Raw genomic sequence first — 72,089 nt, 5'->3', positions numbered from 1 at the left:
TACAGGGAAGCGGTATGTGTACATCAAGAATGATGGAAGCAAGCAGTGCCATGGAGCAGGGAATTTGCTAGAGTTTGGAGGAATCAGACAGGAACAGCTGCATAGAATTTCAACGAGGCATCCCTGCAATTTCACACGAGTTTATAGAGGGATCACTGAACCAACATTCCACCATAACGGTTCAATGATTTTCCTAGACATTTCTCACAACCATTTGGAGGGCAGTATTCCGAAGGAGCTTGGATTCATGTATTACCTCCAGATACTGAATTTGGGGAATAATAATCTCTCAGGGCCAATTCCCCCAGAGCTTGGAGGCTTGAAGAATGCAGCCATTCTTGACCTGTCATATAACAGGCTCAATGGTTCCATTCCACAGACACTAACTGGCCTTACGTTGCTTGGGGAGGTTAATCTGTCAAACAACAATTTATCTGGACCCATTCCAGAGGTAGCTCCATTTGATACTTTTAATGAAACTACATTTGCCAATAATAGTGGCCTATGTGGGTACCCTCTTCCTAGGTGTGGGACAAATTCTGGTCCCGGTCCAAATGAGCATCAGAAGTCTCATCGCAGACAAGCATCCCTTGCAGGAAGTGTAGCAATGGGTTTGTTGTTCTCACTATTCTGCATTTTTGGATTAATCATAGTTGCCATAGAAATGAAGAAGAGGAGAAAGAAAAAGGAGGCTGCGCTTGAAGCTTATATTGAAAGTCATTCCAATTCAGCAACAGCCAATAGCAACTGGAAGCTAAGTGTTCGAGATGCATTGAGCATTAACCTCGCAACATTTGAGAAGCCTCTCAGGAAGCTCACTTTTGCAGATCTTTTAGAAGCCACTAATGGTTTCCACAATGACAGCCTTATAGGGTCTGGTGGCTTCGGTGATGTTTACAAAGCTCAACTGAAGGATGGAAATGTTGTGGCCATCAAGAAACTCATACATGTCAGTGGGCAAGGGGATAGAGAATTCACAGCTGAAATGGAAACCATTGGGAAAATTAAGCATCGCAATCTTGTGCCTCTCTTAGGCTACTGCAAGGTAGGTGAAGAGCGATTGTTGGTCTATGAGTACATGAAGTTTGGAAGTCTAGAAGATGTTCTGCATGATAGAAAGAAAATTGGACTCAAGCTAAATTGGGCTGCAAGGCGGAAAATTGCAATTGGAGCTGCAAGGGGCTTGGCTTTCCTTCATCATAACTGTATTCCCCACATTATTCACAGGGATATGAAATCTAGCAATGTCTTGCTTGATGAGAATTTGGAAGCTCGAGTTTCTGATTTTGGAATGGCAAGGCTCATGAGTGCAATGGACACTCATTTGAGCGTAAGCACTTTAGCAGGCACCCCTGGATATGTACCTCCTGAGTACTACCAGAGCTTTAGATGTACAACAAAGGGCGATGTTTACAGCTACGGTGTAGTTTTGCTGGAGCTGCTAACTGGAAGGCAGCCAACAGATTCAGCTGATTTTGGTGATAATAATCTAGTGGGATGGGTGAAGCAGCACGCCAAGATGCGAATAAGTGATGTTTTTGATCCAGACTTGATGAGAGAAGACCCCAGCTTGGAGATTGAGCTTCTAGAACACTTGAAGGTAGCATGTGCTTGCTTAGATGATCGACATTGGAAGCGTCCGACAATGATTCAAGTAATGGCTTTCTTCAAAGAAATTCAAGCAGGGTCCGGGATTGATTCGACATCCACGATTGCTGCTGATGATGACGGTTTTAATGCAGTTGAAGGGGTGGAGATGAGCATAAAAGAAGGCAACGAATTGAACAACCACTTGTGAAGGACTCAAGCAACGTCTGCATCAAATTTTTTTGGCCAAGAAACAGAAGGAGGAGGTGCTGAAGATTCATTCAGCTCCCAATTTTTCCCTCTTCTATACCACTTCAAAAGGGTACCCACCTAGCTGCCTCTGTAGTATTTTTTTTTTACCAACTATTGTATGTACCACTAGTCCCACCAAAATCTTGTCATACGTAAAAAGTTGTTTAACTTGTAACACGGTTGTACATATATAGTTTGAATTTTGTTATCCTTCTCCTTTTACCAGTTCAAGTTGTTTCTCAGAAATAGAACATTAGATGTCAGATCTAATCCTTTAAAGGAGCTGTTAAATCTGTGTCTCTTTGATGGTGACCAAGTAGTAGTAGCATGGGACTTTTTGAGTACTATTTCTTCTTGCTACTTCATGTATTTACTTGCTCATCCATTCTCCACTTCATCACCAGCTTAGAAAATATATATAAAATGTGAATTCTTGTCTCTACTTCTGCAAGCATACAAATCACACATCAAATCCTTCATTAAGAACCTTGCAATTGTATGTCTAGCAGTAGGCCCTTCAAGCTATGCTTGCCAGCTTTCAAATTTATAGAGGGTATCCTGTTCTAGTGGACAATATTTAATCTTCCTCAATTCTCTGCTAGAATCCCTTGTTGACAAATTCATCCGCTTCTTTCCCTGCCCTAATCTTGACCTTCCTAGCTAATTGTGTTAAAAAAAAAAAAAAGAGGGAGGGGTGCTGTATTCATGGAGCAAAGAACTTAAAAAATTGAACAAGGACTTGAGATTGGGAGGAATAGCCATGATTATGCTGCAGCACCAATTTTAGTTCTACAGCAAATTGCCTACAAAATGAAATAACTTTTAACTACTGAAGAGCATGGTTGGCATTTACAATAACTAAAATTTTTACCATGACAATATCATTTACAAGGAAGAACTATAAAAATATCATATTCTATAGGAATAATCCACTCTTTTTTTTTTGGGGTCTTTTTGTTGGGGGTCGGGGGGGGGGGGTACTTCTTTGAGGTTTGGGAATGTTGGCATATTGCTAGATGTGGAATCTAAGAACGTTCCATCATTCCAGACTACAAAAAGGGACTTAGGCTGCGTTTGTGTAACCAAAGCTTTGAATGCAATGTGTGTGTGGTTACTGGTGTTGCCTAAAGCAATGAGTTTTGCTTTCAGTCATTATTGTTGAATTTGGCAGCAGCTTAAGCAAGAATAACTCTTAACAGACCTAGGATATAGATCAAGGACAAAGACCCGAAACAGACAAACTTCAAAAATTGGCAATTGATGATGGAGTCTTGTGGTTGCAATACTGTGATATTGAAAATTGTTTTTGTAACATAAGGTGGACATTTGCACAAGTTACTTTAAAATTCTTATTTATCAAATCTTTGCCCATATCATAAGCAATATTCTCTTCCCCACCTCCACCCCTCTCCTTTATGTTATGAACCATATTACCTTTCAGTAGATTTGGTTAATAGAAAGTACTTAAACATCATTAAATAAGTCACGTATTTAGGTTCTCACGAATGATTGTAATCAGATGATCTTAAGATCAAACCCAACGTAGACCTAATAATCTTGACATCAATGTGATATTCTCAAGGTCAAAATTTCATCTTGACTAAAAAGGAAAATGAAAAAGAAAGCTAAGGAAAAAGGTTAGCTTAGTTGCTTACAATTTGGATTGCCAAAGTATTCTTTCCAAGTGCAAATGGTAACATTTCTATCCTAAATTTAGGCTTTTGAGAACAAAGTGGTCCTGTAGTTTCATTCGTTTTATGTCCATGCATGCGCATGTGCACGTGTATCCTTGCTTCAAGACCATGCATTCCACAAAGCAAGGGAGCTCTAAAACCAAAGCAAGCAACTTACCTAAAAGTGCTAAAACCCCATCAAAATAGAGGTCCAGCTGCAGGGCTTTGGAGGGGAAAATTTTATGTTTATTTGATTAATCCTGACCAACACCAGTTGACTCAATTTAGTAACAACGAACCACTTTCTCATAAAAGATCGTGTGTTTGAATTTGACTGTTTGATATGATGGTTGTGTTGATGGACGATATACAAGAACTCTTGTAAGCGACCTATGATTTCGAGAGTATGTTTTGATTCGTGATGGTGATTGGAACCGAACTCACTCTAAACTTTTATTCTTGAAAAAAAAAATTATTAATTTTGGACCATTCTTACTTTGCTTGCGAATGTGAATTCCTAGTTTTTCTCCAAGCACTTAATATAAGTCCTCTTGCAGCGCTCAATTCCAAGGCTAGACCATAGAATAAGCCCCCTGTCTTATAACTTCAATGCATGCACACAAAAACTATGGATGCCTGTAAATGTCTGGACACTTGGATTCAAAGTTTTATGTGTATATATATTGATGAAATTCAAACTTTGTCATCTTCTCACGGGCAACTTGCTTCATCCATGCTTTCTATCGAGGACGTGGAGATGTGTTGATAAACTAGAAGCATATAGATTATATATTAAGTAACTTCTGTTGCCAGTATGTGTTGAATGTAATAATTGTGTGGAGTGCACACTGCACAAGAGTCAAGATATGACACATAATATCAAAAAAAATCAGGACATAAACCAGGGAAAAGCAAGCTAGAAAGTCCAAAATTAAAGTAAATGGTGTAAAATTTGTAATTTCCATTTGTGCAGGAGGAAATTGTCTGTAGTTATTAGTTGCTTAAAACCATTCTAGTTTTGTTAAGCTAAAAGTTGTTTTGATTTTTTTCTTTATGGTTTTACTTTCGGCTTTTAACTTCTTATATATTAAAGAACTCTAATTCTTACAAGAATTAGTCTTGGAAATTATATTTACCAAAACAATTCCTTCTTAAAACTTTTAACTAAAGATACCCTTTAAAGTTTGACATGTTTTGTATCTTTTTTTTTTTAAAAAAAAAAAAGACTCTCAAGTACTTGAAGCAAATGAGAATATTTTCTTGATTTACTACACGTTCTAGTGCTACTATTGCTTCTTCTTCTTCTTCTTTTACACTGCTTTGAAATTGCATTTAACCAGCTAATTGCAACTCCATTAAAGGAGTTCAATGTAGTCACGTACCATGTTGGAGATTCTTTTCTTTCTTTCTTTTTTTTTTTGGGTTCGAATTTGCAAACCTCAGTGTTACAGTTGTATATGATCAGAATATTAATTTGCCTTATCTGCTGTCCTCTAAGTTGCTTCTACATATTTTAAATGTCCCTCTTGTTGTAAGTTGCTTCTGATTAATTGTATTTAGACCATTTTGCATCTCTAAATCTCAGATCCCTAGGAAGGAGAATGAAAATTTTCTTCATTGCCAACTAACCTCAATCTCAAAACAAACTATTTTATGAGATTGTCTCCAGTTGTCCTTGAATAAAAATCCATCCCCTGCACATCTCAAGGCCTCGTGTTCTTAGAAAAGAAATGGTTTTGAATACCCAATGCAATGCACATTTAATCCGCATATTTGTTTTTATGAACTCTTTTATGCAGATAATTAGAAACTTAATTTGTCTAGGACAATTAGTTAAATTGATGTGTCATTCCTTAATTATTGAAGTACTTTGGTTGTCCTCACGTACGTACATGTACTAATGTGTAAGGTACCGCTGACTTAATAAGAATTAGAGTAATTAAGTACAATTTGAATATCCAATGCAAAAGTAAACAAAGGAAGGTGGGCATACCTAATTAAAGAAATTAAGACAAATGAAAGTGTTTAAAATTATTAAGAAAATTTCTTTTTTTTTTTTGGGGGTTTTCTTAGACTCTTAAAGATAGATGGAAGAAGAATATATATATTCTAGGAGATCAAGATTTGTGTCTGGCCTTCAAGGCCTTAGTCTTTTGAAAGTTTTGAAATGGTCAATAAGCAAAAAGTTTGAGCAATTGGATACTGTTAATAAAGGGTCTGTGAAACGGCTCAGTTGCAGTAAATTGTCCCACAACATTATCCAATCCATTGTTGGGAATAGTTGGCTTTAGCATCACATGATTGAAAGCCTGAAAGAAGATTACTTTTACTTTGACATGTGAAGTTGGAATTTATTTTTCTTTTACTTTTTTTTACCCCTTGAGTAAGTAAAGGTGAGACTTTAGATGTGGAAAATCAGACAAATAGAACAATGTCGTGACCACATAAATATCAGTGTCACATCTTTACAAACAATTCCTCCTATTGTCGACACGATGCAAGACTTTGGAATGAAATAGATATTTGTTAGCCAATTATACTGAAGTTACTCCTACCTTGTTTAAATACATTGGTTTTTTTTTTTTTTTTAAAAAAAAAGAAGAAACAAAGAGTACAACATGGGTTCGATCTTCAAAAATCTGCTACCACATGTTTTGATCTGATGGAAACAAAGAAGACAAACCATGAAGTAAATTGCTGTCTGATCAGGAACAGTAAAATTGAAAGCTTTCAAGATGAAATGAAGTGATCAGTTTCTCTTTGGCTAAGTTGGGATTCTTTTGAGTTTTCACCTGATTCTGGTCCTGCAAGTTTTCACTACGTACGACTAACAAACTTGTAGCTCATAACGAAGAAATTCTTTTCGGTGTACAAATGACTACAGGAGCAGACGTGCCTGCCCATTCTAGGAATGTTTATTGATGATAGAGTATTCTACTCTATGCAGAACACAGTGCACGCACGATCAGCAGCCTCCTATGTCTGTCCACAAGCTATCGCCTACAAAAAAATCTGCCCATATGACCTACCCAATATCAATCATCTGGTGTAGGTGCATTTGCTTTGAAGATTCTTGTTCTTACTAGTTAATTAGTAAGTTGCAAGAATAATGTAAATCGATCAGAAAGCATAGCCAGATATTTTTTTTTCCGCTCTTCTACCTCTCCTCGCACCCTTTTCATCCTCAACTATCAAATAGAGGATTTAAATAAAAAGCATAAAGTGTTACTACTTATTTGGTTTTCCGTTATCAAATGTACGCCCCTAGCTAGAAGAGAAAAGGTTAGTATTGATTTTGGTAGCTAGCAGGCCAACGGTGGCTATCAGTTGGTCATTACTAGCTACCATTGAAGAACAATAAGAGAAATCCGAATTTTAACAATGGTTAGCTTTGTTTTTTCTTTTCACCTAAAGTGGAAAAGAACTCAATCAAGTTAATCAATTTGCCTTCTATTGTAAAATGAATAATCCAATGAATTATAGAGTCCGTGATGTATGATGTGCTAATATCTAGATATACAAAATGTATACGACATAACATATGTCATTTTCTTTTACCAAAAGAACTAGTTAGAACAATGTATTCTTGCTTGGAGCTAAACAATACCAAATTTCCTTCAAATTATCTCTGACAAGAAGTCATCTATTCATCTCATACCAAAGCCTTAAATATCCCAAGAAGATATCTTCATTCCGTCCTTGCTCGAGTGAAAGAAACATGGTGCATCAAGGCGAAAGGGAGCAATTGACTGGCAAATAAAGGAGCCAATCCTCTTCAACAACGATAGAAAGCTGCATTAGACATTGGCAATTATACATGTTGCCTAGCTAGTGTCCTTTTCTTTTCTTTTTTTCAGGGGACTGGTTAAGGGTCTATCTCTTTTGTGGGTGAGAGTTGAGAGACAGAGAGGGAAAGCATATTGAGTGACAGATTGCATGGGACAAGACAGAGTTTGTGGTTTGGAAGAGCAATGTACATACAATGAAGTGTAGGTTGTGGTCGAGACAAACACCTCCATGGCATTTTTAGCCTAGGACGCCTTGCGCGGGGAGGACAACACATGGGCCAAGGTACTGTTTTTGTCCGAGGGGCTCTCCTACAAGGTCACCTTCTTGTAATAAGTTGCTGTCGCTTTCTGCTCCCTGCATTATGCCATTGATGACTATTGAATATTTGTAGTGATCCCCCAACTGGCCTTTTCTCTTTTCTCTTTTCTCCTTCTCAGGTTCTAGTTCTTTGTTCATCATTTATTAAACAAGATTTAATTATTCTTGACAGTAAATAAATTGCATTAAAATCTGCATCCATGTGACAAAGGGTTACATATGTGTATGTTATGACTATCACAAACCATGGATCCCCTTTTTGATATGGGTAAAGACAATAATATTTCTGTCCACATCATTTGTGTTTGCAATCAAGGGAGAAAAACATTTGTGTTATCACTAAATTTGATATTGTATTTCAAGTTAATTTTCCGGGACACTAATCCAACTTGACTAATTTACATAGAAAAAAAAAATTCTTGGTGACATATTGCATTCGCTTTTGGTGACCTTAACTTGTTGAAATGGTTAAAATCACCTAAAAGTCTTGGAAGTTAGGCATATACGCACACCTTATCTATTTAGCAAGATATTTTCAAAAGTAAACAGGATAGTGAGAAAAATAAGACCTTATATGTGGGAGAATTATGGGTTCAACAATCTTTCGATTGCGAAATCTTTCCGTCACTAATATATGACTATTATGTCCGGCTACGAATTTTCTATTACTTCCAAAAGTGTAACACCCTCGTTACCTACCCTAATATAGTGACGCCTGTCTGTTCATTGAAAAATTCAGTTTGTTTGGATAAGAGTTTATTTGGATGTTTTATTTGAGATATTTACTATAACACTTTTTGTGATGTGATGTATGTGAGATAAAAAGGTGGTTGGGAAGATAAAAAGGTGATTGGGATTTGTGAGGCAAAATTTTTGTTTCCAAATTCTCTTTGTCCAAACAAACTCGGTCATCCCTTTTTCATCTGTCCAAGACTACAAGTTTCTCCACCATCTTCCCTTTCAAGTCCCCAAATTTAGTCTCAGTTTGAAGAATATAATTAATCTCAAGAAAATAAATAAATAAATAGAAGCTCAGTATTTGATGAAAATATATTTCAGAAAAGATCTCATGAGAAATTATTTGAGAACAATAGCCAGCGGACTTTTGATGAGAAAGATTAGCCAACTTGGAAGAGAATGAGAAGAATGCGTGGAGGGAGGGAAAAGAACCACATCTTGTTCTTGTTTTTGGTGACTATTTTGCTCCATTAGTGGGTTAAGAATTGGATGATCAATGGTTGTTTGGATTAATAAAAGTTAAAACTTTACAGAGATGTTAGTTACACTTTTGAGTGTAGCAAAAGTCCTACGCCTGTTACATTCTAGATAGCTTCTCTTCAATATATTGATTATACCGAGTATTTTGGTCAGCCTCCTTGCTTGCAGATCAAAAAGGCCAATTTCGATTGCTTCTAACCGTGATCTAGTCTCGGATCCATTCTTGCAGGCCTTGGATCCAACCCCAGATCCTCCATGGATGGTAGACTTGATCTTCAGTAATTTTCTTTGTATTTTGTTTCGTTTTCTATTTAGAGTATTTAGTAGTTTCTTATGTTTTAAATAGTTTCCTTATTTATTATTTTCTATTTCTTATGTGTTTCTAGCAATTGCGTGCTTATGAATAGGTTTAATTAAGACTATTGCATTCATTCATCTCTTGACATATTTTATCAAAATTTAACACTATTGTGTTGGTGAATTATTTAACGTTTCTTGAGTACGCTTCAAAATTAAGATTCTAGTTTGAATCTTTTTTTTTTTTTTCAAAGGGCTGATCGTGTATTGCCTTTGGTTTATTTCTTATAGAAAAGTGTTTGTGTCATATTTATAAAATCCGGCTTGACCTAGCAGTCCAACCGATCAATTCGATGAACCTGCAATAGAATCGGGTTGGGTTGCTAATTAGGCTAATCAAGCAAAATACTCGTTGACTAGTCAATGACTTAATGGTTCAATCGATGAATCTTTAAAAATGATCGGTTAAATTAAATCACTAAATTAAAAATTTTATTATTTTTATAATTTAAAATATATTATTATATTATATTATATAGTTATTGTGTAATTCAAGTTGAACTGTTTAACTCGTGATTGAACCGGTGACTTGATCACCTCTTCGGATCGAGCTCTGGACCGAGTTTAATAACTACGGTTTGTATAATCCTTTCCTGCCATACGTTTTCGTTCCGTGTCAATTGGTATTAGTATGGTTTTTCCTGGGATGACCACTGAAACGCTTCAAAATTACTTGTATCATGAAGACTAGGGTGAACATGCCAAGAGAGTTGCTCATGACTGCGCATTTATTCAACACGATCTACATATTCCTCGTCGAGAGTCAAACCATTAATGTGGAGTTGCCTTTGATGACAAAATTTTACAGTAGTAGGTTTTGATGGGATTCACCCTAACTTTAGATTGACCTTCGTCAAAATAGCTAGCGTGCGTATATGGTTCGTAATCTCTTATCAAAGAAAAAAGAGGACGAGACTTGAGGAAATCAATTATTTCAAACCAAGTGCAGAATTTCTAATTGTATATTTAATTTAGTAATTAATTGTGGTACTTGTCAAAAGTATTTTAATTAGCACCAAAGTGAATTTGCTAAACTTGCCCGTTGAAGAGCATCCCAAACTCCATAGGATTGGTTGGATAAAAGAAATAGAACCTGGAGAGGTGACTGTAAAGTGTCATGTTCCGTTTTCATTAGTATAAAAGTAGTAAATCAAACATAAGAAATTAATGAAAAAAAAAGCCTTTTCTTTGAAATTAATTTCCAAAAAAAAAAAAAAAGTTGTGTTGAAAACATTTTACAATGTACCAAACTGACTCGTAATTCCTGTTTCATTTATTTGAACATGCAATTTAATATATTCACAAAATAAGTATTTATTTGAACTCATTGGATAAAATATTCATTTTTTTATTACAAGTTATAATGTACTCAGGAAAGTTATTTTTAACTGGAAATAATGTACTTCCTCTATCCCCTTAAGATAGGCCTACTTCTATTTTCATATAGATTAAAAATTATTAGTTAATATAGTTAAAACAATTGTTTTTGGATGAATTATTCAAAGTATATGACTCATAACCACTCAGATCAACCTAATAATCAAGGAAGGGTTTTTAGAGTTTTCATTGCGATCAAGTTCAGGGTTTGAATATTATATTTAGCAATTAGGGGTTGGAAAGACAGGGGAAAGAGATGGGAGGATGAAAAAAAAGGATATTTGACTCATATTACTAATCACTCTTGAAACTTTAATTGCTCGATGCAGGACTTGACCTGCTGAATGTTAAATTTGACTAAAATGGATAACAATAATAAAAATGTCCATAAGGGATGGGAGGGCAAAAAAAAAAAAAAAGGATATGGCTCATATTATTAAACACTCTTGAAACTTTAGTTGCTCAATGCAAGACTTGACCTAGTGAACGTCACAAATTTGACTAAAATATAATAATAATAATAATGAAATTGCGAATAACAATGTACATTAAATATGCGCATATTAGTAAACTGATAAAATATCTAACTTTAAAAAAAGGAAAATAAACATATAATTTGGGATAATGCAAAAAGAAAGCGAAACTACTTTTTTATGAGACGGATGGAGTAGTAAATATTAACCAAACTAGTCGACCAACGGATTAGTCAGGGGATACCGTGGCAGGCAACCAAAAAAAAAACTAGTCTATCACATATTATGCACATTTAGTTGAATTATTTCTTGATGGTATATAAAAATGTATTTAAAAAATACACATAATGCAAAAGTAGATACTACAAGAATTAATTTGTGGATGTGTATTATAAGGCTACAAGAAACAAGATGCTACAATTCCACTCTAATGCTAGGGTACTAGCACAAACCACTAGTAGAACTTCCGACTATGATCTGCCACGTGTAAGGCTCTGAAACCAGAGCAGCAGCATCCAGCAGAAACAGACAATCCAATGTCACCATTTGGATTTTTCTTCAAGTGGGTCCCAGTACTAGTTGAATATACAGCGTCATAATAGGAGATGATGAGGTTGGGTGGGCTCCACCTCACCTGGGAAAATAATCCAATGCAAGCGTGTACGTACACATCTCTCCAATCACCCATGCATGCGTGATGTTCGTGGCCTTCATGCATGGGCACCCACGTCAATTTACATGTCATCAAATTTAACTTTTAGTCTTAATTGGAACTAATGAGGACATTTTGAGCAGTATTTTTTGAGGCCCACCCCAAATTTTTATTCTTTTATTTTTGCTAAAATGAGTTTTTTTTTTTTTTTTTGCTACATTGGGTGTTATTAGATCAGCTAATTTGATTCATTTCCTAACTGAATTTTACCCATGACTTTGGACCAATGTTAATTTAGCTTTTAAAATTTAGTAGAACTAATATTAATTTAGGTAGTTTGGTTGCTTATCAAGTATCGATATTGCAAAAATCCTAACATTATTTTTTAAGGGCTGAATAATTAGAAAAATATGAGAGGCACAATTTATATTCATTAAAAAATTGAAAATATTTATGGAAACCACCATATGTATGTATGTAAATTAAGCAATTAGTTGGAAACTAATCACATCATGATTATCCGCGGGCCACTCTTGTAATTTTATTTATCATGCATCCAACAACTTAATTATCTTTAACATGTTGATTTTAATTTCTCACTTTTAACCCAGTATGGTCATTAATTGACTTGTTCTTGCCAATACTTTATTGAAATGATTTTACGTAAAACTATTCTCAGTTAAAAACACACCTATAGGTGGTTCTTAAATTATTAGCTAACAATTGTAAAACATCCAAACGTGTGAGACTAGTATAATTTTTTTTTCTTTTTTCCCGTTTATAAGGAATGTAATGTAGTTGTTGACCGTGGCGGAGGTAGAGGAGGATCAGCAGGGGGCTCCTAAATTTTGAAAATTCTACTTAAATCCTATGAAATTTTATAATTTTTGTATTTAAACCTTCTTTTGGCCCCTAAAAATTTTGATTCAATACTATATATTACCTTATTTTATTCACTTTTACCTTATAAAAAAAAATAATATCTACTCCTTTTAAGACTAACAAGATATTTATGTTAAAGATTCACAAGTCACCCACCATTCATAGATCCCTAGATCCGCCACTAGTTGTCGTCTGCTCGTCTGTCATGCTTGTACTCTATCAATGGTCTAAACCATGTATCAAGTTTTTATTAATCTCTTCGAGTGCGTTTGGATAGTAAATTATTTGGGATAATTTTTTTTTTAAAAATTTTGTAAGTCTTTTTTGATGTGATGTATATAAAATAAAAGAATGGTTAAAAAATGTATTAATGATACATGCAAATATATTTTTGCTAATAATCCACTAACCAAACAATTTATGGCAGAAATTACCATATTACAGTGCAGGTGCCAAGGGTTGTATCATGTATGCATCACTCTATACGAATATCTTATCCATTAGGCCAATTTTTAGTATCTTTCTCTAAAACCAATTATTCGAAACAAAATACGTTTAGAAAGTAGTAGGTGAGTTTTTCCGAGATTTTTCTGTCACGATGTGAAAAATAAAATATCATATTTGTTAAGATTAACTTCATACAGACTGATAGTGTATATATGCTAATGAGCCTGTATACATATATGTAAAAATTAAAGTTTAAATTCATATGAAAATTAGGTGACTTGTAGTATGTACTGTCATTATATACAAGATTAATTTATTTGTTATTATTAATTAGGTGGCTTTTAAATTTATTAGTTTAGGAGTAATACTTTTATTCTTCCCACGAATGCCAACCATAGAGAGAGTACAGGCACACACCAGCTGGGCACAAGAGGGGCTGACCGAGGTTGGCGAAAGCAGCCTTGGAGGGTAACGGGCAGCAGACAATGCCCGAGGCGTGTACGGGGGCAAGTGGGGCAGCGGAAATTATTGAAGACTTTGAGAGGGCAGCTAATGGATGGAGCTGCCCACGTGCGCAAGCTGAATAAATAGGCCCCACATCCCATCTAATTCTGGGTGAAACGACGCAGAAACAAATGGGACGGCCCCCACCAGTATCTTCAAACTTAGGTCAAAATTTTCTTTGATAGATTAGTAAGGGTCAAAATTTAGGCACCTTTTTGTTTTGGGATAATTGCAGAAAGGGTAAAATACACTAAACTCCCTTGTGGTTTGGGTTATTATCATAAAGCCTCCTCATTATTTGAAAACTCCCAAAGAACCCCCTCATAATTTGGACTAATTTGGATAATGAACGGAAATCATCCAATTTGACGGAAAAATATGAAATTCCAATATTAACCTTATTTCAACGTATACTAAAAGTTAGTTCAGGGTTTACATAAGATTTTTAAAAAAATTTCACTTTATTTGAGAATAAAGAAACATCAAGTGACTCATTTGAAAATTTCAAAACTTATCATCTTCTCCAAATCTCCGCTTTTTCCTTCAACAATAGTAGAATAGCCACCGATTACCACTGCATCTAAGCTCCTTCCATGGGTAATTGATCCGTGGTTTCTTTCTTAACTATAATGCAAATGTCCGAATGGTGATGAACTAAACAACATTATTGCTACTAATTTTCTTTGAAAACAACCTGCATACCAGAAAAATTCACTAATTTCACTAAAATAAATTCCCTAAATTCGCCATTATCCTACTTAGTACTGCTGCTAGAAAAACTTACGGCTACCCAACTTTCAAAGTTTCCCCAACAAATCGACAACAGCAGGTGAGAACTAGCAAAAGCCCAAGGTGATTTATCTACAATTAAAGAAGGGGGTCTTCTGCACAATCGTAGCCATCAAAATTCATAATAGGGAGCCCCCCAGAAATCTAGATTATCATCAAGGTTCTAACTTTCCAATAACTCTTCCCAGAAATGCAAATTTTGACCAGACGGGCAAAAACAAATCTTCCTCTGCAGCACAAGTCCGCACAGTAATCCTCCACCACCACCCTCATTTTTTCAGTTCCCTGAGTTTTCCGGCCACCTCCGTTCCATTCTTTCAAAACATTGGACGCCGTCGATGAAGACGACGTCGTCGATTCAGCACCATCCGACGACAAGTCCAACAACAAGAAGTCAAAGTCACAAGATTCTCCACCACATGACTGCATGCTCCTACTCGATCATCCTCCTTTTCTTTCTTGATCTCAACACCCATTAGATCACGGAAACTAATTGCCGACGCACCGCTGAATATTTCAAAATCGGAACAAGTGCTGTTGCAAATCGAAGTGGCGATGTTGAGGACTCCGTGAAACCTACCGGAAGGACGCCAGATTTGGACTGCAGTGAACGCCGGAGTTCCAATTGCGTCGGCCAAAGAGGGGAATTTCCGGAGGCAACTACTTAGTAGAAACCGTACAGTGCTTTCTGGTTTGCTGCACCGGTAGGGGGGAGAGAGAGGGAAAAGAAATAGAGAAGGAAAGAAGAAAAAAAGAAAGTAGTTTGGAGCCCCTGTTTGGATAAAGGTTGGTATTGATTTTGCTTCAGTTTTTCTGCCCCAGATGATTCAAGAGAAAGAAGAAAAAGGAAGAACAAGGAAAAAAAGGAAAGGAAAGAAAAGAAAATGTAAAATTACCACATTAACCTTGATGTATTGTTATCACACTCGCTTATCAAGCATGTGTAAGTCACTTCCCGTCAAATTGGATGATTTCCGTTCGTTGCCCAAATTAGTCCAAATCACAAGGTGGTTCTTTGGGGGTTTTTAAATAATGAGGAGGTTTTATGATAATAACCCAAACCACAAGGGGGTTTAGTGTATTTTACCCTTGCAGAAACCTCCCCTGAGATTTCTGACATTTGCACTGACCTCCCCTCTAGGTTTAGAAATTGCATTCACCTCCCCTGAACAGTAACAATTCGTTGCAGAAACCTCCTTGACAGCTTTTGTAGAAGTGAGATAAGAATTTTCTTCCAATTTTGCCCTTACTTGCTTGACAATTATTATTTGCTTGACAATTGCTTAACTAATTATCTAATTAGTTTATAGTTAAACTAATTAACTATTAACTAATTATCTAATTAATTAATTAACTAATTATCTAATTAATTAATTAACTAATTATCTAATTAACTAATTAACTAAAGTTGTTGTCTGTCCGAAACTAACAAACTATTTGCATGTTAAATTAATTAACTAATTAACTGCTTAACTAATTAACTAATTAACTAACTAACTAATTAACAAACTATTTGCATGTTAAACTATATGCAGTACGCATTACCTATTTAAAGTATCGGCTCTTTATAGGTATTTTACTTTCAAACATTTAATTTATGATAAAACATCAATGTTTGTAAGTAAAATTCAAAAAGTGTTACAGTAATATTCTTACAAAAAGGGAGGGGCATAGGGCCATAAATTAAATGTTTGAAAGTAAGAATATTGATATTACTGTAACACTTTTTGAATTTTACTTACAAACATTGATGTTTTTATCATAAATTAAATGTTTGAAAATAAAATACCCATAAAGAGCCGATATTTTAAATAAATAATGCGTACTGCATATAGTTTAACATGCAAATAGTTTGTTAATTAGTTAGTTAGTTAATTAGTTAATTAGTTTAACATGCAAATAGTTTGTTAGTTTCGGATAGACGACAGTTTTAGTTAATTAGATAATTAGTTAATTAGTTAATTAGATAAATAGAAATTAGTTAATTAATTAATTAGATAATTAGTTAGTTAATTAGTTAATTAGTTTAACATGCAAATAGTTTGTTAGTTTCGGATAGACGACAGTTTTAGTTAATTAGATAATTAGTTAATTAGTTAATTAGATAAACAGAAATTAGTTAATTAATTAATTAGATAATTAGTTAGTTAATTAGTTAAGCAGTTAATTAGTTTAACATGCAAATAGTTTGTTAGTTTCGGATAGACAACAACTTTAGTTAATTAGTTAATTAGTTAATTAGTTAAGCAGTTAATTAGTTAATTAGTTTAACATGCAAATAGTTTGTTAGTTTCGGATAGACAACAACTTTAGTTAATTAGATAATTAGTTAATTAGTTAATTAGATAAACAAAAATTAGTTAATTAATTAATTAGATAATTAGGTAGTTAATTAGTTAAGCAATTAATTAGTTAATTAGTTTAACATGCAAATAGTTTGTTAGTTTCGGACAGACAACAATTTTAGTTAATTAGTTAATTAGATAAATAGAAATTAGTTAATTAGTTAATTAATTAATTAGATAATTAGTTAATAGTTAATTAGATAATTAGTTAATAGTTAATTAGTTTAACTATGCAGAAATAGTTTGATTAGTTAATAACTATTAACAATTAGATAATTAGTTAATTAGTTAATAGTTAATTAGATAATTAGTTATTAATTAATTAGATAATTAGTTATTTAGTTAATTAGTTAATTAGTTAAACTATGCAGAAATAGTTAATTTAGTGTAATTTTTATTAACAAATGCTTTGTTGGGTTTGATGAAAGTACTCATCACATTCATTTGATAAAATTAAATCATGTCAGGGGTACTTTAGTAAATTGACCCACTTTTGCCTATTAAATTGCCTCCAACTTTTGATAGGGGAGGTCAGTGCTATTTCAAAATTGATAGGGGAGGTCAATGCTATTACTATAAAAGTCAGGGGAGGTTTCTGCAATTATCCCCTTTTTTTTTTCAATCTTGGATGCATTCATTCTTATTCCCAAAAATCGGATAGAGTTGCTTCTCCATGTTGGTTTTACCTTTTGTTAAGGGGGTAAATTTAATCATATAATAACTAGATTTCATAGAGAAAAATATTTAATTTGGGAAAATCACCTTGTGGAAGGTTTGGTGCAGACCTTACCACCTTATAGTGCAAATTTGAGTACTCCCTTCATTCCACTTTGATAATTTTGATTTTTTTAACACATTTTAAGAAAAATTAGTTTATTTTATTGGAAGAATAAATCTAGCATACTGTTTTTCTAATATATCCTTACATTAATATTAAGAATATAATTAATCACTATACTTTTACATTAATTACAACATCAATACTGATAAAAAAGTTGTACTATTCAAGACATGAATCAAAGCCATTATTGATGGAAAGTTGAATAACGTGAAAATAAAGAATCGGTGAGCATTTTAAATATGGCCACACCGATTTCAACTTGGGCAAAAAAATTCTCTGCATTTCAAATATGACTTGTTCATGTTCTTGATTTGTAGAAATAAGATCATACTCTTTTGTTGGAGTTTCATCAAAAAATTTGTGAGAATATGGATATTTTTTCAAATTTTTACTCATGGTTTGAAGACAATGATGACTTTAATTCTCCTAGTGATGTGATTAAGCTCAGAATGGTAACTAAGTAAAGCTTTTGACATGCCAATATGTTTTGGAAAAGTTAACTACATTAAATAAGGTAGTTTATATTTTTTTCTATATTAACTAAAGATATTTTTAGAGAAGTTAAAAATTAACTATATTCTTCTATTAGAAATTAGACTATAATTTGGGATGGATGAAAAGAAAAACAAGACTATCAAAATGGAATGGACGTTGAGATGCTGCTTAAACATCATTGACCTGGTTAATCTTTCAAGGTAAATTTTGTTATTGCATTACTCTTTGTTAACTCTAAGTTGAAAATTTCTTAATTAGCAACACCATATAGCGGAGTGACATGGTAAAATCTCTTATCTCTCTTATCCCCACCATAATCATATTGATTTAGTAGTATAAGTTATCTGCAAAAGTCGTAAGTCGATGCAATCTGTTTTCGTACTCTTTCATGAGCACACTAATCCACAATTCATTACAACTCCAAAGCAACAAATAGACATTCTCGTCTTATCTTTTCTTGACCTTGTACAAATTGAATAAAATAATAATTTCATAATGCCAAACATATTTACCCTATTCAACATATATGCATACATTATATATATAAATGAGTATGAAAGTAAAATGCTAAGCTAGCTTACTACCTTCTTTTCATCACTATAATTCATTTCATACTTAATACAAAGGATACTAATTTGGTGATTTTTATTGTTATCAATTTTGTGTAATTATACTGTTTATTTATCTCCGATGAAACAACACTAACATGTAAATTTGTCAAAAAAAAAAAAGGCAAAAAATACAAGGAAATCTTACATTTATCTATCTATGGTCAAATTAATTAAACTTGAAAGAATTAGGGTTTTCCAACCCCTCTTGTCCTCTTGAATATGGAATACTCCCTTGGCATAAATAAATAACTATATGGCTTATTAAGGGCCTTGACATTAGGGTTTGAACGTGCAGGTCACGAGGGACCACGTGCTGGTCTACGGTGGCTCCCGGGGGTCTGCATTCAAAGGTAGAGGAAAGAAGCATGGACGGTCATGGTCTGCTCTTAAGCACCAGCTTTCCAAGGCAACATAGAATATAGAGACCCTTTTCTTTTAAACATGATTACAATATATTTTAACCAATATTTTTAAGCATTTGATTAGCAAGTAATCCAAAGAGTTTGGTTGGAACTAAGTGATTAACAAATTAATTAATCTAGACATGGTAGAATTTCTAGGAGCCCTCACGTGCTTGGGCTTTTCTTTGGGCTAAGTTCCAACTAATATACTACTACTTGTATTGTTATTGGATTAATATATCAATTGGCCCAGTTCCCAAGTTCCAAGTGAATTAACCAAGGATGACATTTTAGTACAAAGAGATAAAGATGGCAATTAGGAAGTTCACCTCTAATTTCCAACTACAAAATTAAGGTTTTTACTTTAATTGGATGGATGTAGATGTTTATATATATATTTTTAACTTTTTTCAACTGGGAAGGGGTGGAATTTAAGAAGCGGGAAAAGAGCAGGAGCATTTGAACGAGAATCTCTAATTCTTAACGTTTCAACCTCTGTATTTTATGGTTAATTTCCTGGTAATGGATGTTTACCTACCTATTCATATTTTAGAGTGCTTTGTTTTCATACAAGCCTCCAAGTGTTTAAATTAAGGAAAAGTTGAGCGGAACTGCATAAATTCTGCTCCTGGTTCTATAGTTTCTTTGCAGACATTATGATGTTAATTAGTACTAATAACACAGTAAAAAAACAATTGATTTACAGAGGCATGCAATGTTAAAAGATCTTCCTCTTCAAGATTCTCTTTTGCATGCAAGCAAACCAGAGCTTTTCCATGAATATTCACTACCTGCGTAAAGCATCAAAGCATATTTCTTGGGGTTTCAACAAACTTGTACGGGGCTCTTTTGTTTCTTTATTCAACGTTTGTCCCCTTGTTTTTTGGTCTGATCCATTACGGCCATCAGAAAGTGTTAATTGGAAAATAAATTAATTTTAGCCCAATGAACAATTGTCAGAACAAAAGCTTGACATCCAATTGGTCAGTATCAAACAATTAATCCAGATCTGACATAACAAATAAAAAACTATTGATCCAAATCGTGCATGAGTTTTTCTCATTTCCTCTAGTTTTGCAGTCAACAATGTAAGTATCGCCTAGAAGCGACCATTTACCAAATAATGAAACAAGATCATGCACGTCTAGCTCTGTTAAAGACTTGAAAAATTCAATTCGAGTTCATACATCTCATCTAAAGTCAAAACCTTTCATTCTTTGTTTAAAATCCCAAAATAATCTCTTTGGAAGACAAATTGATGAGTATGAAACATATAGGAATATAGGATAGAGATGGTATGCGAATGAGAAAAGGGAAGAAAGAGCCCAAGCCCTTCTAGATCATAGTCCCATTGGGCATATTGAGCGACAAATTAGTTCTGGGCTGCTCGAATTTTGTTGAGGAAGGGAGGAGATTTTACACCAATATGGAAGCAAGATGGAGAAAATTGCACCGCAGCTTTTGGTCTAGTTGTCAGCGGAAACCTCTTAAAGTACTCTCCGTTACCAGGTTTAAGATTCGAATTCTGAACCTATCAATAGCAGTTGGAGGTGAAAAACCTGTGGGGACGGGTGGAAGGTAAGAAAAAAAAAGATGGATAAAACTGAAGGAGTAGGGTTTTATCGAACTTTCCTAATTTTTTTTTTGTGACTAGACATGGCTACATTGCTTGTTTTTTTAATTAAAATGGGTTCAATAAGCACATGATACATGATAAAATAAACTTTTGTCCAAAAATATTTGGCAAGTTTGGGTAAGTTTTATAGTTCTAGCTCAGTGGAAGAGTTCCATTCTCCTTCCAACAAAACTATTTTGTTGATTGGTTTAGCTCTTGAAAATTCTTCTCCACAAAAAATTTTGGTGTTTTTAAGAGTTAGAATTCCACCCTTGCACTAAAATTTCATGGAATTGACAGGAGAAGATACATAGACGATGATAAATTTTTTTTTGTTGGAATACATTTAAATTCTTTTGCTCTCAAATTGTTTTAAAAAAATTAAAATTTCTTTTTACATGCATTATTAGTGCGAAAAAGTTTTAATACGAACACATTTAAATATTTGCTACATGTGCATATGTGACTCCAACAATCTGTCTGGTATTTTGTTTTTTGTTAAACATCTCGACTCACTAGTACAAATAAAATTTTACACTAACAATGTATATACAATTTATTCTCTTAAAAAAAACATTAATAATTCTATACTAAATTAATGATTGAGATTCTTGACTCACTAGTATAAATGAAAACTTTACAATGATAGTATGAATAAAATTTTACTCTTTGAAACAAAACTTGAAAGTGCCATAAGAAAGTAATGATTGAGAGACAATCTTCATATCAAAATCACAATAGCCGAGCCGAGAAGTAGTAAAAATAGAAATATTTCAAAAGACTTGCATGGAGTTCTATAGGTCGGCCCATCTATGTTTCACAGCATTGATCACGCATATGTAGACCATTCAGACATGGGTTCAATAAACCAAGTTTAGATTTTGGGCCAGATTCTAGAAATCCACAGATTCAGCGAATGCGCCAGGGCCAAGAGATTTGACGGGTGCAAACGAGCATAGCTAATTCCTAGTTGGCCAATCTAAGAGATAAAACGTGGGTGAGATACTAATACCACGATAATACAAGGGAAATGACCCACTAATGGTTGGAATGCAAGATGGTGGACATGCCCAAAGTGAAAAGCACTCGGATGCCGAAAAACTGCATTGAAATTGTATTGATTCTTTCTTCTTTATTTTTTTTCTCGACCGTCAACTCTTATTCTTACTTTAACTTGCATTAAAAAATGGCCTAATTTGACTTAAGGAACTAGAGGGAAAAGATCCCACCACTCAACCAAAAGGATGCACCATTATATATCCTTTGAATTTTACTGAAGATGAAGAGGTTTGAATCCAAAATCATATTAATTGTAAAGATTATGTATACGAAGAATGCAAGCGGCAGATGAAATTAAAGAACCAATTGAGAGATTTTCAGATCCAGCAATAAACAATGAACAAGTATAACCCATGAAACATGAAGAATAAGAGCTCGAAAGCAATCGCCAATAGAAGTGGAGTCAAGAATTTTTGAAAACAAAAATTTATTATTTTGGCTTGTGTTGGTAGGGACTAGGGAGACTAACCAAATAATCATGAAAGCTCTAATTCAACTTTCAAATTGTCCATTTTTTTTTCCTTTTTCTTTATAGATTTTTATTTCTTTTGAAGTCCCGCTCATATGGTTTAGAATGTCTCTCCAATTGATTAGTGGAAAAGTAGTATAGCCTTATAGGAGATAGCCTAACCAAACATAAATAAATAAATAAAGGGAGAAACTTCCATTATGCAATATGAGCGGACCTTGACCTATACAGTTGCGCTTCATCGGATTCCATCCCACTGTTGCACTAATTAAAGTGTAAGCCACGTAATTGTTGTATTCCCAATATATGAAATATTATATACACGATATAAAATCTGTATGCAGTAGTGACAGCGTATATATATAAACACGAATAAGATATATATTACTTGTACAAATATAACATTCAGATTTAATTAAATTGTGATTAATTGTCATGCATTCATTCAGATCTATTTGTGTAATGTGTATATATACTGTCAATATATACAAACTTTATAATCTTTTATATGTATGTCTGTCACCTTTTCTTTTTTTTCAAATACAGCAATAATGTGTTATTATATGCCAAATAGAGTAATAACTACAACAAACAGGACGAAAGAACAAATCATAATCCAACTGCCTGAGTTCCAACATAAACTAGTAGTATTACATTAGCATGCATGCAAGCCCCAATAAAACAAGGGCACATGACATGTTACACACATTATAACTACGAATCAAAGGATGCACAAGTTAAGTTGAAAACTTCAACTTACCTATGCCCAGTTGAATTCAAATGCGTAGTATTAAGATGTAGTATATATGAATAGAAAATGGGCAAAATCAAAAGTGTATACCAGAAAGTTACACCATGGAAAACACACAACATACAACTTTATACTACGCATATAAACTCAACTTTTATATATAGAAATGTATTCAACTTGTAGACTACCAGAAGAAGTTGTTCATTTGAGATGAAGCTTGTGAATCATCCTCGTCCTGGGATGGAGAATGTATATGTCTTCCTTCATAGGTTGTTATAACCATTCTGGGATCTTCTGCTAATCGTTCCACTCGCTTCTTCACACGACAGTTATCTTGTGTACAGCGATAATAGCTCCTGCAGCCAAGTCCCATAACATGTTAGTAACTAGTATATATAGTCCTCCAAGCTGCTGTAGGAACAGATTTGTTTTCATCAAGAAGCCATGGCTTTCAGTTAATTTTGGTTAGGATCTAAAGCACTGTTCAATATGAAATGTAGCATCTCAAGTAGTGACTTATGTGCTATACTTCGATAATGCAAAGCATATATATATAGTTCTCCCGTTGTGACATGCATTTGTACGTATAATATTACATCTGACATATAGTTGTAGAGAGAGAGAGAGAGAGAGACGTTTTCAGGTATAGTTTTTTAGTTATTCCCAGCAACTATTAGTGCAAATAAAATAGCAAAGGCCCAGGCACTGTGATCAAGCCTTTTTGGTTTTGGCGGTGCTTCATTCGTCCCAGTTGTTTTTCTTTTCTTTGTCTCCTTTTTTTTTTTTGTTTGCTTTGTTGAAGAGACTGTATTATTTTGTCTAAAAATGTGATTGTATATTTCACTACAAAACAACACAGAAGAGACTCCACATATTAGGGGAAAGAAAAAAGATTCCACATATTTCTCTCCTTTTACACTTGTCAATAGTCAATTTTCTGGCTCCAATTTTCACAAGTTACCTATATAGATCTGAAAGTAATTTGTGTCCAAACTGGCAAAAGAGTGAAGCACAGTATCGAAAAAGACAAGGATTCTGCAAATTCTTCAACTTAATTCTCGGTCAGTAAAATTATTAACATGTTCATTTGAGAGGGGAGGGGGGGGGGGAGAAAGAATCTTGAAGGGTATTTTATTGTTTTTTGACTTTGCGAGGTCATTTCCATTCCCTCAAGTCAAATTTTTATTCCTAGCTTCAGCACACAATTAGAACAAGGTGTGGACATGGTGAACAAACCTACATTAATGGTAAAAGTAGTTTAATGCATGTTGACCTTGGTTAAAGATTAATGTCTGAAAATCTGAAAAAAACAATTTGACAACATTCACAAGGTTGATGGTAGGCCAATGTGCAGCCATGATACTGTTACTTACTACATCAGTACATGTAAAAAGGGAAAAAAGATGACCAAGAAAATGGAAAGCAGTAGAGCAAACAATTTTTAGAAGCAGATGTAACAAACTGGCAATGGCTGGATTCATGATCACAAGAGTAGCTTTAAGCAGAGTGGGCTCCTATTCTCAATTGTGGAAAGCACTATATGCCCTTTGGTACTAAATGAGATTGTGTAATGTTTTCAATGTAGCTCATGAAAAGAGGAGAATTTATGTTTGTTGTAATCATTAAACAATAAAAGTTGATTTACTTTTTAGCCTAGCTAAAGCAAATCATGAAATGGGATCTCAATGAAATCCTCATTATCAAAGCGTAAAGAAGCAAATAGTGAAAAATCATTTAGATTTTGTCTAGGGTTTTGCATTTGAAACTTGAACAAATGCTTTTGCATGGTGTCTCAACTATGCATTAACAAGCGAATAATTAACCGCTCAAAATCGTACGACTTCCTTGCCATTGTTCGAAAATTTGGATTCTCAATCCTATGAATCCAGACATCAAAAATATTTACAGGAACTTGCTTGAAATTTCTCAGGAAATCTATGATGTTCTTGATGGCTGGCAAGTGTGCCATCAAACCTCTGAAAAATCAAAACATGATTAACTTTTTCAGACTATTCATCCATAGATATCCATTATAGCATAGTTGCTAAAAGCAACTAAAAGAGAAGAAATCCAAACACAGGAGTATAGAGCGGATGATCAATCTTGATTAAGGGCTAATGATCACTTTCATTAGAGCCAACTTTTCCTTTAACTAATACATAGGCCATGATTACCGTGAATATAATGGTATAATCACTCCGCAGCTTCTGAATCTGATATAACACAGTCGTTAGTGATCTTTTTTACTTCCCGACCCCTTCTTAAAGAAAACTTCAAAGACTATCTATGCAATCACTAGACTTCTCATGAATCCTAAAGCAAGTCTTGAATTGCAGAAAAGGAGGGAAAGAGCGGCCTGAGAGGTGTCCATGCTTTGTTGATTAGGTTCTAGGGCAAAAACATAAATGAATAAAAATAACAAAAAAATGTTTGATAAACGGAACTTGTTGACATATTAAGATTTTTAATGAATTTGAAATACGAGAAAGTGAGAATGTCAAACCTGGGATGCTGCGTGTTTTTTACCACTTTCTGTCCATATTTCCTCCACTTGTACCCATCATCCAGAACATCCACTTCACTTAAGGTCTTGAAGCAAAACCTTGGCTCTCTTACCTTCCTCCTGGCCTTTATCTTCTTCATCTTTATTGTTGCCACTCCCAAATAATTATCTCCTCCATTTTTCTTGGAGTTCATGCAATCATTCACTTCTCCCCATGCCCTGAAATCATGCCAGACATCAGAAAAAAGGAAAAGTGATAGCCAAGTAAATCACAGATGAAATAACATGCACATGGGAATCAGAAATAACCTAGCAGTTCAATGAATTTTTCCTTCATTTTAGAGCAAGTGTTTGATTCTTTTATTTCACTTTATCTCCTTATTCCCTTTTTCTTTCCTAATTCCCTTTTTTGTCCATAAGAAATTCAACATCTACAAATAATTCTTATTATGATCAATATCTTGAAAAGAAAACCGATAATTTACCACAGATTTGCATTAGATCTTTGTAAAGAACGGAGCTGGGGGGGTTCTCCAAAATGAGAAGTGACATCTTCTTTTTGCTTTTGAGTAGCAGATTCAGAGAGGGTTGTTTGTGTATCTGCAGCCAATGAACCAGCTACTGCTGTGAGAGTTTTTAGAGAAGGTTGACTGCACCCAAAGGGTAGATTGTAAGGGTTTGAAGAGAAGGCGAAGAATCCAAGTTGTGATGACATATCTTGATCCTCGAACAAACTTTGGTTGAGCATGGTTTGTGATGCTGAATTCAATATTTCTCTCATTTTCTCACAAAACAAATGAGAAGATCAAAGAAAGGAGTTGTAATCTAGCTAGGTCTAGAAGAAGGGCTAGCTCCACTGAGGAAGAAGTTTTCTTCCTTATCCCCTTTTGTTTGATTTTTGTTTTTCACAGTTGCTTTCTTTCTTTATCTAAGCCAGAACATATTGCACTCTTCAATGTTATAGCTTGTGGAGTAAACTCGGAAAGCAACAAGACAAGTCCACAACATAGAAGAGAACTGACTGGCTGAAGAGAGCAGTAAAGAAAAGAATTTAAAAGATTCACAACCAAAAGAAGGAAAGGAGCCATCAGAAAAAAAGACAACAGCAGTAAAAGAAAAAGTGGGAGGATAGTACTGCTGTTTATACAGTGCTGCGTAGACTTTTTTCTTTTTAACCCTTTTTTCACTCAAATTGAAGTCAATTTGTCTTGTACTATTCACTTGGAATGGTGCCAAAAAAAGAAAAAAAAAGAGAGAGGTTTAAAGAAAACTCCAATTGTTTTGTGCTTTCATGTTGCTAGCTACATCACCTTGCGATCAAGAAACATGCAAGTCTCTGAGATGGAAAAAGATGCATGGAAGTGAAATCTATATGATTGCTGCATCAGCCATTTGTTACAATTGATGATCAAAATGTAACCTTATTCTTTTCTAACCTGTTTAAATAGTTCAAAATTTTCTCCCTATTATACATTGATTTTTTTTTTTTTGTAAATTCCTAATCTTTAATTGATTCAGAGAAATATAGAAGGGATTGTCCCTTGGTCGAATATATCAAATCAAGAAACATTGACAATTAATTGTGAAATAATTTTTTTAGTTTGTTATCTACACCTTTCTTTTTTTAAAAAAAATAAAATTATGACACTTAATTAAGTCACGCAGGAAACATTGACAAGCCATAGTCAATCTCCACCATGCATTGTTAGAGACAAATTTGGACATGATCGATTTTCCGGTGCAGAACAATTTGAATGTTGGGAAGATGCTATATATGCTGATTTGTATCTATGCCTCTTGTTTCTTTCCTAGCTTATTAGCTTGTCCAAATATGAGGAATTGCATTCGACAACGGTTGCATGGTGGATCTAAGCACTCAATTGTGATCTTTAATGGATCCAATGATAAAAGTGAAAACGGATGAGTGCAAAATAATGGGACAAAAAATATGACAATAACCAGCCTCCTCCTCCTCTCCTCACAAAAAAGAAAAAGAGAAGGTGCATATATATATATATCTAGGCCATCAATTTCTATAGGGGTTTCTTTTTGTCACCTAAAAACAAAAATATCCATTGCAATGATGATGATCTTGGTTGCAAATCTCTTCATCTGCCTCAGCCTCAGCGGTGAAAATATCATTATGATTAGTGAAAGAGGGCCTGTTTGACTTTTGGCAGGAAAAAAGCTTCTCACCTTTCCACTCTCACTCTTTTGCTAATTTAGCTTTTTTATACTTCCCTCTCCAAACCCCACTTCCACCCACCATTTCTCAATTTCCAAACAACCCCATAATATTGTTATGATCTCTTCAATTTCACACATTAATCTATTATGTTAACTTTGTTTAGCAAAATTGGTTTGTGGGGCCGCATATATATATAGTTTTGTCATCATTTTGATTACATGACATTGGCCACATTGATGAAGCAATTTTCATGTATCAATTATGCTCTTTAGGTGCCTTTTTACTTGTTAATGAGGTATAGATGCAGCAATCAGCTGCTTGTCATTGGTTAACAATTGTTGTTGGAATCACAACTATAAGTTCCAACCAAATATGTTGATAATTAAAGTGTATGCAATTAATTCTCCACCACTTACCATAATAAAGTTTTATAATTTTTTTTTTTTTGGATAAGATTACAAAAAACCTACAATAATAGGAATAATACAAATGCAATTCACAGTTCAATTACAACTCATATTAGTGAGACTTGAACATGGGATCTCCAATAATTTTTATTCTTTTTATGTAATTGGTGGTAGGAAAACTCGATATTTTTTTATACCTAAATCGATGGGCTTGTTCTCGGTTGCCTTAGATTTTACAAAATCTGATTCTAAAAACTAATTATAAAGAATAAGCAAAAAAAAAAAAACCCTATAATCAGAACACAAAATCAATCAAAAACTGATTATCCAAAATCAGAATATATAATCAAATAAAATAATCAATCAAGAACAATTAAAATGTCTTTAATTATCACGTCTACTATGATAACATTTGTCACATACACGTTAAGGACTTGACACTTTGAACTTAAAAGACATAGTTAGGTTTTTAATCAATTAACCATAAGGCCGAACTGACCATATATAAGCATTCATAAGAATTAATCGTGACTTCATATTCGTAGCTAATGGATTTTGATTTAACATACTAAATTTTAAAGAGTAATTCTCAATTTGTATATTACCTAAAACTAAGCCTAAAATTTTTCCCAGTAATACAATATTAATATTGCAAAAGCAAAAAGAAGCCTCCAAACCCCAATTGTACTCTAGAATGTAGTGGATTTTTTACCTCTTTAATGGAGTATAAAGTATATTATATTGAGCTTTTGTTACGGCAGCTTATGTGAGCCCTACACTGGGTTTCGTCATCACCCCATTGTTCCTGCCGCGGTGCTAACGTGCGGATGATGTCATGTTTGATGCAGGCAAGGCAACTTCCTAACGCAGGGCATTTCCGTAATTGCACTGCATCATCCACCATAAAATTCTTTAAATAATTGTACTGCTACAGTAAATAAGATTACTGCTACTGCTACTTTTACCTACTTTAATTTGGCGCGTCACTTTGAGAATGGGGCAAAAATCGGATTTCGGATCAGCCATTTTGATATCCATACATGGATGTCCACGTTATACATACGGATCGGATAATTTGAATATCTTACTCTGTATACAATTTTTAAAAGAAAAATTTGTTCAAAATTTGTCAAATGAATTTTTTTGCTTTTTATTTTTAAAATGATAACTTTACATCGTTTACAAAATTAAGTCAGTAAAATTTTATCCCAACCTAGATTCTTGACCACTTTTTACCTAAATCCATCACATGATTGAACGATATTTTAAGAGCAAAAGTGTTAGATTCTATTCGTAGTTAAACAAATGATGCGATCCATATTTATTTTTGTTCCTGAAAAAGTATGATATAATCCGAACCATATTCATTTTTTTTCTTTGAAAAGTGAAATTTGACCCAATTCATATTCATTTTTTGTACCTAAAATAGTGGAGTCTGACCTTTTTATGTATAAAAAATGACTGTATGTGGTGATTTTAGACTAAAAGGTAGTCGAAATTTTAGGTTATGACCTAACTTTACTAATTTAAATTTTATAAGGGATGTAAAGTTAACATTCTAAAAGTGAAGGACAAAAAAGTTGATTTGACAAAATATAAAGGACGTTTTGAAAGATTTTTTCTTTTTAAAATTTCTTAAAAAATAGAAATTATAAATCCCAAAGACAAAATAAAATTTAATAGTATTAGAATTTCAAAAAAGATCATATAAGTATTTTTTTGTTGCACTATAAAGTAACTTTTATTATCCGTTTCTTTTATTCCAATTAAGACCAATAAGATTCAATACTTCATCTGTAGTCTTAATTTGTCCACAATTTATGGGACAATATGTTTAAAAAATTGACACTATATACAAAGAAAAGCTATTTTGAAAAAGAACATAGATATAAAACAAAAGAAACAAAAAATTCTAAAAAATTAAAAAGTACACGAGGATTGGATCGGATATTGCAAAAATGATATCCGAATCTATTCCGCATAACTTCTTGATTCGGACGTGATTCGAATCAAGTTGAACACCCCTACTTTGAGATTAGTGAAATATTTAACTTGCATAATAATATAATAGTAAATAGTAGACACTATAATGTCAAACGCCATACTTACAAAAATCTAAATTGTTGTTCTCTATGACTTGAGAGTTTAGAAAATAGCTTTGAGTATTAGGTGGATGTGCCTAATTATAAGCCCATTAAAGCTACTATTAGATTTCCTTCTTGACTGGTTATTTCGTTTCAGCTATAGAATCAACCGCGGCTACATGTTTAAGTTGGTGCTTAGGATATTGGCTATTTCGCATGCAGTCTACTAAGACCATATGCTAACTCACTAAGTATAAAAGTCAACAAAGATACCGTTTATAGAAATTGGTTAATAAATTTTGGCAAAAAGCCTATTTGGTTTTAGTTTCCAACCATTAACTATACTTTTTTTTTTTTTGGTCTCCTAAATGATTAAGTGCATCTTTTTGCCTCTTGAATTTTTAAAATCACATATTCCTTCTATCCATTTTGAACCGTTATAACTTAATTAAAAATAGTATCAAAATTGCATCATATCAAAGTAATTGAAATTAACACAAGGGATTAGAATATTGCCTTTTTTAAAATTTCAGGAAGCAAAAAGATACATGAAATAGTTAAGTTAGAGGGTTAAAAGTGTGCGAATCTGAAAGTTTGAGAGCCAATTAGTTTTTTTTTTTTTTTTGTTTCCCTTCTTTATGAAATTAAAGGGTTCAAACATCCTCTCTTCATCAAATTTTCAATGGCCAAAAACTAAATTATCAAATGCTTTAAAATTTTCTCAAATATATAGAACACTAGATAAATAAAAGTTCAAAATTGAATAAACTTTTTAGAAAATTTTCAAAAATATGGAATACTTGATAAAATTTCAAAATTCAATACATTCCAAATTAAGGGCTCCTAAATCCTAATGGCTTGAAGAAGGGATCAAAGACAGAGGGCGTGAAATGAAAGGCCAGTGGCCTTGTTGTTGCATTGTTGTTGGCAAACAGGCATCATTTCTTTTTGTCTTTGCTCTTTCTAGTTGTAAGGTGGCCATCATACCGCTCAGCATATTAATCCAATTTATTCAATTCTGGGTCCTGTCAAACCACGGAACCACCACCCATGGTGGCGGTCGAGTGGTTGGAAACTGAGCAGAAACCACCAAAATTGCCAGTCCAAGATCATCGATTGAACTTATTGAGAATCCTCTACTACTACTACACTTATTACACCCGCAGTTGCTTTTCCATGCTCATACGGGCCTCAGCTCTTGTAAAAATATTACTAAAAACAATTAGATTAATATTTGTATACAGCGACAATATACGTACTTTCATCATTAGAAATACGACACATAATTCGAATTTGAATTTGAAATCCAAATATTACGTATGTATCATGCATCCAATCGTGAAAGTATATAAACTATCGGTGTATATAAGATTTACTCAAAACAATTATGGTTAATATTAGATTGGATAAATAAACATTTCGTCACTCAATGTCACCCCTCAAAATGTGCAAGCAAGTATATTTTTTAGTATACACGATGAACAATTATTCGTTTTTGGATTGTGAGTTTTCACAGAAAAATTCTTTTGATACATTTCTCAATTACTTTTGTTTTATCTCACATACATCATATCTTTACGGTGTATTTTTTTTTAAAATTTCAAAAACATGTAATCCAAACGGGCTCGAACTTCATTATCTCTCTCGTATCAATTTTTTAGTGCTATTGATTTGATTTGGAAAGGGTGATTCTAGAATTTAAAAGAAAAATGTTATGACACGAAATTTTTGCTTTGAAATTGAGATTTAACATATTTATTGGAATGGTTGTATAAAAAACTGTCATGGTCAAATGTTCACGCAGCTTGTCCCTTATATTCCTGTATGCCATAAAGCACTCTAGCTTTTTGTTCCTGTTTAATTGGACTTGTTAGTTTCTGGTTCTTTGTTTTTTTCCCCAGTTACATCTAGGTCAATAAACGATCAATAGGTTTGACGAAAATCAATCTAGAAGTCTTATAATATTGATAATGGAATTGCAATAAAAAAAAAAAAGCTAATTTTGCCTATGTATTATACGCGTATTGTTTTACTTCTGTATTTGTTCATCAAAATCAATCTATAATTTAATTAATATGCTTACCTGCTGCTTAACCCCCAATCTTTTTGAGGTTTTTTTTTAAAAAAAGATGCTTGTGAGATCATTTTAAAAAATAAAAGAAAATGCTTACCTGCTGACTATAAAACATGACTTTTTTTAAAAAAAAAAATACGTAATTCAGCAATTCTTCAACTTGAATAAACAAAGGGAATCCCATCTGTTTGATTCTTCTCCTTGCCAAGCTAAGATACTCATTTTCCTAGAAACCTTCATTACCAAAAAATCATTTTGTGTGTGTGTCTATATATATATATATATACATACATCATATATTGAATACTATAATTTATTGAAAACTCTTACTATTTAAGAACTTTTTCAAAAGCTATCACAATTTGAGAATCACCTATATCCTCCCAAGGAATGTGTTGAGCATCCGGGATCTCATATAGCTTTGTGTCTTCATTTCATTGAGGGGAAAAATGGTGGAAACCAAAAGGAAAAGAAATTGACAAAACAAAAATACCTTAATACCTATGGGAACTAGAAGTACATTTGAATTTCTAAGTTCATATTTAGCCTCTTTAGAATAATGCAATCCAAAGAATGAACAGAAAAAGAAAAGAAAAAGAGAGAGACAAAAGGTACATGTGATGTAGACTAAAGTGGTTTGGGTATAACTTATCCAAATTTTTCATACCATATCATATGTATTCAGGTGTCAATCTGAGTCACCTTTAATTAGATGGAATGATTACAAGACCAATCCCACACACCTGTCACATACAAACACAAACATACAAGCTTGTCAAGTTATATCCCTCCATGCCCCACTTTGTCAGATGGCTTAGGACTTTACCATACATTTTCCTCCTCACAGGCATTGCCATATTGCCATCTCTCCATCAGTGTGTTGCACAGTAACAGTAATCATCCCCTTCCTTTTAGTCCTCTGCATTTTGCATTTCCATTATGAAAGTTTTCAGTGGGAACAGGCCTTGCTGGGCTGGTAGATTGTACCATACAATTCTAATTTATGGTACATTATGCATGCCCCCTCTGATATTTTTTGTTTAAATTTAACTTTTATTATTAATTTTCTAATATTTTTGGTTTCAATATTATAAAAACATAATTTTTTTGTTACAACGATAACATTCTTATAATCTAATATATCATATTTTATAGGGAGGGAGAGTCTAAAGAGACTATATAAGGGGATAGTAGGTATACAGATTCGATTAGAATAAATGAGTGCTCCGACACCTCCCTTGAAACTCCCGACTTATAGCTCAAAGAGGAACTTAATTCCTTTTTGATAGGCACCGAGTCAACGGTCAGTTGTTTACAAAAATGTAATTAACCGCCTACTTTTGGATGCATGAGCTATCTGTCAAAGACTAGTTTGCCAAGCTAGTCCAACTCATAATCTTTGGAAGCATATCCTTTTGACATTTTGTTACCAAATATTTTGATTTCAATAACCTCAATTCTATGCTAAAGGTAAAATTTCTTTTCCTTATGTCATGATCTAGGAATGTTTGCGTGACATGACATCTAATAATTTGAAGGAATTACCACAAAAATTCCGCAAGAATTGTTTATAATTTTGGCAAATACTTGAGGAAATAAAGGGTGCTGATCACTCCTACATGACACATTCATAGGAGCTGCAGAACAATTTTCTTTAGGGGGCCAGGGGGGACTTGGTGGGACTTGATGGACTACAACTATTTTGCCATGAGTTAAAAGGACAAAACTCAAATCGTGGTCCATAGTACTCATGACCTCCAGTTTATCATTCAGCTTGCTTTCTTGTGATCTGAAGTGAAATCTGTCGTGTTTTCTGCAATTCTGGTGTAGGAATATAATTAATCTCCTCATGTGAAAGCATGGAGCCTCTCCAACAATTTTTATATATGTGATTATTGGGCCTACATTTCAAGTTGATAGGAATTATATATATTCCACAAATATATAGTGTCATATGCATCCAATGCGCAGAAGTATCACATAAAATAGGAAAGGCAGACAGTTCTTGCGCAGTACTTTAATCTCTTAGTAAACATTGTAGTCGTGTCTTAATCTAGCTTGTTTACTATATTAGTTCAACCTTAAGATCGAGTAACTTGATTATGTTTTGCGTAGAAAGAACATCACAATTAAGCTAGCATGAAGCATAGAGTTAGTTTCTAGTACTCTAGAAGATATATTATAGGAATACCATGGCAAAGGGATTGAAGCTTGAGATCAGGTAATTCAACTGAGTTGTATAAGAGAGGTTAGAGAGAAATACCATCTAAACTAAAGGGGAGGGCGAGGTCTAATTTGAAAAGGTGTTGTGGGTGTGTTTGGATAATTAGGTCGGGGTCGAGGATGGTTAAGTCGTGGTATGATAAACAGGTCGAGAGCGTGATTGGCACATCCTTCAAAATTTTTGATTACAGGGGCGGCGCGAGAAAATTTGAACTCCTAACATATTGCTTGAAAATAATTTTAAAATTGCATTTCCCTTGTGATAAAACACGCCTTTATAAGCCTTGTCAATGCCGTATTAGAAGGTGTTCTATTTTTTATCCACAATCTTGATTATTCTGCTTGAAGGTATCTATATCTATCAGCCATCACTGAGTAATTGAATTTGTCTAATGGATACCAAAGAAAAGTTAGTCAGAAAATATGCTTGGTTTTGATTTGTTTTTTATTCCCCATAGATAATTGTAAAACTTTATAATCAAGAAAAAGCTTTTTTTTTTCCAATATGTAATTGCAAAACTTTTTTGGTTATCTAATAAAATTAGTGAAAAACTTTTCACCTTATTGGATGATTCAAGGTACAAGTTTCTTTTGAGTTTATTAGCATTGTCCCACAAGTATGACATTACTTACTTTGGTATTAACATTCACCCCCTAACAGGCCAAAAAAGGACTGCACTATGTGTCTAAGTGTGTCATTTAACTCTCTTCTTTTATTCCTTATTGGTTGGCTGACACAAATGGTTTAATGTTATATGCTTTTCCTAATCCCTCCTAATGTCAATATAATGATATCCAACTGCCTACAAAATGAGAAATCAGCTGATTTTGGGGACCTCTTGAGGCCTAATAAAATGATTGGGGACAGCCATAAAATCAAACCCCTCTTTGTTTTAGGTTTAGGACATGATTAGATCACAAGTAGCATGAGTAGGACCAACCCTAAAACAATTTTGATTTTGCCATCAAAGTCGCTTGTCATTATACCTTATGTTTGCCATTACAAGTTACTAAGATGGTGCAGTTTTTCTAAGAAAATGATTACTCCAAGTTATAATACGGTTTGACATAAAACACGCGTTAGATTTTTTAAAAGATCGGAGAAAGTTAGACAGTTTTGCGAACCTTGCATTATTTATGTCACGGCTAGAGGAGGAAAATGAGTAAAATACAGTTGAGGGGGGAAAAAAAATTATGTGCTCATTCTCATGTCTGCAAAATATCTCCATTCGGAGGCAATTAATAGTGTAATAAAATTTTTTTTCTTGTAAAGAAAGGCATAAATATATATGTGGAAGTTCAATTATAAATGACTATGTTAGGAACAATACGAAAGACAAACGAGAGACCAAAATTGATGTTACAAATAACAGTTGGGGGAAGGATCCTTTTCATGGAGAGGGATAATCCTTAGCAGCAGTTGTTAAGTCAACCATTTTTGTCGATTTTGTTTTATTTCACAATATGTACATTCATTTTTTCAGGATGTAATTCACTTTTAATACAAAAAAAGAGTATAACTCACTTTAAATACAAAGTAAGCATAAAATAAATTTTTATGAATCCCATATATAATGTTAAAAATGATATATATGCAATCTTTTAAATTTTATATTTTTTTGACCAATCATGACCGTTAACCTTTCAGAACGTTAATTGAATTCTGTCCCAGAGCCAAAGGTAGAAGAGCACTCGAATTTGGTTTACGAAGTGCCTCAACAACAGTACTCACACCAGACAGATCTTGATTACTTGACAAGACATATCCAGGCTTACCTTGGCTGCTCAGATCCGATTGGATTGCAGGTTTACTACGAAAAATTCTTGAAATATTTTCTGGACACATTTTAAATTATTTTTTTACCTTATACACGTTACGTCGCTAGAATTTAATTTTTTACAAAAGCTCCCAAAAATTCCAAACAATATGAGCTTTATCCTAGTTTTTTCAGGCTTAAAAGGAACAACTATAGTCACCTTGCCCAAATTACTTTACAATGAGTACACTTAAAAGAAACCATTGTAAGCCACCTCTTGAAAAGCCTTCTTTTCCAAAATAAGAAAAGAAAAGAAAAAAAAAGTGATAGTAAACCCTACGTGTCTGCGGTTGATAGCAAAATTTTATATCGGTTCAAAGCAACTATTTGACAGGTTTCGTAATTACTCTAAAACCAATACAAGAGTCCCATTTGGATCCATTTTAACATCCTAAGTAGGGCTGCAACTGAACCAAGTAGCTCGGCTCGAGCTCGCAAGCTACTTGGTTAGCAGCTCGAGTTCGAGCTACTCGTTAGAGCTTATCGAGTCGAGCTCGAGCTTGGAAATATAATACTCGAGAGCTCGACGAGCTCTATCGAGCTTTTTATAATATATATTTTTATTTTTATTATTGTGAAATATCAATAATATCCTTTATTTAAAATTATATATAAAATATTAATTTTTATTACTTGAGCTTGATTAGGCTTGATTGAGCTCAAATAAGCTCGATTGAGCTTGATTTAAATTAATTACATTTAATTAAACTCGAGCTCGAGTTCCATAAATTGATGTTGAGCTCGAGCTCGAACTCGAATTTTAAAAGCTTGACGAGATCGAGCTTAGTTATTTTGCCTCGAGTAGTGCACTACTCGAGACTCGACTCGACGGCACCCCTAATCCTAAGTGGATCCTATTTAATATGTAAATTAATAAGTGGAGTTTTTATATGTCTACATGAAACTTTTTATTTTTATTTTTATTTTGGACCAGCATGCTAAGTAGTAAAGAGGCTGCTTAGGATCGATATAAAATTTCTGGAAAGCTTTAACCTTTGCAAGTTCTGCGAAGTTTCACCAGAATCGGTGGGGTTCTCTGCTCTGCAAAGCCATTTGGCATTTAAGCAAGCTGTTCGTGATGTGGTGCTTGTGCTTGTTTGGTCCAGTTTGAACTCAGCATGGCCCAATGGCTGGTTTATTTGATGATAAGGCCTTGCCTTTTGAAGAGGGGGACAAAAAAGGGAAATTTGTCCCTAGGGGAAAAACTGTTATAGCTAGAGGTTTAAACTGAGAGATCACGAATGCGTTTGATAAAATTGAAATTTGAAATCTGAATTTGTTAAGTTATTGAATTGTTAAAATATTGAATTGAAACGTCGTATCACATTAAGTGATAAGTAAATAGTTTATTACTTATTTTTTGGAACAAGTTTTGCCTAGAAAATTCAGTGTTATTTAATTAATTCAGATGTTTAAATTTTGATTATCAAATGCATCTAAACATATTAAGATTCAAATCCATTAAATTTAATTGCTGAATTGAGTTCTCAAACTGGTGAAAAAAATATAGGTAATTTGTGGAGAAGAATAGTTCTTTTTGGTTGAAATAGAGGGAATCCATTTTTTTAAATATTTTTTGGTGAGTTTATGGTGTAAAAGAAGTGTGTATGAATAGTAGATTATTTGGGATAATTTTTTGAAAAATTACTGTAGAATTTTTTTTATATGATGATGTATGTGAGATAAGAAGGTACGACACATGTGAAATAAGAAGGTGATTAGAAAATGTATTGATAATACAAACAAATAAATTTTTACTAATAAACCACTAACCAAACTTTTTTTTTTTTTTTTTTTTTTTTGAGTGTATACCTGGAAAAGGGGTTTAAACTTTAGATGGGTCCATTGCCCATTTGTAACTAACGCAACACTTTCACATTATTCTTATTAAAAAAAAATGGCACAAATAATCCTTAACATTTCAGAGCTCACGCCTGTACTAAAAAAATTTGGACCCTAACATTTTCAAAAAGGCATTTTAATCCCAAAATTCCAATTATTATTATTATTATTATTATCATTTTATTTTTTCTTGATAAACTCACACGCATCACATGATTAACGTTTTATGTGGTTCGATCAATTAATCTTATGCCTACAAATATAAAAAAAAGCAAAATTTAATATTAAAAGTAGCAGTCCAGAGCTTAGAAAAATATTCTTAAAACCCAAAATAAATACAATAAGAGACAAAACGATAGAAAATTCAATACTTACGTAAGAATAACTGCTCCATGGTTGGCAGTTGGGGTGAGAAGTTTGGAGGGCAAAAAAGAGAAAAAAAAACACAAGAATAATCGAATTAAATATAATTCACTTGGAAAATTCGGTTAAATCCGACTCTTGCTGACCCGACAGAAATAGGGACATTCTAGTAATTTCAGAATATAGAACAGACAAATTTATAATTATGCAAAGCTTTCTTGGTCGACAACATAATTTACTCGAAACAAATAGGACATCGATCTTTCGTGCCTCCATTTTCTGTCTTTTTTCGAATTAAAAGAATAAGGGAAGTGAAAGAGGAGAAGAGAAGACAAGACCATGAGAAGAAGTAAACAAAACTGAAAAAAATTCTCCACTTCTCTACTTCAGGTTCCAAAATTCAAACCCTAACCTCTCTATCCATGCATTTTGTTCATATTTTTGTGTTTAAATTCGAATTTTGTTTCCAATTTATTTTAATTTAAGTAGTTTTGATTATTTCTGAGTTAAGGCCTTGTTTGTTGATTGGAAATTATCAAAGATTAGGTCTATTGGATTCTTATCGTCCTTAAATTAACTGGTATTTCTATTATTTCAGCTGCTTGATAAATCTTATGAAGTAAGAAAAAAAGAATGAGAAGTTAAAATTTGTTACGAATTTTCTGTAGTTCTTAAGCTGGTATATATATTTTTTCCCATAAGTAAGGTTCTGTTTATATATTTTTATTTTTTTGTAATTTTTTAATATCAAAAAAGGAGTTTCATTTTTGTATGATCATTTCCATTGTTGTTGTTTATTATTATTTTTTAAAATTTATGAGTTTAGTTAACTTTGTAGGATCGGTAAAGGTATGGCTATATCTGATGGGGTTGGTGATGCGGGGCCGGCTATATTGCAATTGCATACTTGGAGACCCTCTGAAAAGCGATTAATAAGAAACCTGTCAGAGTTTCGCAATGGTTCTATTTCTCCATCAAGAGAGCTTTTATTATTGCTTACGTACCAATGCGAAGCGTTGTTGCTTCCTCTAGTTAAAGGTAAAAAGGAATTGCTTGTGTTCGTCGGTAATTATGTTAATTAGCATTTAATGGTTGATCTAATAGTTAATTTCTTTTTTCCTCTGTCAATTGATACTTTTCAGAGCAATCAAGATATAGTAGGGACACTGAAATTAGTCGTTGTGAAGATCTAAAGAATCCTCATTTGGTAGTTTCTGGGTTGGACTCGAGGGAGAATTCGTTAGGCACTTCTGCAGCATTGGACGTGGGCCTGAGTAATGATCCATTAATGGAACTTCCAGGTCCGAGTGGTTGTGATTATATAAGTGATGTACATTCTTTGGCTTGGGGTCTGTGTGGAGATACGAACAAGCAGCACGAAGAGACTTCATTTAGGGAACTGCTTTTTGTGTCAGGCAACCATGGAGTTACTGTTCATGCTTTTTCTAATTCTTGTAAAACTGATGAAGTGTTGAGACCCATGGAAGAAGGTGAGACTTTACAAGGAGGGTGGGTGGATTGGGGACCATCGTTAGATGTTTTGCACAATATGGAGGGTGTAGAGGACTCCAGATTGGCTGATGAAGCCTCTGGGGCTGCCTCTTGTGAGAGCAGTAGTAGTGAAAGGAGCGGACTATGTACTTATATGGAAGCTCCAAAGGATGACATTTCTAGCTTAGTTGCTCCCAGAAGATGGTTGCGTACTTTCTTAACAAAAGTTCAGACAGTGAAGTCTGATGGTCACTTATGCACTAGATTACCGGAGAAGTTATCATTTCCTCCTTCTGCCAACATCATCTCATTTAGCATTTTCAGTGATGATTTATCTATTTTGGAGTTTGTTTCTCATAAATCTCCTGTGCTGACCCAAAAAGAAAGTTGCACCGTGTCAGTTCAAGATAGTGGAAACAGGGAGTGTAGAAATTCAGATGCAGGTTCAACTAGCACATTACAAGGCGCTTCTGTTCCATCTGACTCGGCAATTGGTGGGATTGACAGTTCTTGCAAAATTTTACGAGTTTTTTCTAGCAATTCGTATTGTTTAGTTGGTTTTGCCATAGAAATTATACGGCATAACAACCCTGATGTATCTGGAGGAAAAGAGAGTAATCTTGTAATTGCTGTGGCTAGGCTAGTCAGGTGGGGAATGCAATGGGTTTGCTCAGTCAAGCTTGATGAAGGTCCTGGTATAGTGGAATGGACAGACTTCAAGCTCTCTCCTGGTTTTCTTATTTGTCTCAGGAAATCTGGCTTAATATCTTTTTATGGTCCAATGAGTGGTGAGCATATTGCATCTCTGAATCTTTTGAATATTTGTCGATTACATCCTTCTTTAAGTTCCCTAACAGAAGAAGGCTTAGCTTTGAGACACAATGGATGCAATATGGATCACAAGGAAGATGCTGTATTATCTCATCAAACTGGCAATTTTGCTGGTACAAGAAGGTTTCGGAGTCTTCACATTGTTTCACACTCTGCATTGTTAGGTGTAGTTGATGAATTTGGTGTAGTGTATGTCATACATGTTAATGACCACATACCGGGAATGCGAAAATCTTTTGAAAAACCACTTCCTGATTATCCATGGTTAGGAATGGGAATATTGGCTGGCTGGGAGGTGGCCAGTGCTGAAATTGGCTGTCAAAGGGATATTTCTGATCTTTTGGGATGCCAAAGTGTTAGTAGTTCACTGGACATAAATAAAAGTTTCATGTCTGGAGTAAAGGCAGAAAATCATGATACAAGTGCAACCAGTGAAAGTGATACCAAGAAGCAAAGGGATAAATCTAACTTGTATAAAAGTAGTCAGCATGCTGCATCCCAGGTAATAGATAAGAAGAAGCTTGTTGGCTCTGATTTACCATCAAGTTTTATGAGACAGATATTCCTTCCTACTGATAGATCTAATGAAGATGATATTGTTTGTTTTTCTCCCTTTGGAATCACTCGCCTTGTTCAAAGATTCAACTGTCGTGAAAACAGCAAATTTATTGTTCATTCGAACTTGCTTTTGGACTTTGCTATAAATGATGAGAGAGAGTATAAAAGGCAAGGTTGGGAAGCTTCTATCAAAGAGGCCATTGGTTGTGTTTTCGAGGGTTGTCTATATTTGGTGACGGAGAATGGTCTTTCAGTTGTTCTTCCTTCTCTCTTAGCTTCTTCGAGTTTCTTTCCTCTTGAAGCTATTGGATACCGACATCTAAGTCCTGCTACTGGAACTAAGCTTGAGATTGATGAACGTTTGGGAATTGAAATATCCAAAAATCCTTGGCCACCTTGGAAGGTGGAGGTTCTGGATAGAGTACTGTTATACGAAGGCCCTGTGGAGGCAGATCAATTGTGCCAGGCAAATGGTAATACTTTTGTGAACTGGAATTAACATATTGTTTATTACACATATATTGTTCAGATTTTAAGCAAGTTATACCCTGTCTACATTGTGGTGTTATGAATATTTCCTTTCGTTGGGAAGTACAACTAATTGCTGTGAGTATGATCTGAAAAACATTACGTGTTTGTTTAGATCTTGTATTTTAGAGGAAGCTAGATATCTTTGATTTTTATCATGTTCCCTGAACGGATGGATGTACATGATTTTGTAGTTTTTGAAAATTGGTAAGACCTACTGTAGTAGGTTTGGCAAGTACAAGTGAAAAGTTCACTTAACAAGTCAAACTTTTATATTTTGTTTTAAAAGTCAAGTTTATGGGTAAAGAGTGGAAGTAGAAGATGGAAATGCTCACTTTTCTATCAGAAGATTGTAACATTGCAACATAATAGCTTAAAAGATAGAAGAAAAACATAACTTGTGAATCTGACTTTTGCATATGGAAGATTCCTTAGTTGTTTTGCCAGCTTATTTGGATATGTGCCTAGGAAGTCAACAGTGTGAGTGGTTGTTAAGGAGGAAATGAAATGATATGTGGAGTTTAATCAAGTAGCATTGTGGTGGAGAATGTGCAGAGGGTATATTACACGTATTTTTTTTTTCCTTTTTTAGTTTAAGTGGAAGGCGTCTAGGTTTAAATCTTTTTGCCTTGTACTTGATTCTTGAGTACAAAGATTCGACATTAAGTTCTTTAATACTAGCCATTTGCAATGAAGAGCTAATTCAAAAATTGGAATTATTGATGCAAAAGCCATATATAAGATGTAATTTCAGTCAATAGAATGTAAATCTTGACGATCATGAAATGTGTAGGACTACACGATTTGATATTTTGACAATCATTCTAGGTACGTGTATCCCTACTCTTGATATTCCCCCATTTGCTCTTGCTTGTGATGGACTGCATATGGCCTCGTCTAATTTGATAATGGATGAAAATATATAAGACCCAATGTACACAGTGACTCATGCAGACATCTAGAGGATAATGGTAACAGAATCATACAAATGGTTGGATTCTCCTGAAATATTTTGGAAGAATATATGATTAATTATATGTGGTAAAAGGCTGCTCGGTCTTTATCTCAGAATTCGAGGATTAGATGTGCAACTTGAATCAACACCCTCTGCAAATAACAGCTATTGTCTTTTAAAAGATAAGCCAATTTTCAATTGAGTTTGTGGTAATGAGAATTACCTCACTTTTATTTCTGAAGTAGTGAAGCTTTTGATACGTTTATTTTGGTTGGCTTTGGTTTCAATTGAAGAGTTTTCAGTATCATATGCACTAAGATGAACCTGTTTGTATACATTCTTTGATGTTTTGTGATGGATTTGCATATGTGACCATGTATTATGTCTATGGTTTGTAGCCTTTTGGTTGGTTTTTCACATTGGATAGTGGGAAGGAATTCTGCCTTTAAAATGAGTTTTGCCAAACATATGGTATTCGGTTTTATGGTGGTTGGCTGGCTGGTGGCTGGTCACAGTGGCAGATGGATTGAGCTTGCCGTGAGCCTTTGCACTGGCAGTGATGGCCGCTGGGCGATCCAGTGAAGGCAGTGGAGGAAGAAGGCATAGGAAAGAGCAAAAAAGGAGAAGATGGGGAACAAAATCAAAGAAAAAAGGAGACAAGTAAATAAATAAAAAGGAATGTGAGAATGGCACTGAAAGGTGGCTCATTGTAGGAATTTTTGTGGGTGAACTTTTTGTTTGAGTTGAATGTGTTTGATTGACTTGGTGAACTAGCCGTTGAAATCAACCAGATTTAGTGGCAGTAAATGATGGCCCATCTAAATCCTTTCGAAGTTTTCTATTATCTATATCAATTTTTTTCTGGGTGTGTATGGATGTATAAAATGATGTAGGTTAAAATCATCTATGGGCACTACCATTTTATGCTGCTCTGTGGTTCTGGTCCCTGGTTCCCTGCACCCCAACTAAACTACAAACACTTTAATCTATTGGTTGTCAATATCCTGCATTTTTGCAGTGGCCTAGCATATTTTGTACATTGACTACGTTTTTGGGTAACATTTTTTTAAAAAAATATTTGTATCCTGATAGCTGCTTCTCTTTTTTTTTTGCAACCCAACCAAGTACAAACACCTTAATCTGTTGGTTGTCAAATTAGGATGTTTGGGGTAATAAAATATGTTTTTTAGGACCGAGGTTTATTAGTTACTGGTACAATAGCTTGCCTTCTGAAAGTTTCTTTAAATGCAGAACATGCTAGTTTTTTTACGAGTCAGAGAATGTGTTTTTTACAGTCAAATTAGGATGTTTGGGTTAATAAAATATGTTCTTCAGGACCGAGATTATGGTACAATGGCTTGCCTTCTGAAAGCTTCTTTAAACGCAGAACGTGCTACTATTTTACGATTCAGAATGTGTTTTTTAGTCTGAAATATGCTTTATATGGACTCCTCTTTTGAGTTGACTATGGTTTTCCTAGTTTGTATCTTTTTAACTTCTTTGGGATGCATGCTGCCAGCATGTTTTTGGATGGCTAATCTCTCATTTTAATAGAAAGTTAAGGCTTGAGTAAGTAATGCATTACATAATTGTCACTATTGTTTCAGGATGGGACTTGAAAACTTCCCGAATAAGGCGCTTGCAGCTGGCTCTGGATTACCTGAAGTTTGGGGAAATTGAAAAGTAAGATTCAGTTAGCTTACAGTTGTTCTTGTTGTGAAACTTTATAGATATTGTAGTATCCTCAAGAATGCCAAACTTATGGGAAGTTTAAAACAGAATTCAGTTAAAATAATGATCTGAGGAACAATTTTTTTGGCTCAGATTTTTTTTTTTTTTGGCAGTTTGCTTCACATAGAAAAAGTTTGATTAGTTTTCTGAGGATTTTTGTGCTTTGGAGTTGAACTAATGTTATGTCTGCCATCAGATGATTGCATTTGGTAGATATGATAAAAAAGATTATCGGTGCCATAAGTGCAGCTTATTTTGTTCTGGTAGTTGGCAGTCTTTCCTCGGTACATTTGTTTGTTTGGAAACCTTATAAAGTGGGTCCTTTTTGTTCTCCCAATTGATAATTCAAAATTGTCTCCAAATCTTTTAGAAGCTTTGGAGTTTATGCCATGATTAAGAACTAGGACAGGATAATTACGTTGCTCAATCAGAGCTGGGAAATGAGTCTTTTCAAAGATCAAAGCCTTTCTCTGTCTCTGCCTCTCTCTCTCTCTCTTCCTCTCTCTCCCTCTGTCTGTCTCTCTCTCTGTCTCTGACACGCACACACACTAGAGGTGCATAGGCTTCACTCCTTTGTGCTAGTGGCAGCTGGTATATTTTAAATATGATTATGCTGGTAACTTTTTGCATGGATGTAGAACTCTGTATGCTAAATTAGGATTTTCCAAATGGTAGCCTGTTTAATGGTAATAAGTATGAGGTCTAGTAATTGAAGACGGATTGTAGATCTGCTTAATGCTTTATGTTTTATATTTTGGCTCGGTTATTGCTTAATGTAACGTCATGTTTCTAGCTAAATTTATCTCAAAATGTACTTGCCTTTAATAGATTGTTTGGAGCTTGATTGTGCTTCTTCATTGGTGAGCAGTTCTCTGGAAATGCTCGCTGTTATCCATCTTGCTGAAGAGGGCATCTTGAGATTGATCTTTGCTGCTGTTTATCTAATGTTGGAGAAAGTTAGTAATGATAATGAGATTTCTGCTGCATCAAGGTATGATGCTTCTCTACTTGGAATTTTCTATACTTTCTCTCCCCTTATTCCAACATTTTGGCAGATAGTAAAGCTTAGGACAGAAAGCTTCATCTTTGCATTATTTTTTTCACTCCCTTTTGAACTTTACAAACTGGAGAAGCCAACCTTTCTCTTCTTATGGTCTTTGGTCATTTCTACTCCCAATACGATCTTACTGTTCATTTGTTGTTCCGATAATGTGTGGAGTTATGTTTTTGATGGTTAGATTGTGATACAGGCTCCTTGCACTGGCATCCAGCTTTGGAATCAAGATGATACGCAATTATGGTTTATTACATCAGCAGAAGGAACTTTTGGATCAGAATGTAAGAGATGTCCAAGAATTTCCCATTCTACCTGCAGCAGGTGATGATGGATCAGAACATTTGAGGAGGATGTCAGATATGGCTCACTATTTGGAGATCATCAGAGATTTACAGATGCGACTGACTACCAAATTCAGACGGCTAGGTCATGGAATGGTATGGTTTGTGTTCTGCAGCTTATGCTGAATTCAGGTGAATTGACTTCTTGTGTACTATGTAGAATGATGTATATATTTCCTGATGTTCAAGGTGGATGGTCCGAACGCCTTACAGGTTATGGATGATCTTGTGGAGGATGAATCCAAGATTTCAGTTCCTTCTGGGGATGCATCATTGTTGGCTGCTGCAAGCCATCATGAATCTGTGCTTCCTGCATCTGAAAATGCAGAAAATTTGGCTTTGATCCCCATGGACACATTGAACAATGAAACATCTCTTGTTTCTGAAGGAAGCGGTCTTGGAAAAAGAATTTTTACCCCAGAGAATCCGAAAGATATGATTGCACGTTGGGAATTGGATAATTTGGACCTTAAGACTATAGTCAGAGATGCCTTAGTTTCTGGTCGACTTCCTTTGGCAGTTCTTAAATTGCATCTTCTTCGTTCAAGAGAATTTTTCACTGAGCAAGATACACATGACACATTTAATGAAGTTCGTGATGTGGGAAGAGCCATTGTTTATGAGTTATTACTCAAGGTAAGCCATTAATGCTTTGTAGGTATCTGAATTGAGTTAAAAGAAAATTAGGATTACTTTTTCTGCCCGTCCTTTTTTGGTAATAATACTTTTGGCGCTTTGATGGGTAGGGAGAGACATCTCTTGCTGTAGCAACTTTGCAAAAGCTTGGTGAAGATATTGAATCTAGCCTTAGACAGTTGCTTTTCGGGACTCTTAGGAGATCTCTTCGTTCGCAATTGGCCGAGGAGATGAAATTATATGGCTATCTTGGACTGCGTGAGTGGAACATATTGGAGAGGATATCACTTATTGAGGTATGTGGAACAGTTTAGTTATATTCCTATTACAGGCATTGAGATTTTACACAAGGGAATATTTTTGAGCTGACACTAGGTTGTTTTACGAAAAGAGGGTGTACCCTTGCAGTAGTTTTTGGAACTCATTCAGCACTCGGTGGAATGAGTTGAAGCAGGAATCTTGCAGAAATACATCAGAGGGAATCAGTTTCAGAGTATTGCATCCGCTACATAAGGATCTTATAATTGCATGTGGTGATATTGACGGGGCTGTGTTGGGATCCTGGACAAGCATAAATGGACATCCTGTTCCTCCTGAGGTTGATGATGACAGCTGTCATGCTGGGTACTGGACTGCTGCGGCTGTATGGTCTGATGTCTGGGATCAAATTACCATTGATCGTGTAAGGCATTTGCTATAAATTATTGATAATACTTTATGCTTCCTGATGGGTACTATGTTTTCCCTCTGAAGAGCATAATTTGAGTATATGTATTTAAAGAACAGAAGTTGCTGTGTCTTTTGATCTGGCATATTGTATTTTCTCCAAAGCATTGCATAGTATGAGCATCAATGCAAATGGTTCAAGTGGCCTTTCGTGGTGGCACAGGCTCTGAGATGGGCTTTTTGTTTACATTCAGAAGGGTTAGTGCATAATATAACATGTATCATTTTATTGTTAAAGGAAAGATGAACTTCTGGTGCTGGTTGTTAGAAATGCAGGTCAATTTTGTTTGGTAACTGCTGTAATAGTTTCTACTGATTTGACATAATTCCTACCTTGGCAGGACTCCAGCTAAGCTTTAGGTGTCTAGAGCTGAACTTGTACACCTCTTTTTCTTCTTTGATCCTTTCACAGAAAAGTGCCCCATATAAGAGAAAAGGAAGGGAAAATATGTGGAAGTTTTGTTGCCTCTTCCCTCCCCTGTTGTTAAATAAATAACAGAGGATATTATGCTGTGGTTGCCTTCTTTCTCCAAAGCACTGCAATCTCTTTACTGCTTGTGTTATTTTGTTGCTGTAGCCTTGTCACATTCTGTTTTCTTGTTGTAGAGCAGTTGAGTTATTTATACATGATTGACTAGGTTTTATTTTGACAAATATTTGAATTCAACGATGAGCTAATACTACTCTTTTTGTGCAGGTAGTGCTGGATCAACCTTTTCTTATGGGTGTTAACACTTTGTGGGAATCACAGCTTGAGTACTACATGGGCCACAATGACTGGATGCAGGTTTCAATGCTCTTAGAGGTGATTCCATCATATGCATTATCTGGTGGGGCACTAAGCATTAGACTGGACTCTATGCACTCTGATTCAGTGGTTGAATATGGCCGGGAAATCCCTGACTATGCCAATTACGTATGTTCACTTGATGAACTGGATGGTGCGTGCATGAATGTCCCAAACATTAAGATTTTCAGGTTTCCAACCAATGATATGTGCTCCATGTGGCTAAGAATGCTTATGGAGCAGCAGCTTGCTAAGAAATTTGTGTTTTTGAAGGATTATTGGGAAGGGACTGCAGAGATAGTGCCTATTCTAGCACGGTCAGGTTTCATATTTGACCTACATGGTTCTTCAACCCTGGAGGAGTCGGGTGAGGGCTTGACAGAGTTTGTGCTTTCAGTTACTGATGCTACATTTCATCCCGGTGCTATCCTTGCTTTACACAAACTTATGGTGCAATTCTGTGCACAATGTAACCTCCTGAATCTCTTGGATATTTATTTGGACCACCACAAATTGGCAGTAGATCAAGATTCTCTTTCTTTGGTGCTGGATGCTGCAGTACGTGGACCCAAATTAACATTTGGGGTATTATTTATGTCATTGCACAACTTTGTTGCTAAGCTTTCATCCACATGAACTTTTCAATGACTGTTAATTTCTTTTTTGACCATTTAAAGATTAAGAGCTGCACTAAAGATATTCAGATTTTAGGAGTTTGGTTTACTATAGAAATTGTGCTTTCATGAAAGTCTAGCAAAATAAGTTCTCACAATCATGAGGCTGACAGGGCTTCTTTTCAGTGTAGTAAAAGTCACCCATATTAAAAGAGCTTTTGCTATATATCCTTTTCTTTTCAGAGCGTGGGAATTGATGAAGCTAATATCATTCCTTATCATTAACGTATTATTAAGATTCCAATCTCATTTATCGTAACTTTTAAGAACCATGTGGTAATTAATGATGGAAAATGCTCAAGTTTTCTTGGAAGCATATTTCATAGTTTGATTGTTATGGTTTGTTAAACTTCCCACTCCCATCCATAATGATACCGTTATGTTTGGCTTTCAGATTCTAGTTATATTTAGCATTTTGACGATGTGTTTTCTCTTTCTGGCTTGTAGAACTCGTGCTTAAACCCCATTTTGCATTAAGAGGAATGGAAGATAATTTCTAGCTGACATCTTAGGTTTCTCTTTTTATCATACTTTGTAAATGTGCCTTTATTCATGCTAATATAGTGAATGCATTGCTTTCCATAGGGAGACAATCAGTGGGCAAAATTATTGCTCTTTCAAAGGGTCAAGGGAAAGGAATATGAAGCATCATTCTGTAATGCGCGTGCTGTAGCATCGCACAATTTTCTTCCTGGTAACAATATCGGTGTACTAGATGTTGATGACATAATGCGTACTGTGGATGACATTGCTGAAGGAGCCGGAGAAATGGCAGCTTTAGCAACCTTAATGTATGCACCTGTTCCAATTCAAGAGTGTCTGAGTAGTGGGAGCATTAACAGGCACTTTAGTTCTGGGCAGTGCACTCTGGAGAACCTTAGGCCAGCTCTGCAGTGTTTCCCTACACTGTGGCGCACTCTTCTGGCAGCATGTTTTGGACAAGATCCCAGTTGCAACATGTTTGGTTCTAAACTACAAGGTAATGCAATCTGACCAGATTGGGGTGGTGGGGCATTGGGGTTGGTGAAAGAGGGGATGGGGAGGGGAGAAGAGGGAATGGAGGAGGAAGGGAAAGGGGAGGATAGAGGGGGGAGGTGGCGAGAGAGGTTGGGGGTGGGGGGGGGAGGAGTGAAAGGGTGGTGATTGTTGTGGAGGGAGAAAAGGTTGTGTTGGTTTGTTTTTTGGGTGGTTCTGGGATTTTTTTGGGTATTTTGTGAGATGTTGCTGTAGACTTGTATCTTAGAAACTTTTTTTTAAGAGAAACACCATTACCAAACAGATCCTCTGGTCACCTAATTGTTTGTCTGATATTCAGTGTCTGGTTATTCTGATTTGCTGCACTATTTGAATTGGCGGGAGAACATATTATTCTCTTCTGGACGGGATACTTCACTTCTACAGATGCTTCCGTGCTGGTTTCCCAAGGGTGTACGGAGATTGATTCAGCTATATATACAGGTTACTTGAGAAATTTTATTCTGTCTCATTCTGCTTACGGAGAGCCATCTAGTTAATCTAGATTGTTATCTTTGCTGGCAAAGCTACAGTCATGAACTTTGCAGTAGTCATTAGTAGTTTGTTCTTGAATAAGATAGATGCAATTGTCTTCTTAAATAAGTTATAATGAGTCATCTTTTTTGGTACTTGGATCACTTTTACATGATTGTTGTGTTTGGATAAGTGCATGGAAAAGTGATATTTTTCTACACGTCATGGCAGGGTCCTCTTGGTTGGCAATCCATGGCAGATTTGCCAATAGGAGAATCCTATTGGCCAAGGGATTTGGATGATCCCAATATCAGTGCCATGTCATGGGAAGCTGCTATCCAGAAGCATATTGAAGAACAACTTTGTGCTTCTTCCTCGGAGGTGAGGCGAGGCGAGGCGAGCTCTTCATTTTCTGTTTTATTGTATATAATGTTCTTGTGCTTTTGAGTTTCCAATTTTGACTTGCAAAGAGTTTCTGCTTAGATCAATAAAGTCTTGGTTTCTGGTCAATTAATAAATCTAACCTTTTTTACTTTCTAAATTCTGAATTGCACATTGGTTATCCTGACTGTTACCATATAGGGGAGGTCCTAATTTCTGGGATTGAGGGCCTCAGCAATTGCCTTCCAGAACAATTGCGTAGGCAATTCATGTTGGAGATCCCACCATTTCGAAATTGTGTGGCGGGAATCGGAAGTTGGGGAAATTTAAAAATGTCATTTGGCCCGGCAGTTAACAATACAGGCTCAAGGAACTTTGTAGTATTAGTTCATACAAGTGTTGTTTTAATGTATGTGTCTGCAGTGTTACTCGAGCAATAGGTACTGACAATACCTGAGTCCCCTGATAGCCAATTGCCATTTCCCTTCTAACTTTCCAGCCCTGAACAGTGAAACTCTCCTATAAGCTTTTCATATCACATGATCAGAAAAGGGGATGTTGTTGGTTACCTGTCACAAAGTTACTAGTCCTTTGTCTTTCATTTGAAATTCCTTCTAAATCAGGGGAAAGGGGAAATTGGTTAAGAGATTGTCCAAAACCTACGTACTTAGCTGGTTGAATATTGGATGCCACTAACAAGAATTTCGTAAGGACAAAAAAAAAAAAAGAAAAAGAAAAAAGGGAAATGTTTTTTTTTTTTTTTGGTTCTCAATATGTTTTTATCAGAATTGTAACTTGTATGAAATATCTAGTGCAATTTGAAAATGTTGTGAAATCTTTTCAGTAGCTTCTATTTCAGTTTACAAATGTTAACTGATCCCCAATTGCCTTTTTTTTTTTTTTTTTTAAGTTTCTTGGATTTTTTCTCATCTTAGTTGCTTCTCTTGGCATTAGGAAGCTGGTCTTGGTCTCGAGCACCATTTGCATCGTGGGCGTGCACTGGCTGCTTTTAATCATCTCCTTGCTTTGAGAGTTCAAAAACTGAATACAGAAAAAAGAGGGTCCTCTGGAACCTCAGTACCTGGGCAAACAAATGTGCAGTCAGATTTACATGCACTTCTTGCACCTATATCTCAGAATGAGGAATCTCTTCTTTCAACGGTGTGGATCACTTGTGGTTTGTTTTGTTTATGTAAAAAAGTGATTGCATTTTTAAGTGGACATTTTTTTATCCTTTGTTTGGTTAATGCCTATATCTTGAAGTTCACTCTTCCGCTGTCCTGACAAGTAGTAAGTAGTTTGTCATCAAGGCAGTTCTTGAAGTTTGACAATGTTATCGAATAAAAGTGTTTAAGGAGTCAAGGAGATTGTAGGTCTCATGACATCATTTAAATTATTGGACTTCAAGTATATCATATGCCTTCAATGTTGAGATGCATAACATGTTTTTCCTTCATGCCATAGGAATAGAATACATGCAAGTTTGGCAGGGCTATTCTAATAGTTCTTCATGTTACTAAAAATAGTATGGTAGTTTGAATAAGGTGCTGGATTTTGCCGTGTATGGGCAAACTTTTCTGGCATTCCTTTCAAGGGCCCATTCATTTTTAGAACCTGAAGTCTCCCTACTTCACGACCACAGGATTGATGTTAGTTGGCTTTTAAGTGTAAGCCCAAGTGCGAACTCACAGCTCTGTGGTACCCATTTTCATAAGCAAGGACAAAAGCCAGATGAATTAGTACTTGGGTGTGATCAATTGGTTCAGCTATTTTATTATCCTCGCATAAGCATATGTAATATTCAGATAACAAAACTAATTACATGTAGCGCAACACTTATTGACTCATGATAGAGTTTGCGACTTGTATGTATAGGTTGTGCCCCTCGCCATTTTGCATTTTGAGGATTCAGTGTTAGTGGCTTCTTGTGCTCTTCTTTTGGAGTTATGCGGTTTGTCTGCCAGCATCCTCCAAATTGACGTTGGTGCTTTAAGAAGGATATCTTCTTTCTATAAATCTGGTGATCATGGAAATCAAACAGTGGAACTTTCGCCCAAGGGTTCCGCTGTACATACAAAATCTATTGAAGGAGATGTAACAGAATCTCTTGCTCGGGCATTGGCAGATGATTATCTTCGCAATGAATCTTCCATTTGTGTAAAGCAAAGAGACCTCCAGAACAATGTCACTGGAAAATTGCCAACAAGAGCTCTCATGATGGTCCTGCAACATTTGGAAAAAGCAAGTCTTCCAGTTTTTGGTGGTGGGATGACGTGTGGTTCGTGGTTAGTAACTGGTAGTGGTGATGGAACTGAGTTGAGGTCTCAACAGAAAGCTGCAAGCGAGAAGTGGAATCTAGTCACGGTTTTCTGTCAGATGCACCAGATGCCCTTAAGCACCAAATATCTTGCTTGCTTAGCTAGAGATAATGACTGGGTATGCTCTAGTTTGTGGTCATAGCCTTAGTTTTACATCAATATCTATTTTCCATCGGATGTCACATCTCAAGTATTTTGCTGCCAGGTTGGGTTTCTATCAGAAGCTCAAGTTGGAGGATACCCTCTTGAAACAGTCATACAAGTTGTATGCCTCAAGTCCCTTTTAACTGTTTACAGTTCTATTTAGTAACATCTTATGATTTGCTCTAATACTTTTGATATCTGCTATTTCCAGGCATCAAAGGAATTTAGTGATCCACGCCTGAAAATTCATATATTAACAGTTTTGAAAAGCATGCAATCACGAAAAAGAGTTTTTCATTCACCAAATTCAGATATTGCTGGGCAACAGTTTGAAGTTTTCATATCAGATGAAAACCTTTATGCATCTGTTGAACTCTTTGGTATAATAGCAGAATGTGAGAAACTTAATAATCCAGGTGAAGCTCTTCTCTTGAAGGCCAAAAACTTGAGCTGGTCAATTTTGGCTATGATCGCAGCATGTTTTCCAGATGTATCTCCCTTGTCATGTCTGGCCATTTGGCTGGAAATAACTGCAGCAAGGTGGCATTTATCTCTCTCTTCTTTACTGTATATAAAACAGACTTGCTCACACATGCATTTCCTGATATAAATATCACTTGCTACACTGTCTTTAAGCTTCCATTACTATATTATGCCAATTTCTGCACAGAGTTTGTATTCTCAGGATTTATCATGAATCTTCCCAATGATATTTTTCCATGTGTACTTGGATATGAATTTGATTTAGTATGCTTTCTAAATCAGGGAGACTTCTGCCATCAAAGTTAATGACATTGCTTCCCAGATTGCAAATAACGTTGGAGCAGCTGTTGAGGCTACTAATTCCCTGCCAGTGGCTGCTAGAGCCCATACATTTCACTATAACAGGAAAAGTCAGAAAAGGAGACGGCTTATTGAGCCCATGTTGGAAAATTCATTGTCTTTGACAGCTTTTGATGTATCTACCACTTCTGGCGGTGCAAAGTTTGAAGAAATCATGCCTGAAGAGGAAAGGGGACAAAAAATTGATGAAGATGTAACCGTGTCATCTAATTCTGATGAAGTAGTTAATTCCCTTTTGAGAATGGTCGCTGTTCTGTGTGAACAACACCTGTTCCTTCCATTGCTGAAGGCATTTGAGATATTCCTGCCATCCTGTTCTCTCTTACCTTTTATCCGTGCACTTCAGGTATGTGTAAGTTGCTTTGCATTTCGAATTACTTCTTAGTGCAGTTTTTTGAGGTAAGGCATTAAGGCACCTTTGTTTTCTAGTAAAACTGGTTGGGGTCTGCCAAACCCCTTGCTGTCTCAGGTGGTTTTCTTCAAACCCAAAACAAAAAAAAAAGGTTGACACAAATCTGCTTAGTCCAATTTCTTTCCAATAAATTTCCACTGCCCATAAAGGGAACTTAGCCAGATTTCTGAATTATTGCAGTATTATTTATATTTATATCGACACTGTTTCATTACAGCACTGATTTTTATTTTTCAAATAATAAAAATAAGTTCCAACTCCATATACAACCTGTGTACGTTGCTGGTGCTGATTTATCTTGTATGCTCAAAAGGAAATTGCATCTCTTTCTCATGATGTGGCCTGCTATCCATCTAAATGGCTACTTTTTTCCACACACTGCCAGGACATTTCAGATTTGAAATATTTTTGAAGTGTATCTCTGAACTATTGTATTGGCTTAAATTTTGTAGCACAAAAGGAAGAGTTTCAAATGTGTTTACAGTCTAGCGATCATCATTGTGATGATCTGAATCATTGACAAATTAGCGGGTCTTTGTCTCAGTATCAATAATGATAAATATGTGGTTTTGCATTTGGACAGCTTCATTGTGTTAGGATGATTAATTTTGTTTCTAAATGTTATTCCACTATAGGATTTCAAGCTGCTTAACAGCAATTGATGAAGACACTGACCTAACACTTTATGCAAAATAACCAGATATCGTGGATTGATGATTAGGGATAATAAAGAAATGAGCTCTTTGTGCAATCCATAAACCTTTAACCAGACACGAACTTCTTCAAACTAATCTTATATGAGAAAAAATTGATTGAAAATGTCTCTGTATTGGGCTCAAAAAGTTCTTTGTAGCTTTCATTGGATCTCTGAGCATGAAAATGTAGCTAGAACTTTAATATTTCTGTTTTTTTTTTCTATTATTTGTGTATGCTATAACTTGCAGGCATTTTCTCAAATGCGCCTTTCAGAAGCTTCAGCACATCTAGGGTCCTTTTCTGCCAGAATTAAGGAAGAACCTTCTCAGACACAAACAAATTTTGCAAGGGAAGGACCAACAGGGAGCTCGTGGATAAGTTCCATAGCTGTGAAAGCAGCTGATGCGATGCTTTCGATGTGCCCTTCACCTTATGAGAAAAGATGCTTATTACAACTTCTCGCTGCGACTGACTTTGGTGATGATGGATCTGCTGCAACATATTATCGGCGACTTTATTGGAAAATAAACCTTGCAGAACCTTCACTACGTAAAGATGATGGCCTCCATCTTGGAAATGAGACGCTAGATGATGCTTCCCTGCTAGCAGCATTAATAAAGAATGGTTGTTGGGAGCAGGCACGCAATTGGGCCAAGCAACTGGAGGCTAGTGGTGGATCTTGGAAGTCTGTTATACACCATGTTACTGAAATGCAGGTATTTATTTGCTTCACAAAGCTTTTATTCCACATTAATATCATCTATGATTTTGTTTTTTGCCTATACTTTTTGAACAAGGTCTTCTACCTGCTTGCAGCTGAGGTTTGCTTTTCTGTTTTTTTTTGGTCATGGGAGTATCATGTACTATTCACTTAAAACTGCCAAAAACTGGTGAATTGGCTTTCACGGCATATATTGTGAAGCTTTTCCCATTGATTTGTCAAAAGTTGGCATTTTAGCTTTTATTTCTCTCGGGTATTCTTCAGGAAATAGTAAGTTATGTTGCTCTTACAAATGAAACTTGTGGGCTCTACATGACACTAATGCATGTTCTGTAATGACTCTCCTAAAAGTGATTGTCCCAATTCCACCATTTAAGAGCCCTCCATTCCTTTTAGGTCTATCCTTGACTCTAAACTTATTGGATAGCCTGTGGTAGACTAAAGTTGATTTTACTTTTGTTGGATTATCTTGTTTATGTCAAGGAACTGCATGTGTACTGTTTTTTAGCTAAAAAGGAGATCTGTTAGGTAGAGAGTGGTCAGAAACAGGGCATTTCTAGGAGAAGGCATGAAAACACCTGACTCAGAATGTTTTTAGCTTGTTGGAGTTGGTAAATTCGATGAGTCTATTTCCAAGAACCGATGTTCTGTCCATAAGTTGTAAGTTATTCATAAAAACCACTATCCAATGTTGAATTAATTCAGGACCTGAGTCACCTCGTGTGTTATGGTCTGCCATTATTAATTATTATAACCTTATATCTTGAACTTGGCTGTTTCAACAATTCATGTTCTAAAGTACCATATAGCTCATTTAGGTGCCCTAACAAATTCTGCTCTATTTTACTAGGGATCCATTATGTTGCCTGTTATTTTGCATGCCAGCACAAAACTTGATACTTTCAGCTCTCTTCATGACTTAATTGAAGGGTTCCCATTCTTTGTGAAACTGCATTTTCTTTCTAGTATAGAGTTAGATCATGCGTCAATTTTGATGTGAACTCTGCATATTTTCTTGTGCACATGGATCTAGGCTGAATCCATGGTGGCAGAATGGAAGGAGTTCCTTTGGGATGTCCCAGAAGAGAGGGTTGCTTTGTGGGGCCACTGTCAAACACTTTTTATCAGATACTCCTTCCCAGCATCACAGGTTTGTTTATTTATTTATTTACACGTACTAGATGCGTAAGTTAGCATCGTCCTTTCCACTATTTTGAAGTCATTGCATCTTCGCTTTTGCCCTGTCTTTATTTCTTCTCTTGAATGAGTAGAAACAAAGCACCTGCTGTTTTACACAAATTTTTTCGTCTTCAGTCAATTTGATTTTCTACTGTTGCTCTGTAGGCAGGGTTATTTTTCCTCAAACATGCAGAGGCAGCAGAGAAAGATCTCCCAGCAAGAGAGCTTCATGGACTATTGCTGCTTTCTTTGCAATGGTTGAGTGGAACAATAACTCGGTCTAATCAGTAAGTGTCTGTAAGGAACAACTTATGCTACATACCTTGCATAAAATTATATTCTGACTGACTAATTTTACAGGGCATGTCCTCTAAACCTTCTGCGAGAGATTGAGACTAAAGTGTGGCTTCTAGCTGTAGAGTCAGAAGCTCAGGTGAAAAGTGAGGGGGATTTCCCCCAGAGCAATTGTGGTAGGGAACTTGGGATTGGGAAGAGCTCCAGCATTATGGATCATACTGCAGACATCATCACAAAGATTGACAATCATTTGAATTCAATGAAAATGAAAAGTGTAGACAGAAGTGACTTCAGGGAGAATAATCAGACACAATTAAAGACCCATCAAGCATTAGTAGACGACTTTATGGCTTCCACCGGAGGGAACAGCAAGGCAAAAAGGAGAGCCAAGGGCTTTGTGCAATCAAGACGGCCTTTAAATGATGCAGTGGATAAAAGCAATGAGTTTGAAAGTGTCTTCTTCTCCCAGAGTCACAGAGATGATTCACAATTAGTGGATGACAACTTTAAATTTGAAGCATCCCTTTCAAGGTGGGAGGAAGGAGTTGGACCTGCAGAGCTGGAAAGAGCCGTTCTTTCATTGTTGGAGTTTGGACAAATTGCAGCTGCCCGACAGCTGCAACATAAGTTGTCTCCAGGTCAAATTCCATATGAATTTGTTGTCTTGGATGCTGCTTTGAAGCTGGCTGCTCTCTCAACTCCAAACAACAAAATGTCTGTCTTGCTATTGGATGATGAAGTGCGCTCTGTGATACAGTCTAACAATTTCGTGGCTAATCATCAAGTGATTGAGCCACTTCAGGTACTGCATAATTTTGTTTTCCACTTTTCAATTTATGTTATTCAATGGCTTTAGACAATACTTAAATGCTAGTTACTTCAATTTAAGTTGTTTGCATAGGACAATTTTTTAATGCTAATAAAAATTATCTGAGGTAGGTATTGGATGGTCTAGCAGCCATACTCGCTGAAGGCCGTGGGCGAGGAGTTTGTAAGAGAATTGTGGCTGTTGTAAAGGCTGCAAATGTTTTAGGTCTGTCATTTTCAGAAGCATTTGATAAGCAGCCAATTGAACTATTGCAGCTTCTTACTCTCAAAGCACAAGATTCATTTGAAGAAGCAAATCTCCTTGTGCAAACGCATTCTATGCCAGCTTCTAGTATTGCTCATGTTCTTGCAGAATCCTTTTTAAAGGTCTGTGTGTTTTTTATGGTTTGTCCTTCTTAGTGTGTAGATGTTCAATTAACATCCTAGAATAGATCTTTGGCATCTGCTAAGGGCTATGTAAGCTTTGTCTTGTTTTGGTTGAAATAAGTCTGAACAGGGATTTTGGAAGTTGAATTTTAATTTTATAATTATTTACTGATCCTTTGTCAAGTTATTTTTGTTTTTGGTGGAAGTTTATGATGTCTGGCACTTTTATTGAAAAGTCTATTTATGTTTGTTGTTGAATTAGGGCTTATTAGCTGCACATCGTGGTGGATACATGGATTCCCAGAAGGAGGAAGGACCTGCTCCTTTGTTGTGGAGATTTTCAGACTTCTTGAAGTGGGCCGAGCTTTGTCCCTCAGAACCAGAAATTGGCCATGCGTTGATGCGTTTGGTGATCACTGGGCAAGAAATACCACATGCCTGTGAGGTAGTATGGCAACTGTTTGTCTTTTCTTCTTTTACCTCAGTATCCCTTGTATCTAATTAAATTGCTTAAAACTGAAAGATTAGGGATTGTGCTGGTTGCAAATTGAATGTGTAATAATTGGCAAAATCTGATGTGGGGCAATAAGGAACATTCCTAGTCCTAGTTCACTAAAATTTTGGTTTTCAAAGTGTGTATAATGACTAACAAGATGGATGGTGTCTTGGTAATGTTTTACTTTGCATTCAATAGAATAGTTCCTAGTCCTAGTCCACTAAAATTTTGGTTTTCAAAGTGTGTATAATGACTAACAAGATGGATGGTGTCTTGCTAATGTTTTACTTTACGTTCAATAGAATAGTTGGAGTCTGGGTCATAGGTGGAAGTTTTTAGCCAAGTATAGTGACACGGAAACTTTATTCATCCTCAGCTCTGGTCTTTTAATGGTTTCCTCTTTTTTTTTTTTTGGCATGCGAATTGTTGTTATTTTTAGCTTCTTCTGCATAAACAATATAAAAGTTCCCTTTAGATTTGTGAGCTTAATTTTGGATGATAATCTGATATGCAATAACTACCTCCAGTCTAAAAATGAAATACTGTGTTATCTTTGGATGTTGATGTTTTCCCCTTCTAAATTACCTTTTAATTAGTCAAATTCTTTTTCGCGTCCTTATTTGTTTCCTTATTTTCTCATTCTGAAATGTTCAGTTAGTTTAGTATTGATAGGAATACTATTGAGCGCATAAATTCATTTGAAGTTGGAGGACTGTTGCAACTAAACTTTGACATGTTGGAGCTTTGCTTTGTGAAACTTGATGGCCTATGGTCTAAGCTGCCAAGATACAATCATCAATTTTGCGACTAGATATAAGGATGTAATATTTGTTTCATGGGTTATGGATTGAATTAACAAGGTGTGATCATCTGAATAAAATCATCGCAATTAGCGCGTTAACCTCTTTTTTTAAGTTTTGGTGAATGGAAGATCTACATCCTTATTGAACAACTTGTTGGCACTGTCTCTTTATTGAATTATTTGTGCGGTGTCCTCTCAGTCAAGTTTCAGGTGATTTAAATGGTGTTTTTTCCATGCTTGGCTTGAGCCTCTTTTCATTCTCTACTTTCACCCTTCCTCATTTTATGGAAGTCAGTAGTATTTGACCAAGTTATTTGTCTATTTTGGGTGTGAAAAAGAGGAGAAACTGAACGTCATATATTTCACATCAATTCTTCCCTTATAAGAAGCATGTTAGAATCCTGCTTTTCTCCTACACAACTGGAAAAAAAAAAGATTTTTTTTTTTGCCCACGGGGGCGGGGATGCCTGGCCAAGGGGTTGTTAGTGTTGTTTGTTGAATAATAATCACCTCATTCCTCAAATGTTCTTTCAGCTGTATTTGCAAGATAGATAAATGTAGTAAAAGAGAGTACCTTTTCCATGTTCCTCCTTTTGCTAAGCTTTGAATTCTATTTAGATTGTTATTGACACCTTTGTCAATATGTTTCTGTTACCATAAATCCTGTTACTGTTCTTATTGCTGGGCCTGTAGACAGTATGTCTAATATTTAACACATGAAGAACTAGCACTACATAGACTTTGCTGAAGTGCAGCACAGGAGTAGGTAATTTGCTGAGAAATTACTGAGTGTCAACATGCTTCAAAGATTCTGTCAGATTGTCAGTAAATTGTGAAGTTCATATTTAAACAGGAAAGAAATGGACTTAAAGATAAGTCTTCACCACAAAGTACAGCACTTGTAGTTTGACAAATAATCAAAAGTTCATAGTTCTAAAAGCTTGAATTCTTTGACTTGTTTCTTGTAAGTGACCTTGAAGGTATTAAGTGTACCTTACTTTGAGATTGATGAAGAAAAAAATTTTAAAAAGGGTTCCTATGCCAGAGGGGGGTCAACATTTAATTATTTGGAACTGATTTTTCAGGTTGAGCTTCTGATACTGTCCCACCACTTCTACAAGTCATCAGCATGCCTGGATGGTGTTGATGTTCTTGTAGCTCTTGCAGCAACCAGGGTAGAAGCTTATGTATCTGAGGGTGATTTCACGTGCTTGGCTCGTTTAATAACTGGAGTCGGAAATTTCCATGCGCTGAATTTCATACTCGGAATCCTTATTGAAAATGGTCAACTTGATCTTCTTCTTCAAAAGTATTCTGCTGCTGCAGATGCAAATACAGGCACCGCTGAAGCAGTTAGAGGATTTCGTATGGCTGTTCTTACGTCACTCCAGCAATTCAACCCCCATGATCTAGATGCATTTGCCATGGTAATTATTTATAATCTTCTTAAAGATAAGCTAATTATTAGCATAAAGTAAATTGCAGTTTCTGTTGTTTCATTGCAATTGTTGGTTCAGCTTCTCTCCCTATCCATTTCATTTCTTCACCAATTGAAAACATCTGATTCTCCATTTCTTGCAATTGGTACATCTGAAAAGCTTGATATCCTGTTCCCGGCTTTCTTTCAGGTTTATAATCACTTTGACATGAAGCACGAAACTGCTGCTCTCCTGGAGTCACGTGCAGAGCAATCTTCTCATCAATGGTTCCTCCGTTATGACAAAGATCAGACTGATGATCTACTGGAATCTATGCGGTATTTTATTGAAGCTGCTGAAGTTCACTCCTCCATTGATGCTGGCAATAAAACACGCAAAGCTTGCGCTCAGGCATCACTCCTCTCTCTTCAGATTCGAATGCCAGATTTGCAATGGCTCAATCTTTCTGAAACTAATGCACGAAGAGCACTAGTTGAGCAATCTCGTTTCCAAGAGGCACTAGTCGTTGCTGAAGCCTATGGTCTTAACCAGCCAAGCGAGTGGGCCCTGGTGCTTTGGAACCAAATGCTCAAACCAGAACTCACTGAACAGTTTATGGCCGAGTTTGTTGCTGTACTCCCTCTCCAGCCCTCAATGCTTGTTGAGCTTGCAAGATTTTATAGGGCTGAGGTTGCTGCCAGGTGGGACCAATCCCAGTTTTCCGTGTGGCTGACAGGCGGAGGGCTGCCAGCTGAGTGGGCGAAGTACCTTGGTAGGTCATTCAGATGTTTGCTGAAAAGGACTAGGGACTTGAGGTTGCGGCTGCAGTTGGCTACGACAGCCACCGGGTTTATTGATGTTATTGATTCATGTAACAATGCGTTGGATAAGGTTCCTGAAAATGCTGGGCCACTTGTCTTGAGGAAAGGGCATGGAGGAGCTTATCTCCCTTTGATGTGAAAATTTGGGCATGAATCACTTGAAATTGGATCCTTGAGATCTTGAACACGATTTTAGCGGTGCTGCATTATGATATCATCACGACAGATCTCCTGCAATTCTCTGTGAACAGCACCAAGCAAAGCATGCCAAGAAATCAACATCATGTACTGACAATGAGTTTGGAGTTTTCTCCAAGATAGCCAAGTAGAAGCAGTATCAATCCTTGATGAAGACTAGGCAGGTTGTTTTTTTTACAGAAATCTTGTGAATATAATGCAGTTTCGGCATAAATTTTTTTTTTTTTTAAAAAAAATTTTCCCCCAACTTTTTCATACCGGGGCGAGCTGATTTGAGTGTACGAGTGAAATTTTGGCCTGTAAGAAATGTACATGATTAGAACTGTACAATATGTACATAGATATTTGAAGTGAAATTTATCTGAAGTGGCTGGTTTTTCTTGAGGTACTCGAGGCATAATTATCAGTTAAGAGGCCATATTTTTGTTTGATTGAAACAAATTGAAATTGAAGTGTACAATTTGCTCCATTATCAGTTAGAATAGCAATATGGATGGATTTTGAGAGTAGTTTGATGAGGTAATTAACGTTTAACCTGGACTATAATAGTACCAGGTTCTGCGCTATGGAAATCTGGATACAGTAACGTATTCCACCACAACAGTTCATGTTAGTTTCACATGAATTTTGCTGCCATAAAAAAAGGATTTTTCTTTTAAATGAGATAAAGAAATTATTTGTTTCTTAGATTCAATATAAACAAAGAATTACCACATTCAAAAAATTAAAAAGAACAGCAAGAGAATTAGGACAAAATCGATTGGCATAAAGTTCATTGATAAGAACTTGGGTTATATTTCTCTGTTTATGAACTTTCGATCCAAAAACAAGCAGGGGACCCTAATTCATTGCAACAAAAATTAACCTTTCACTCCTGCTTTTTGTCCAGAGATTTATCACTAGTGTTATGCCTCTGGGATAGAAAACGCTTCGCGCTCTCAAGAACACCAAAGAATATTGAACCACCAATGCCTATCCACAACACTCTTGGCCCGAAGCCCTGCAAGGATTTAAAGTTAAGAGCAACAATTAATTACCATATTTCATATGCCAGGCTTCCCATTTAACAACAAGAACTACACTTCTATCCACTGGCACAAACACTCGTACCTTTAAAAGAGCAGGAGGCCCTTCTTCTCTTACTATAGCCTGCACGCAATCAAATACGCCTCGATACTGGTTTGTTGATCCCTGTAGAGCATGCAGATTAACATATCATACCAGCAAACGGAACAAATTCATTATGCAGGTAACCCGACTGAACATTCCGTCGATGTTCATGAAGAAGAGAACGGTTGAGCAAGAGAGAGAGTAACAAAACATACACTTATAAACGAACCTGGACCATTAACCTTGTCTTGATCACGTCCAATGGTGTAGTTATAGCTCCAGTTAGGGCGCCTACATATATATATATATATATATATATATATATATATATATATATATATATATATTAGTGTACATAATTAGGAGGTAATCTTCATTGCAGAATGTAATGTCGAGCACTAAGCAAATAATTCAATTGCTTCCTAGATGACCTTCGAAAAAAATTGAAGGTCCATTTCCAGTCTAGGCAACCAGAAATCCAAGAACAGTCTTTACATTTTGTGCATGAATCACAAAAATGAGTATACCGGTACAATCTACTACTAATTTCAAATTCTCCAGCAGGAGAAAACCTATTTCTTGGGAAACAAATTGAGTTCGTATTCTGCAAAGTGCACACCAAGACGCATCTAAATACAAGAGATACAGAAGCAGGCTATTAGGAAATGAAATTACCAGCAAAAGCACCAATTGCAGCATTCTCAGGATCATTCAAATCCCTCTTTGCCTGGTCAAAAGCACACCACAGAAAAGGTGTTTACAGAAGCAGTATTGTTTAAAAACACAACTCAGACCAAATTATGAAAGTCTTGGTATCAAGAAATTTGTTTAGTTATCATTTAGTTAAACCACAAAGCAAACTCATAAGGTGCACTATATATGATTAAACATGGAAAAAGAGAAACAGCTTAACAACATAGCATGACATAGTTTATCAAATGCACATTAGATTAAGAGATAAACAAGAACAAGCAGGAAAAATCAGCTAATATATTTTTGTGCGGGAAGCACTATAGAGCTGAATTCGTCCTCATCTGATAAGCAAAACAATTCATCAAGTCTCTTTCTGTATAAAGTAACTTACTGCCATCTTGTAGCCTATTCGAAGCTGTTCATAGATGCAGAACTGGATTGCATCAAATGGCAAATCTCTCAGTAAAAATGATCTATATCCCTACAAGTTAAGGATATAAAAGTTAAAAACCCATGCAGAAGAGTAAGATAAAGAAAAACCCGTCCTAAAACACTACTATTGTCAAAGATTAAAGCTTCTGAGAATTATACACAACGTATATCTGCATAGAGTACCTAATCACAGCTTAGCAATCCTCTAGATATATAAAAACATCATTAATCATTGGAAAAGGGATGGAATGAACATCTCAACACTATATGGTTGTAAGGAAAATTGATTTTCCTCTGAAGTATTGGATAGAGCAGGTATATTACCGCATAAAGACCTCTAAAACCTTCCTTGGAAATGATTAAACGAACAGCATCAGGTGGAGAAGCAAATTGTCTAGTCTGCATCCGTTGCTTGACAACCTACACTTTCAAGATACAAAGAAAATTTACCAACGCAAAATGAAAATGAAATTTTAAGGCTATGCACAAACAGCAAGAAAACGAATATAAACTCATGTACCTCTGTTGGAACACGAATAAGAGAAGCTGCAATACCTCCAATGGCCCCAGCTGTCTACACATTTAGCACCTCATAAACAAACCGGGGAAAAGGCTACAACACAATCACCTCGAGCATAAAATATCATCCAAACAGTTATCAAACTTATAGGGACTCAGCTAATATCCAAAATTCAGGTGACACAATCCACTTCATTTCACAAAGCAAGTTTTGGTCTCAATCAACAGTTATCAGGAATTTCAAAAGAAAAAACAAGTTAATGGGAATATTGTTGTTGAGTAATGTAGGTCAAAGGTATAAGTCATTCTGACATTTGTAGATGCCAATTAGGTCCAATGCCACAACCACCATGCCAAACAAAATGAACTCAAAAAGTTTCATAGGTCAAGTGATAAAGCGACAAACAAAGTTTGGGCCAAGGGACACTCCAACTTTTGGGTTCTCCAGACATGTAGTAGAAACGCCTTGAACCAAAAGTAAGAATCTTTCTACTATGAACTAGGATAAAAAGATTGCAGAAGAACATAATGAGCTTAATTAGGCTACCAGAAGAAATCTATGTAAAAAGATAAGGCCTTTGTTCTGAAGTACAGTGGTGCACCTACAGATCAGAATTGCTAAAATTACAAAATATCCGACTGAAGTTATCTGGCACATTTATCAGGTATTATGGCACCATTTGAAATAACACTTACTAAATCTTCTCAGGAATCGAAATTTGTTATAACACCCTTTACAGCCTATATTTTACATGAAATTTATCAATTCAAGTCCTTTCTTTGTAGGTTAAACATCTGAATTTAAAGAAGTTATATTAATGACCAGAGCTGTTTCGAGATCAATAAAAAGTGCCACAAGATATAAGCCTTACCAGATGAGCAACTGCACTGAACTTTTCAGGGAAAAGCTTCAGCAATTTTTGCTTTGTGGGTTCATATACACCAACAAAAACAGCAGATGCCCTGTAGATACAACAAGTGTGTAAAGTAGTGGTGGCATCCATAGATCCATTAATTGTTAAAATCAAATCTGAACAAACAAAAAATTGCAAAAGCAAAAGTTCATCCGTAAAAATTAAGGATGGGGCCACTGGCCAAGATTTCATCCGTTCAACATACAAAATGTTATTAGCTATTTGATTAGCAAGTGCAATACCACATAATACAAAATTATCAAGTCATGGAATTTTATAAGAACTTACGGCAGGACTCCAGCAAGGTTACCAGTCAATCCAGAATACAGGCCTCTAAGATTTATTTTTCCTCCTCCTTGAGCAGCCTACACGTATCATTATTAACAGGAATCATAACATGATATTGACAGTAAACATAGGGAGCAACTTTGTCCCAAGAATTTGAATCCTAATGGAAGAAATCATATTCGAAAATCTCACTTTCTTTTTTCCTCACAATAGGGCCTACGCAACATAAAGTATTAACCAACAAGTATTTTCTGTTTCTGTTACACATTCACATGGACTTTTACCTGTTTCAATATGTAACACACAAAATTTATAACTGAGGAACTTTCATCTGCTACTACAGATTGGATAATACAGAAAAAAGAGGGAGAGAAAAAGAAACCAAACATCTCTCATTAGCACAATGAACAAATCAGCCCAAAAGTTTGCAGCATATATCACAATAGACCAAGAAACAAGATGTTTCCCTAGTTAATTTTCATCAGCTAAGCAGTCTAATCAATGTTTTAGAAGCGGTCAAATATAAATGCATTTTACCATATATTACTCCTTCACCCCCAACCAAACAAATTCTTAAGCTAAGATATCACAATTTTCAATTTGTTCCTTCCAAAGAAAATAACTGTCATCAAATCTCTTCACAAACATCTAAATCTTAGATTAGTACTGCAGCAAGAACTGCAAGTCAGAAAACATAATGTACATCTAAGCTAAGAGTGCAAGGCATCTGCTTATGACACTATGAGAAACTATGATCATTAGTTTTCCATCTTAATTTGGATCCGCTTAAGTGCTTCAAATAGTTCACCTGCCTGCAACCGAGTCTTTATAGTATCAATAGGGTACAGCGCAGTCTCAACAACAACGCCTGCTGTGCCTCCTGCTATAACACCATCTGCAAAAATTTCTGTGGTATCAGAAGTGCAGTAGTTTAAAAAATTCAGCTTAAATGCATCAAAGGAGAAAGTTTATATGAACAGGAAAAAGATAAAGAAGTAGCCAATTTTTATAAAAAAAATTTGGTTGTGATTAGCTCCTAAAAAGTATTGCAAAAGGCAACAATTTTCACAGATGCATTGCGTTAAACTTTAAAGCTCCATACAAAAGGAAAGGGGATATTGGCTAATAATATATTGTGAGAAAAATCTGTGAGTTGAATTCCCAGAACACATCATTATCAATCTTTTTTATCACCCTTATTTCAAGAAAATATAAATGGAAAAATAAAATGCTGTTTCTCACCCATTGTACATAGAGTCCTGTTAAGTGATATGTTAAGACACTCATTTGGGGTGGAGTGCAGGGATATTAATAATGATTTGGATGCCACATTTTCATTCCTAGAAAACTTTTATCCAAAGACACAAAATTCAAAGGATTCATCTGCAGTAATAACATGACACCTTTTGATTCGCCCAAGTTGGCCAATCCTGCTCTATTAACAACTAAATAGCATTTTATCTAACTTTCTTCTCAATAAATTGGGCCCATTCGAGAAGTTTCTTGATCCCACCTACAGAACAGCAATAATGCGCATTTCAATAATGTCATGACCAAAATATGAATACTCGACTTTGGGCTTACCAACTAAAGTACGAAAGAAATCAAATGGCTTCTGTTCTTGTGTGCTTATTGATGCAAAAAACCTCTTTGGATTGAACTGGACATTTTGAATTTTCCCATTGGATCTATCTGCAAAACCAGATTGCCTGCTCAAACAAGATTGACAAAATAGAAGGAAATAAATCAATAAAATCGGCATATGAAACATGGGAACTTTCCTGAGTAAAATGGTTTTCCTCATATCATCCCAGAACCTAGAGCATTACTACATAATTAACTAAAGTAAATTCTGACATTTGTTTGGAACATTACCAATTGCCTAGTCTAGCTTAAAATGAAACTATGCAATTGCTAATAACAACCAACACCTTTTGCAATACAGTAAAAAGTGACTACTTTCTACTGCTCATATCTACCCCTGTTCAAGGCTTACATTTTATCACCACTCCCAGTTTAGTACCTTTTCTTAAACTGTTCTAAATGGTATTCCAGACAAACTTAAGCTATGAAATTCTATACATTTGGTGCCCCCTAATTACTGATGGAAATGACGCTACATCACTATTGGCATAAACTCTATACTTTCAAGAAATTAATTGTCATTAATATGCTCTTATAGATGTATATCCTACAAAGGTACCTATCTTCCAGCTAGCACAGGTTATTCTAGAAAACTATAATACTAATCCACAATGGTTTTTATTTATACTTTTCTCTTTGTTATGCACAAATTTCTACCTTCCAATTCTCATTATGTTGATTATTCAAGACCTACTATATCAAGCAAGTACCTTTTTCGTGTCATTGCATCTAAATTGCAACAACCATACAAATACAACAACAGTGCAACAGGATAATTCACCAACACATTTAACAAATGAAAACAGGGATTAAAAAAAAAACATAATTACCATTTTCCTTCCCGTAAAAAGCCCACATAATGAGTTGCAAGGGCATTAAAGTTTACAATTTTAGTAGTAAACCCAAAAAGGGGAAAAAAAACACACACACACACACACACAGACAGAGTAACCTATATGGTAGTTCAGCTAAACAAACTATTTGAAAATTGACAGGCTACAAAGAATTGTAACACAACATAAAACTGATAATCATAATTTCATCTGCACATATACATATAATTGGGCATTAAAATTGAAATGCAGAATTGAAAAATTAATTTACGTGAGGAGGGGGAGCAGTTCTTGGCATCCAAAGCTAACGTCAAAGGACCCATTGCCAATCCACACCTTCTCTCTCTCTCACCCTATAACAATCAGTTCCCAACACCAAAAAACCAAAAGCCAAAAAACAAGATAACAAATAAAAGTTTAAAGACCAAAACAGAACCAACTGAAACAGCGAAAAAAAATCAGTGAAGTCTCGGAATTTCATGAATAACCAGAATAACAATTCAAGAAGCATAAATAACAGTATGCAGATACATGACTATTGTGCTTCATATCTTACCAGTGAGTGAGAGAAGTTTTTGGTGAACTGGGAACTGGCTACCGGCCGCTTATGGCAACGTAGTCCGGAAGTGTGGGAGATAAGGACAGAAAGGATTTTGTCAAGAAAAAAAGGATGAAGCCTCAGTTTTCCCTTTTTTTTTTTTGGGTATAGGGGCGTGCGTTAAGAGCGGTCTCACGTGTTAGTTTATTCTTTATTGGAACGTAAGAATTGTGACACCGCGTGAGTTTATAAGAATGCAAGAATTGTGATTGGGTGTATTTACACAGCAAGTATTCACTCATTTCGACAATTTTTAGAAAAATTTATTTTAGAAAAAAAGAGTGAAGTTCATTTGGGAATGTATTTTAATCGGAATGATTTTGTGGACTAATTTAGGTATGATTAAATGTATTAATGATGCTTCAATTGGTACCCATTAGAAAAATCGTTTAGATGTGATTAGATGTGATTAGATGTACTAATGATCCTCCAATTGGTACACATTAGAAAAGTTTTAAAGATTTTCTTTTTATGAGTATTAGGGACTTAGGATGAAAATGAATTTTTTTAATAAATGTCTAACCCGTTAAGAGGGGTCTCACGTATTAATTTATTAAAATATAATAATTGTGATTGTGTGTATTCATTCACGTGATAAATTTCACTATTTGGCAACTAATAGGAATATCTATTTAAAAAAAAAAAAAGAGTGAAGCTAATTTGGGAAAGTATCTTAATCAGAATGATTTTGTGGACTAATTTAGGCATGATCAGATGTACTAATGATCCTCTAATTAGTACCCGTTAGAAAAATCATCTATAAAGTTTTAAGGATTTTCTTCTTATGGGTACTAGGGTGAAAATGAATATTTCTAACTAATGTCTGGTTAATGCTTTAAGTGCTGACAATTTTTTTTCTAATAAGTGTTGAATGGTAAGTTAAATGTAATTTAGGTGTGTTAACGTATGCCCACAGGACTCGATTAGAAAAATCCTTTAATAAAGAGTGAAGATAATTTAGAAAAGTGGGTAAATAAAAATGATTTTGTGCATATCATTAGATATACCAACGATCCCCAATTAGTATCCGTTAGAATAGTTCTTTATAAATTTACAAAGATTTTTTTAAGGGCAAATTACACTTTAACCGTCTGTGGTTTAGTGTTTTTGTGCATAACTCCCTATGATTTCAAAAACTATACATAACCCTTCATGGTTTGGATTAAAGTGTCAAAGTAACGGAATTTGTAATCCATAACAGAGTCACCTAAAATGTCAAAAATACCCCTATGTAAAGTTAAAAATTATTTATTAACCACTGGAAGGTTATGTGTATATTTTGAAAATTATACGGGGGTTATATGGTAAACATAAGATCATACGGGTTTGTGCATCATGTATATTATGTTTACATATTTTGGTTACTTCAGCGATTTTAATTTTTAAACAAGGGTAGTTTTGAGATTTTAAAAGGTTCTATTATGAATGATCATTTTCGTTACTTTGACACTTTAATTCAAACCATGAGGGGGTTATATATAACTTTTGAAATCATAGAAGGGTTATGTACAAAAACACTAAACTATAGGGAAATAAAATGTAATTTGCCCTTTTTTCAATGAGTAGTAGGGGTGGAAATGAATATTTCTAACAACTATCCAGTTAATATTTGTTGAGAAGATAACTTGAAACCAATTTCTTTCTGATTTGAGGAGTATGAAAAACATCTTTCAAAATTAAAGTACGACCAGAGGTGAATTTTAGATCCACATCACCAACACCCACCACCTTAGTGGCATGTGAGCCATTTTAGCTTCTTCAGTATGAGTGTAGCTTTTGAACCAATCTTTATCATGGCAAATGTGCCTAGAAGCACCCAAATCTGCCCACCACCCTTCATGATTCGCTAGTATGTTCACCTCAATTATCATAGCCACTAAAGGTTCTTTAGCTACATGAGCTTGAAGTTTATTACCATACTTTTTAAGTTGTCCACGTTTTCTAAAATAACAATCCTTGGGTTGGTGGCCAAGTTTTCTATAAACAAAACATGGACCCCTAACAACTTTATTATTATTAGAAGGGGTTTCTTGGTTCTTTTTGGGTCCTTTATATAAATATTGTGGCCTATTCTAATTTTTCATATTTTTTCCTCTAGGTCTCAAGTATGCATTATTTTTAGAATTCTAACATTTAGAGACATTATCAGTTGAAGTAATAAAATGTACCTTATTAGTTTCACCATTGTCATTAGTCTCCTCAGACTTATCTTGCTTCCTTGCCTCCTCTTCGATTCTAAGTCCATGAGATTGACTACAGTGATCTCCGACTACTTGTGGCGTAGTTCCTTTTGAATATCGTTCCAAGAATTTGGTAATTTGTCAATTATAGCAGCCACTTGCATTTGTTCATCCACCTTGATGCCTTCAGATTGAATTTCATGAGCTATATATTGTAGTTCATGTATTTGAGTAAGGACAGATTTGTTTTCTGCCATTTGATACTTGAAGTAGCAGCTACAAGCGTACTTGTTGGCTCCAACTTCTTCAGTATCATATTTCTTTTGCAAAGCCTTCCAAATCTTTTTAACTGTCGAATAAGAAGTGGAGTAGTAGTCATAAAACTCATCGGATAAGCAATTAAGAATATAGTTTTACAATCTTCATCATCACTTCTTCATTTTTGAACACTTTGTTCGTGCTCTTGCTTATTTTGCTCATATATGTCATCAACACGGATTTTGGTTGGATTTTTGGCCATAAGTACCCAAGTTACGTTCATGAGTTTTAGGTAGAAAAGTACTTTTTAAGCCCATCTTTTGAAGTGGTGTTCGCCATTGAACTTGAAAAGCTTGTTGAGATCTATAGAGCTTCCGACAAGCGTATGGATAGTAGAGTTAGTATTACTCTCCATTTGAGTATCGTCTTAAAATTGTGCTGGAAGAGAGTACATGAACAACATTTGATTTTCACGCTAACCACCTTGAATT

The 72,089-nt window shown here is 35.2% G+C and overlaps 4 protein-coding genes across 8 annotated transcripts in view; 2 read left to right on the top strand and 2 right to left on the bottom strand.

Annotated features, from left to right (window-relative positions):
* Nucleotides 1-2,047, top strand: part of LOC113700982 (brassinosteroid LRR receptor kinase-like) — a 4,089-nt gene extending 2,042 nt beyond the window's left edge. The window contains exon 1 of the mRNA XM_027221410.2: nt 1-2,047. This exon is cut by the window's left edge and continues 2,042 nt beyond it. Within this exon, the coding sequence (XP_027077211.2) occupies nt 1-1,798 (1,798 nt within the window). The 3' untranslated portion in view covers nt 1,799-2,047.
* A 20,719-nt stretch (nt 2,048-22,766) lies between these two features.
* On the bottom strand, nt 22,767-26,440 carry LOC113701383 (uncharacterized). The gene is made up of 3 exons (XM_027222001.2): nt 25,894-26,440; nt 25,409-25,627; nt 22,767-23,261 (listed from the first exon to the last, which is right to left on the bottom strand). The coding sequence occupies exons 1-3, from the start codon at nt 26,187-26,189 to the stop codon at nt 23,090-23,092; spliced, it is 687 nt and encodes a 228-aa protein (XP_027077802.1). The 5' UTR covers nt 26,190-26,440; the 3' UTR covers nt 22,767-23,089.
* A 12,198-nt stretch (nt 26,441-38,638) lies between these two features.
* On the top strand, nt 38,639-62,517 carry LOC113702174 (uncharacterized). 5 transcript variants are annotated; one of them, XM_072058923.1, is made up of 26 exons: nt 38,639-38,796; nt 39,233-39,444; nt 39,549-41,759; nt 44,377-44,452; nt 45,369-45,491; nt 45,751-45,994; nt 46,088-46,534; nt 46,645-46,830; nt 46,926-47,216; nt 47,958-48,605; nt 49,307-49,700; nt 50,037-50,179; nt 50,441-50,590; nt 51,545-51,751; nt 52,466-53,026; nt 53,114-53,173; nt 53,264-53,592; nt 53,818-54,241; nt 55,252-55,719; nt 56,758-56,874; nt 57,069-57,190; nt 57,264-58,002; nt 58,140-58,394; nt 58,657-58,839; nt 60,778-61,119; nt 61,321-62,517. In XM_072058923.1, exons 2-26 carry the CDS (start codon nt 39,258-39,260, stop codon nt 62,068-62,070), a joined length of 9,657 nt encoding a protein of 3,218 aa, XP_071915024.1. In that variant the 5' UTR covers nt 38,639-38,796; nt 39,233-39,257; the 3' UTR covers nt 62,071-62,517. The 5 variants fall into 5 exon arrangements, with proteins under 5 accessions (XP_071915024.1, XP_071915023.1, XP_027079011.2 ...); XM_072058922.1 differs by having other exon boundaries at nt 38,657-38,796; nt 39,245-39,444; nt 46,112-46,534; nt 47,958-48,632; XM_027223210.2 differs by having other exon boundaries at nt 38,657-38,796; nt 39,245-39,444.
* Nucleotides 62,518-62,874: 357 nt separating this feature from the next.
* On the bottom strand, nt 62,875-69,268 carry LOC113701143 (S-adenosylmethionine carrier 1, chloroplastic/mitochondrial). The gene is made up of 13 exons (XM_027221656.2): nt 69,119-69,268; nt 68,834-68,915; nt 67,670-67,777; nt 66,898-66,980; nt 66,086-66,162; nt 65,756-65,846; nt 64,885-64,938; nt 64,689-64,784; nt 64,324-64,413; nt 63,915-63,966; nt 63,469-63,530; nt 63,240-63,320; nt 62,875-63,129 (listed from the first exon to the last, which is right to left on the bottom strand). Exons 2-13 carry the CDS (start codon nt 68,883-68,885, stop codon nt 62,998-63,000), a joined length of 978 nt encoding a protein of 325 aa, XP_027077457.2. The 5' UTR covers nt 68,886-68,915; nt 69,119-69,268; the 3' UTR covers nt 62,875-62,997.
* Nucleotides 69,269-72,089: the final 2,821 nt, after the last annotated feature.

Source organism: Coffea arabica, chromosome 7e (genome assembly GCF_036785885.1).
Source record: "Coffea arabica cultivar ET-39 chromosome 7e, Coffea Arabica ET-39 HiFi, whole genome shotgun sequence".
Classification (NCBI taxonomy): Eukaryota; Viridiplantae; Streptophyta; class Magnoliopsida; order Gentianales; family Rubiaceae; genus Coffea; species Coffea arabica.
This window is presented reverse-complemented; position numbering and strand designations above follow the sequence as displayed.

Coding starts and splice junctions, on each gene's coding strand:
- LOC113701383 (XM_027222001.2), bottom strand. CDS start 26,189: ATGAGAGAAATATTGAATTCAGCATCACAAACCATGCTCAACCAAAGT. Junction 25,628..25,893: donor AGATCTAATGCAAATCTGTG/GTAAATTATCGG, acceptor GCATGATTTCAG/GGCATGGGGAGAAGTGAATG. Junction 23,262..25,408: donor AAAAACACGCAGCATCCCAG/GTTTGACATTCT, acceptor ACTTGGCTGCAG/GAGCTATTATCGCTGTACAC.
- LOC113702174 (XM_072058920.1), top strand. CDS start 39,258: ATGGCTATATCTGATGGGGTTGGTGATGCGGGGCCGGCTATATTGCAA. Junction 41,760..44,376: donor TCAATTGTGCCAGGCAAATG/GTAATACTTTTG, acceptor CTATTGTTTCAG/GATGGGACTTGAAAACTTCC. Junction 53,593..53,817: donor CTGGAAATAACTGCAGCAAG/GTGGCATTTATC, acceptor TTTCTAAATCAG/GGAGACTTCTGCCATCAAAG.
- LOC113701143 (XM_027221656.2), bottom strand. CDS start 68,885: ATGGGTCCTTTGACGTTAGCTTTGGATGCCAAGAACTGCTCCCCCTCC. Junction 67,778..68,833: donor GAACTGCTCCCCCTCCTCAC/GTAAATTAATTT, acceptor CTGGTTTTGCAG/ATAGATCCAATGGGAAAATT. Junction 63,130..63,239: donor GGCCTCCTGCTCTTTTAAAG/GTACGAGTGTTT, acceptor AAATCCTTGCAG/GGCTTCGGGCCAAGAGTGTT.